This window comes from Chroicocephalus ridibundus, chromosome 9 (assembly GCF_963924245.1).
Source record: "Chroicocephalus ridibundus chromosome 9, bChrRid1.1, whole genome shotgun sequence".
Lineage (NCBI taxonomy): Eukaryota > Metazoa > Chordata > Aves > Charadriiformes > Laridae > Chroicocephalus > Chroicocephalus ridibundus.
In genome coordinates, this window is record NC_086292.1 from 3,576,278 (window position 1) to 3,646,112 (window position 69,835).

At 48.2% G+C, this 69,835-nt stretch overlaps 3 protein-coding genes across 8 annotated transcripts in view; 1 reads left to right on the plus strand and 2 right to left on the minus strand.

Annotated features, from left to right (window-relative positions):
* The first annotated feature begins 24,894 nt into the window (after positions 1 to 24,894).
* On the plus strand, positions 24,895 to 36,324 carry ITM2A (integral membrane protein 2A). Its single transcript, XM_063346962.1, has 6 exons — positions 24,895 to 25,052; positions 29,376 to 29,507; positions 29,739 to 29,927; positions 31,343 to 31,453; positions 32,584 to 32,734; positions 35,237 to 36,324. Exons 1-6 carry the CDS (start codon positions 24,969 to 24,971, stop codon positions 35,323 to 35,325), a joined length of 756 nt encoding a protein of 251 aa, XP_063203032.1. The 5' UTR covers positions 24,895 to 24,968; the 3' UTR covers positions 35,326 to 36,324.
* Positions 36,325 to 48,090: 11,766 nt separating this feature from the next.
* GPR174 (G protein-coupled receptor 174) lies at positions 48,091 to 59,432 on the minus strand. Of its 5 annotated transcripts, XM_063346958.1 has the most exons (5): positions 59,347 to 59,432; positions 56,366 to 56,440; positions 55,694 to 55,764; positions 53,235 to 53,350; positions 48,091 to 51,842 (listed from the first exon to the last, which is right to left on the minus strand). In XM_063346958.1, exon 5 carries the CDS (start codon positions 51,428 to 51,430, stop codon positions 50,444 to 50,446), a length of 987 nt encoding a protein of 328 aa, XP_063203028.1. In that variant the 5' UTR covers positions 51,431 to 51,842; positions 53,235 to 53,350; positions 55,694 to 55,764; positions 56,366 to 56,440; positions 59,347 to 59,432; the 3' UTR covers positions 48,091 to 50,443. The 5 variants fall into 5 exon arrangements, with proteins under 5 accessions (XP_063203028.1, XP_063203029.1, XP_063203031.1 ...); XM_063346959.1 differs by lacking the exon at positions 55,694 to 55,764; XM_063346961.1 differs by lacking the exon at positions 53,235 to 53,350.
* A 7,113-nt stretch (positions 59,433 to 66,545) lies between these two features.
* LOC134520982 (putative P2Y purinoceptor 10) overlaps positions 66,546 to 69,835 on the minus strand; it is a 6,162-nt gene continuing 2,872 nt past the window's right edge. Inside the window, exons 1-2 of one of the 2 annotated variants that reach the window (XM_063346951.1) lie at positions 69,656 to 69,812; positions 66,546 to 68,816 (exon numbers count right to left, since the gene is read on the minus strand). In XM_063346951.1, coding sequence (XP_063203021.1) covers positions 67,651 to 68,816; positions 69,656 to 69,659 — 1,170 coding nt within the window. In that variant the 5' untranslated portion in view covers positions 69,660 to 69,812 and the 3' untranslated portion in view covers positions 66,546 to 67,650. Of the gene's footprint in view, positions 68,817 to 69,655; positions 69,813 to 69,835 lie in introns of those variants that run through there. The other variant, XM_063346952.1, reaches the window with a different exon arrangement.

Sequence of the window (69,835 nt, forward strand, 5' to 3'; positions counted from 1 at the left end):
CCCCAAATCTCCTTTACCTTCAAGCCACCTCGCGGCAAAGCCCTGGTGGGAGCAGCCGCGATGGTGTCCCAAGGTGGGAGCGGGTGCTGGGAGACGTAAGGCTGCAGCCCACCATTGCGGGGCTGCCGAGCACCCAGCTCAGAAATTCCTCTCTGCTGACATGGTGGCTGAATGTCCCCTTCAGGAGGACCCAAAAAGGTGGGTCATCTGCCGTGTACCCCCCCGAAGGAGAGAACTCCGAGCTCTGCAGCAGCAGGGACAGGGAATAGGGGACCGAGGGAAGTGGGAAAAGGACTAAAGGAGAGAAAAGCTGTTTAGTAAATGTAGAGGTTTGCAGAGGCTTGCACTAAAGCAAAAGAGACTTTCCAGTTCTGAGCTTGGCAGTTCCTGGGTGGAATTATTACTTGTGAGAACACGGAGAGTCCCAGGGGCTGTGAAACAGCTCAGGAATCCCAGGAAGCTCATAAGCCACCTGGAAATGGGATGCCCCAAAATGCTATTCATTCGCCACTCCATTTTTAGAAGTTTTGGTCACACTGAGGAGGCAGAAGCAACAGCACAATGCAGATGACGACTGACAACACGGAATAATTTAGCTGAGTGATTAAACGGCCGTCAGGACTGGTTGGCTCATGCTTGGAAAAGCAGATGCATTTGGGATTCTGCTGTCTGCTCGCATCTTGGTGGCGGTTTTCAGAAAATGTGGGAGAAAAGAAAAGAGTCAGCGCTCTGTAGTTATATGCCAGAGCCCCCTGGGCATGCGGGAGCAGACGAGGTCGGGCTTCTCGGGGCTTTGCTTTGCCTGGAGGGGAGGCAAAGCCAAAGCAGCGCAGAAGGGCAGCTCCGGGCACTGCCCTGAAACCAGGGGCTGTTTGTGGGGTCTGGGCGCAGGAAGGAAGAGCGGCTTTTGTCAGCTGTGTTCTCACTGCGTTGCCCATGATACGTATTAAAATACAGCTAATGGATCGGCACGGCAGGCTCCGCTCCCTGCTGGGCTCTGTCACTGCAGAGCCTGACAACACCCCGGTTGCCTTCTCTCCTTCTCTGCCTGCTTTAGAGCAGGACTTACGCCAACCCCATTTCAGCAAACGCTGTTGAGCGGCAGAAGTGTCCGCAGGACGGCGGGGAGGGAAGGGCAGGGGAGGCTTCGCTGGGGCTGCAGCCGCTGCAGCTGTGCAGCTGATGAAGTGACAGCGGGGAGGCTGTTGCCCATAAATAACTCATACCCAGGTTAGGAAGGAGGACAGGGCAGCCCGAAGAGCCCTTCCCACCCTACCCTGGGGAGCAGAAGGGGATGCTGGGTGCTTAAAATTGCCAGTGGTGGCCCAGGAAAAGCAGGACGACCGCACCAGCCTGTACCCGAACAGCATCCCCCCAAACCCAAATCCACTCCGACACCGGCAGGGACTGACCCCTGCCCAGAGCATCCCTGTCCTGCGCGGCAGATGGAGATGGGATTTAAAACACACACGTGTTATAAAAGCCCAGGGAAACACCCTCTAATCCTGCGATAGGGCCCAGCTACACATTTCTGTAGCTGATGAATAAATATGACTGAAAAGAAATGACTGAAATAGCAGGGGCAGCTGTAGGAGCTTGGGTTTGCAAAACACGTGCTGCTTCGGTGGGGCTCGGGTCCTACCCGTAGCCTCCCGCGGTCCACAGCAGCGGCAGAGCTGCCCCGGCTCGGCAGCCGCTTACGCAAGACGCAGGAGGAGGCTGCGCGGTTCTCTCGCTCCCTTACGTGATGCAGCATCTGGAAAGGAGGAGAATCGCTGTTACGTGACCAGTGAGCCACGGGGAGCAGCTTAAGAGCCAAGAGGGAGGGTAAAGAGCAGAACAACTCAGCATCTACCACGCGATTAGAAAATATATTCAAGGAAAATCTTCACAGCCGCCCACTCAGGACATCAGGCGTTTTGTCTCTGAAAGGCATTTCAAAATAATCGCTTCCCCCTTTTACAGTTGTGTTTTGCACGACGATGTCTGCCTTTGCAGCAGTCTCTGGCAATGCAGGAAGGTGCTTGGGCTGATCATAGCCTCCGACCCCCGGGCGATGCCGTCTGCCCCAGGCACTGCCCCCGAGGGGTTTGGGGAAGGGGGGGGATTGCAGGGTCGCCATGCCCAACACCACGCAGCCCCAGCTCCCCCCGCGACATGACCAGCAGTGCTGCGCTCTGGCATACCTCCTTTAAGAAAAAATATTATTTAAATGCACAGAAAAGGCTTCTCATGTCTTTTTTTTTTTTTTTTTTCTTGCCTTGAAGGAAATGGTGTCCCCTGCCACGGGAGCCACCTGCGGATGCAGCCCCGGCCCCAGGCTCAGCCCGTCGTGGGCTCTCCCCGGCCATCTGAAAGACATCATCCCTCCTCGGCATTCAACCCGGGATTGTGTTACCCCCTAGTAATTCACTTATAGTTAGCAAATGATAAATCCTTGCACAGTTGGTTGAGAAATCTGGGCTAAGAAGGTATGGAAGTGTATTATTAAACCCAAATGGCTCTCCAGCCCAAGCCTGTCTTACTCACTTCTTAGCAAAATTAACAATATTACGGGGCATGATGAAGTGCAGCGCTCTAATAGCTGCTCCCCAAGTACAACCTAAATAAAGGGATAGCTTTTTCAGTGCGGTTTTTAGCCTGATGCTAACTGAATGTTAGAAGAAAAGAAATCTTTAGTGTTTTTCTTCCATTTCAGCGCAACTCCTTTAAGCCCTGTCCTTTTCTGTTCAGGGTGGCTGGTGGCAGGAGGGTGGCTTCAGAGCGAGCCCGGGGCTGCCCCTGACACTGGTACGAACCAGAGCTTTGCAAAGCAACTTGGAGTAGGAGGCTGCAATCTCTGTTGCAAGAGAAATCTTTAAGGGGTGAATTTCAGCCAAGCTTTATGATATGGCATATGGCAATGGTTTAAACTAGAGCAGGGCAGGTTTAGATCAGACATCAGGAAGAAGTTCTTTACATTGAGGGTGGTGAGACACTGGCCCAGGTTGCCCAGAGAGGGGGTGGAGGCCCCATCCCTGGAGGGGTTCAAGGCCAGGTTGGACGGGGCTTGGAGCAACCTGCTCTAGTTGAAGATGTCCCTGCTCCCTGCAGGGGGGTTGGACTAGATGGCCTTTAGAGGTCCCTTCCAACCCAACACATTCTATGATGCTATCATTCTACTCAACAGGCATGGTGCAGGCGGGACCACGCGTCCCTCAGCATCCACGTGCGGGATGCTCAGAGGTGTCACCTCGATTTCTCATGGCCAGGAAGGAAGGTGTGAGGCAGCCCTTGGTGGGTGGGTTCCTCCCAGACAGCGTCACACTCAAGTGAGCTGCTGCCATCAGGGAGTTACAATACAGAGCGGAGAAGTGCAGAAAGCTGCTAAATCCTGACATTTGCCCCTTATCATCAGACATTTGCGCTGGATTATGACTTTCTGTTTATCTCCCAGCTGAGCTGCTGCCTGTATCACTAAAGAGTAACCTTATCCGTTCAGCTTGTCCAAAAATAGTCCGTGTTCAGGTCAGCACGAAGACAATAATATTTTGGCTTTTGCTTCAGAGGGAGATGAAGACTCCAGGATGAAAACTCGGTGACTATGTTGGCTCTGACTGGCAGTGAAAATGCCTGTTAGTCTGATTTGTCCATCCTCGCCTACGTCCATGTTTCAGTCACACAGATGCAATCAGTTCCCTTGACCTGGATGACTTCTTCAGAGGCCAAGGGTCTGCCAGGAGCCCAGTCCAGCCCCCAAAAAGCTCCTGGTGAGGTACCACCAACTCCAGCAGAGCGATTTACCCCAGGTGGCAGAGGTGTGAGTCCCAGGCCTGAGCACCAGGGCTCCAGGAACAGCTTTCCTCCACAACGTCAGAGAAAGGAAAGAAAAAGTACAAACTGGCTCTTTGCTTCTACATTTTCATGAAATATTCTGGTTCTGCTGACATTTAATGAATGAAAAATACAAATCCAGGAGATCAGCACTGTAAAACACCAACTTTCTGCCCAGATCTCAATCTGGGATCAATCCAGACTTGCTATGAGGTTTGCAAGGATTTAGGTAACTTTTTAAGGGCTGTTTTTGCCAGCCTCTGCGTCTTTTGGCTTGGCTCAAGACCAGAAGGAGCCACGATGAAGCCACTGGATGGAGTATGTGTTTCCAAGGATGCGGCTGCCAAGTTTGTTTGCCAGCTTTTGGCATAAACAGCCCGCATCCGCAGGCTGAGGAGCTGCACCCTCAGCTCTTGGATGGCACCTTCACCTCTCCTTCTGCACGCGTTTATCACGCAAGGAATTTCACCCGCATCAGAAATCCCAGTGACTTCCGTGGGTCATCCTGCATGAGCAAAGTTCCCTGGATAAATAAAAATGAAGGATCTGGGTCTTTTTAGTCTGGAAAAAAGACAGCTGAGGGGGGATCTTACCAATGCTTATAAATACTTCAAGGGTGGGTGTCAGGAGGATGGGGCCAGGCTCTTTTCAGTGGTGCACAGTGACAGGACAAGAGGTAACGGGCACAAACTTGACCATAGGAAGTTCCATCTCCACACAAGGAGGAACTTCTTTCCTTTGAGGGTGGCAGAGCCCTGGCACAGGCTGCCCAGAGAGGTGGTGGAGTCTCCGTCTCTGGAGACATTCCAAACCCGCCTGGAGGCGTTCCTGTGCCACCTGCTCTGGGTGACCCTGCTCTGGCAGGGGGCTGGACTGGGTGATCTCCAGAGGTCCCTTCCAACCCCTGCCATTCTGTGATTCTGTGTGATTTGGGATGTCACCTAGGTGGTAGCTGGTATTCTGGGATTTCTTGGAATTGGGTTCAGTCCTGATGTGGTGACATTCGTGTCGACAGAGCCATATCATGGCTGATGCCACTCCAGTAAGTTTTTCACAGATAACACCCATCTCGCGGGTTGATGTAGATGGGGCTGGATTTTCTCTCTGTGAGTCCTTGCTTTGCGCAGCTCCGTCCCGCGGCGCCGCTGGCCCGCACCTGGCCAGGCCCCCGCGCACCTGAGTTATTTCAAACATATGGCGCAGGCCGTCTCCGTTCAGCAAAGCACTTAAACACATGCTTAATTTTTAGCTTAAATTCACAGGGCTATATCTTAAACCGATGGGACATTCAATCGATGGGATTTTTTCCTTCGTAAGGACTGTAGGGCCAGAATTTAATAGGGAAAGTCATGGGGGTTTCTCCTAAAGGCTTGGTTTATAAAAATGAATATTATAGCATTGTTTTCAAGCTTATTAACTGTGTCATACTGTTATTGCCTTCAGTCATTTTTTTAGAAAACACATAAACAGCAAGTATTTGTCAGTCTCAGCAATAAACTATAGTGGCAGCAAACTTAATCTGGTGTTAATTAGGCTTGTGGAAAACTAAATCAAGCATCAGAAACCACAGATTATTTTAGGCTTCCTCTAGCATAAACACAAAGGCTTGAGGATCCATAACATATTATTTTTGTTGACAGTTTTCCACTTTTCCCCCAATTTATTTCATGTATCCGATAGGCTGCTCCTTGATTGCTTTTAGCTCTGTCTTCTTTTGGCCTCGGTGTGGCAGTTTGTTAATCCTTCCTATTTTTGTGTATTTAAACAGGATTACAAACTTCAAATACATTGTAAAAGGAACCTGTATACAATCTTTCAAAATCACTTAAGTGGGCCAATGACAGAAGTACCAGCCTTGCAAGTAAATACAGAACATTTCGGAAATCATCCCCAGTGTTTATTTATAAGCCATTTTTAATTACTCAGCAGGAATGAATGAAAGAACTAGAAAATGGAAAACGACAGAGGGTTTTGCATTAAGTTACAACTCACGGAGAACAAGGCAGTGATCGCCGTGCTTTCAAGTCTAGCTGATTTTGGTGTATAATTATGCCCTGCCGGTTTATTGACAAGCTAATAAAATTAAACTGCGACCTCTTCTGCAAATAGCACGGCGATCTCTTGAAAGGCTCCCGCAGCACAGAGACATAGCAGATGTCTCCGTCTGGGGAGCAGCAGGTAAAGACGACGGCTCAGTCACAGAAAACTCACTGAAAGATGAATTTAGGGCCACAAAGGCTGAGAGAGCTTGGAAGGCTCACTCGGACGCAGAGCCAAGAGGAGGGTGCTCACGTTCACCCTCAGCACCCGTCTGAGGATGCTGCAGCCTGGTCCAGCACCGCGGTGCCCGCACGCCCGGCTCCCTGCCACCGCCGCCCGCGGTGCCACCAGGCGATGACGGCACATCAGCACTTTGCTGACTCATTTGAGGTTGCAAAGGGTGAGGATTTAAGATAAATAAGTGTGAAGGCAGCTGGTGCCATGAGAGCCCTGCGGGGAGGCAGGACAGGGCAGTCTGGAACGCATGTTGCCTGGGGAAATCCAAACTCCGGCAAGGTGAGAACGGCAGGCAGGGTGCTCCCTAACCTGTATGAAACGGGAACCATGGAGCTTCAAGGTGGGGCTGCACATGAAACAAAGCTGGCAGTAACTTGGGCAGCAACCAGCAGGCTGCTGAGCCGTAACGCGGTTGGGATTTCTTCAAACTGCTTCCCAAGCTTCGGCCTCTGAAGCGATCCTTGCACCCATGGCTGGAATTTGTTGCAGGTGCCACTCACTGCAGGGCCATCTTGCCAGCAAGCTTTCTTCTGGGAGGGGTGACTAGTGTGGTACTTTGAAATAAATGCAGGCATAGCAGTTATTCAGGGATTTCAGCATCTCCCAGGTGCTGTCTATAGGCTCAGGAGCAATTTGGTGATGCCGTGACACCAAACTGAGGACAGCGACAGTTGCAGAAGACAGCTTGAGCAAGGCCGGGGTGGTGGGTTTCCTCCAGATACAGGACCCCCTGCCCTAACGGGAAAGACATCCCTTTGGAAAAACTCTGCCTGTTCCCAGCATCAAACCAGAGTGTTTTTTGAATTGATCCCAGGGCCAAAGTGATGGAGCAGCCACATGAAGTGCTGGTAAATGCCAAAGCATCCCTGGAGCCGCATCCCCGGGGCCTCCATCACTGCAGCATCGCCCAGTGACACAGGGCACATGGTGTCAGTGTCACAGGAATTCAAGGATCGGTAAATGGGCAAAATGCATATAAAATGCCAGTTTACATGGGACTGATGAATAATTAATCAGTAACAAATAAAAGAAAAAAAGTATGTGAAAGAAACTTAATCTTATTTCTAAAAAACCGGGCTCAGCGGGCAAAGATGAAGAGCAGCACATTCCCACCGAGCACGAGATGAGCCCACAAAGACTTGTTCTGACCATTAAGGCACAGGGATGGGAAATATCTTACAGATGACGGTGGTTTACTCAACAGCTTGAACAAATTCCTTGTCTCGTTATTCATCAGCGAAGCTGGAGGTCAACCTGTCTCAGATGAGCTGACGTGTTGTGCAGACAGAGGGAGCAAAGTTCTCCATGAGCTGCTGCCACCGGCTGGGAGAACACACTGGTTGGAAACCGGAATTCAGTACTTGCTGTCCTTACACATTTTATTTATCATTTATAAATAAGTGTATGGTTCTAACTGAGATCTGCCATTTAAAGGTTGCTCATTCCTGAAAGTAACAAGTCAATACTGTGACTCCTTGCTCAATGAGTTTTCCTACCAGACTGGAGAGGGAATGAGATTAGCGCCAATGAAGCCAAGAGGAATCCCACATTATCACCTCCCAGGAGAGGCAATGGCCACCCTCACGCCGCAAGGGCACTGCAGTTTCTCCTCTGGCTTCCTCCAGGCCCTCTCCTCTGCCCTCCAGCATCACCTGAACCAGCTCCAGATGGGATTCGTTCTGGTCTCATCTGTTACCAAATACCATTGAGAGCAAAGAAACATCAGCATCTGAATCAGATGTTGGGAATTTAAAAGGTAATTAAGCATCTTTAGAGGTTTTTAAGCAATAGGCCATATATTTTATGGGCTGGGAAAGGCCAGAGGTACCCATATGTCCTTCACGCACCACGTTGAGTTCATCCCTTTGAGCAGCCACCCCAGAGAGCCGAGCGCTGCCGTGCCTGCCTAAAAACCTGCAAAAAGTGATACAAACAATAATTTTGGAAGTGTATATGCATGTGCATTGTATGCTGGCCTGTCATCTGGATTAAGACCGTGAGTTCTGCTTGGCGTATCTGTGGGGAACAAACGTGTGGGCGCAGGAGGCTGTGCTAACAGGAAAGAGACGCTGCGACGCTGCAGGTTTACCTAAAAAGCATTTTATCTACAATTCCCGCAAGACAGAGCAGGCTGACAGGGCAGGAGAACACCAAAGGCTGAGGGCTCCACTCCAAACTCACCACAAAGTACTAACATTAAATCTTTTTTAATGACACCCCAAGGTTAGCTGTAAGAGCCAGGGGGGGTTTCCTCTCCCATCCCCTGACGGTGCAACGTGACCTGCCCGGATGCAGCACGCCAGGCTCCGAGCGCCCCGGGTGCTCCGAGAGCACCCCAAAACCACGCGAGGCCATGCCGACCATTTCATCCGCCCCGTCCTTTCCAGTCGCACGGCTCTAAAGCCGTTCAGACGACCCTGAAGATACACAAGCTGTTTTCCCTGCTCACGGCAGTATCGCGAAGCACGCGAGGGATTTCCTAGCGACTCAGCTGTTTCTTGCTTTGCCACGTCTAACCTTAATTCTGCAGTTTCAAATTCATAGCTCTTACGCTGGGACAATTAAAATATCCCTGCTTTATAGTTTACTTTTCTTTACTAAGACTTTCTCTCTCAAACGTAAGTCCACACTAACGAAGGCTTTTTTGCATAATGATTTCCTTGTTTTTTTAAAAAAAGTCATTAAACATCTATGCACAAAGGCTGAGCAATGACCCAAACTGAATAGCATATGCTGTATTTCCAGGGTAAAAAAGACAGGGTTTTTCCTCATGTTGCCAAAACTGTGTTTCTTGTGGACTGCAGCTGAGCCAGGGGAGGTGCCGTGCTCTGGCTGACGGTGTAAATGTGCGTGTGTGGTGTGTGACAGCGGGATGGGCTCCAAAGGAAAGACCTGGGGCCTGGGCAAAGGGTCCAAAAGTAAAAAAAAAGTGAGAAAACCCCCAAACCCACATGGTTTTAGATGGGCAGCCCTGTGCCACCCCCTCCCTGCCCACGCCAGGGCACTTGGGCAAAGGCAGCAGATCTGGAGAGTGGTGCCAGCTGAGCTGTGTCGGTAACGCGAACTGTGCTTTCCTCTTATTAGGCCTTTACGTGTAACGTTTTTTAATGTAAAAAAGTAATTTTAGCTCATTTGTAAGAGATTTCTCATGGCAACTTCTGCTCCTGTATGTTTGATTTAGAGTTACCAAGATATTCGACTTAGTAAGCCCAGACCTGCAAAGAAAAACCATTCAAATAGAGTAACAGAAAAATTTCCAAGCATTTCTAACATTGTTCAGCCCCAGACCGATGACAGGGTGATGAAGGAATCAGCATTGTTGCCCAGGCCACGCTGCATCAAGGGTTTGCAACGGGTACAGATTTCTGGCCTGACAAAAATCATATTCTTTCAGTGTCTACAGCACACGAAGAGGCTACACCACACAGCAATGTCAACATTCATTACCCACACACCTTCACGTGGGCACGGTTTTCTTTGCAATTCAGGCTGTAAGAAATTTGGGTGAAGCAGCAGAAGTAATAACAAGCGGTGGGGCCATTTTTCACCTTAAGCAATATCCAATTTATGAGGCTGCTGCTTCCTTGCTTCCTTAGAAAGATTTGAGGATATTAAACCTGGGGACTGCACGAAGGAGAAATCTCAGCACAGATAGAATCACAGAATCATAGAATCATAGAACCATAGAATCATAGGGTTGGAAGGGACCTCTGGAGATCACCCAGTCCAACCCCCTGCCAGAGCAGGGTCACCCAGAGCAGGTGGCACAGGAACGCCTCCAGGTGGGTTTGGAATGTCTCCAGAGAGGGAGACTCCACCACCTCTCTGGGCAGCCTGTGCCAGGGCTCTGCCACCCTCAAAGGAAAGAAGTTCCTCCTCGTGTGGAGATGGAACTTCCTATGGTCAAGTTTGTGCCCGTTACCTCTTGTCCTGTCACTGGGCACCACTGAAAAGAGCCTGGCCCCATCCTCCTGACACCCACCCTTGAAGTATTTATAAGTGTTGATAAGATCCCCCCTCAGCCGTCTTTTTTCCAGACTGAAGAGACCCAAATCCCTCAGCCTTTCTTCATAAGAGAGGTGTTCCAGTCCCCTCAGCACCTTGGTAGCCCTTTGCTGTCCCCTCTCCAGCAGTTCCCTGTCCTTCTTGAACCGGGGAGCCCAGAACTGGACACAGCACTCCAGGTGTGGCCCCACCAAGGCAGAGCAGAGGGGGAGGATGACCTCCCTCCACCTGCCGGCCACACTCTTCTTGATGCACCCCAGGATGCCATTGGCCTGTTTGGCCACAAGGGCACATTGCTGGCTCATGGTCACCCTGTTGTCCCCCAGGACTCCCAGGTCTCTTTCCACCGAGCTGCTCTCCAGCAGGACAGCCCCCATTCCCAGCCATTTCCCATTTCTTAATGCCAAGATCCCGGTTTCAGAATAACCCGAAATGGGTAGCTGCAAGGATATATCTACGACACCCGTACGTAGACTACACATTAACACTTGCAGTCACACACTAGCAGCACCACCATTACGAACCTCACTTTCCCCCAGTGTTTATTCTTCCTTGAGTTTCTATTCCCATAAAAGTTAATATTAGGTTGCCTGAGAAAGAACGGAGTGTTCATTTATCGGGACAAGATGGTTTTCAAGCTGATTTGCATTAATTTTGAAAGTAAGAGATTTATTTTTTTTTTGTTCCCGTTTCTTTCCAGGAAAAACTGAAGTCATATGAGAGCAAACCCTCCCTTGCCTGGTTTTGATCACTTGGCATACTTAGAACCAAACTCCTCAAAGTAAATATTTCCTAAGAAGATCATTAAGGGTGCGACCAACATGTAAGGAACAGCAACAGGAAAATACTGCTTTAAACCTAATACCACATCATGTTGCATTCATTAGTTACTTGACATTGTAGCTGGAACAGGAAAAAATAAAAAGGCATGGAGCAGAACGATATTTCAGCTTGTTAAATGCTTCTGAATCAGTACAATTACCCCCCCAGCCCCCGAATTGCAATAGTTCTCCATGCGTTTAGCCGAGGCAGCAGCTGCCTGTGCACTCAGTGATACCCTGTTCTGCGTGGGTGCCGCAGGGTCTGAGAGTTCATGCTCAGCTCAGAACCACGCCAGAAGCCGCTACCAGCGAGACATCCAACATGGGTACCCGAGATACGATTTGGGGGATGATGTCTTGCTCCCTGCATCACAAAAGAGAAGTAATATTTTTACCAGGATAAAACTAGGAGCCAGGACAGCCCAATCCCGGAGCTGCACCTTCACCTCCCGGGTGGCAGAGCCAGGAGGTCTGGCTGGGATGGATGAGGATGAGCCTAGGATGTGCTCCGGGAAGCTTGCCAGCTCCTGCATGCTAAAAAACAGCCTTAATTTATATTTAGAAAGAAAAAAAAAAAAAAAAAAAGATGACGCACTCCCGCAGGGTGCTGGAGGAAGGAAGATAAGGCAGCCATCCTCCCTCCTCCCCGCAGCCCAGCTGAAAGGCTGCGCTTTATCTGGCGAAGGCAGGGCTGCCCAGCTCCTGCTGCCAGGCGAGGGGGCACGGTGCCAGGGATAGGGTTTTTAGGAAATAACGCAGCAGTTTTTAGCAGCGGAGAGAGCTGGGTGTGAGCAAGGGGATGCTCACCCTGGCCGGGCTGCAGCGCTTCGCTGGCTGGTTGCACCTTCCCACTTGTAAACCAGCTTTTTAATCAGAATTTCTGCTAACTGATCAAAAATCATTCATAGTAATAATAATATCCACCAGAATTTCTGCTGAGTGGTCAAAAATAATTCATAGTAATAATAATAACGATTTTGCCATGCTTTGCACCATGGATGCAATTCTAAATGAAGGACTTAACGAGGCTAGATGAGAGACACCAGCCAAAACTGAAAGCCAAATCCTACATTTTTGTGAGAGATTCTTCATGCAAACGCACTCAAGCACCACCACACGAGTTGCAACTATTCAGGAGCTCAGGATACTCGGGGTGTGTCATAACTGCCACAGCTCTGTCTACCTCTCTAAGCTTTTGAGGGTATTAAATCGAATCGTGAGTGAGCTGAGCCTTTGGGCATCACTGGTTACGGGGGCTGGTTAGGAAATGCCCGCGTGCCCGGCGTTAACGCAGGCAGATTTCACATTATTCAAATTGCAGGAAACACATTCCCTCTGCCCGGCACCGCCTGCCCTTCTGCTCCCACGCGGGTGACGCTCGATGTACCTGCCTGCAGCGCTGCAGCAGCGTGAGGTTATCGCAGAGGAACCAGGGGAAATTAAGGAAGGGCAAATATTAATTCCGCAGTAAGTGAATTTTCTTTGCTTTGCCACAAGATGGAGCCTTGAGATTAAACCATTTGTTCGAGGTTTGATTGTTATTTAAAAAAAAAAAAAAATTAAGCCATATTTAAAGAGGTACGTTTAATTTTCTCAGATGACTATCTGTGTTTTTCTAATGAATCATATTTTTCATCATCTCTTATTAGTCAGGTATGAGGAAACTCTGAAGGCTTTGCCAAAATAGCTGCCACTCGGGCAGAACTCAGTGGGGGAAGATGTTGAACAATGTGGCTTTTCTTCTTCAGTAAGAAATCACACTCCAATACCACGCAACATTCTGGGAGGGGATGAGATGGTAGAAGAAAGAGCACTTTGTGGAAAAGCTGAGGCATGAATGAGGGATAAAAGGAAGATATTTGGGAGGCAGAAGGCTTTTTTATTTTTTTCTCATTTACCTTGCGGTTCCATTTTACTTCCACAAAGTCCCCTAGTTATACATCTCATAGTTATTTCTCAAGAACAATAGAAAATTACCAACGCAAATATTTAACGGAATTTCAGCATTTGATATCAGCAGCAGAATTTAAGAGACAGCCATCCCAGCAGCATGTTCCTCCCTGACCTTGGTCAACAGGCACTTCCCCAAAATATAAAGCCTACGTGTATAAATTTCATTTCTCTTCTGATTTCACTTCCCTTCTGCCTGGGGGGGGGCTGAAAACAAAACATTTTGTTTTGTCAGTGCTGGGTTGTTTTCTTTTTTTCTAGTTGAAGTTAATTGTGGGAAAACTGGGACAAGAAGCGAGGTTTGGATTTTTCTCTGTGGGCATTCGAGCTCGTGAAAAGTCTCTGAAAGTGGGTTTTACAGGAAAATTAAAAAAAAAAAATCCCTCTTCCTTATTAGGGCGTCGCTCCTGAGGGTGATAGTTGCAGGGCTGCAGCGGCCCCCCCCCCTGCAGGGACTTGGGTCAGCAAGGAGAAGAGTTGGAGGAGAAAGAGCCAAATTCTGAATCCAACTCAGAGTTCAACAGAAGGCAGGGGCTGACAAGGCTCCTTGTGCTCTCTGCATGGGTTTTTGTGTTCGGGAGTGACAAGGAAACGTCTAAATTCAGAAACGGGAAGGCAGATTGACAAATGCTGTTAAGTAGATAATAAGCTGATGAATAACCCCCCCTGCTCTGGTCTTCGCTGGGAGCCAGGGCTTGCCCTGGTCACTGTAAGAGAGCAGTGACGCCTCTTTTGTGGGGATTGTCCTCCTCAGCAAGGTGAGCAGGATCAGGGCATGGCTGCCCACAGTCTCAAAGGGCTTATCCACCAGCCCTCAATCAACAGTAGACAATACTGAGGTGTCCGTGGACCTCTTGTCCTCCTCACACCTCTCACTGGTCTCCTATCTCCTCCTGTGCCCAGATCCTAAAGGAATGGGATGGATCGATGGTCTCCCTTTTCAATTCCACCCTTGGCATCACTGTGTCTAGATCAGAGCAGAGCAGCAAAGGCCTGAACCCCATCTGCTTGTGACGTGCTGAGCGGGGACAATGAGCTGCTGGATCAGCACATCCATTGCGGTGGTCAACCCCACACTGGGTTTCACTTCTCCAAACTTCCCGGTACTCTGCAACTCACTCTCCAGCCATCCTCTCCGCAGAACGGTGGGGTGACCGCCGCCTGTTGCCTTGTCGAGGAGTGGGCAAATTTACCTGGCTGGTTTTTCACATGGAATATACCTGGTTGGAAGCCAAGAGCATGAGCTGAGGAGGGTGGTTCCGCTGGGAGAGGCTGGGAAGTGAGCGGGCACCCAGCTGCGGCCACCGCGGAGGCAGCATCGGGCAGGCGTCCCGCAGGCAGCTGCCTCCCCTGCCCACCACAGCTCCAGGCCTTGGGCAATCCCAACCCGGCGGCTCCACCCTCGGAGAGGTCTGTGTCTTTTATAGATAAAAAAGCCAACGCCCTTCCGTGTGGTTTCTTGTACCAGCTCCTTTTTATGAAAAAAGAAAACCAAACCCAGTTGTAAATAATGACTCAGTTGTACCTCTACCCAAACCTTCACTTTCAGGCATTGTAAATAATTTCTTTGCCTTTATCTGTTTTCTAATTGCAAATGTCAGTGCTTCCTCAGTAAGTCAGGGACTCATGGAGACAGGGATGTGCTCAGCTTGAGTCCACTGAGGACACTTCCTTAGCATAAACAAGGCTACCAAACTGCCCTCCGTCCGACGCTGCCTGGTGCCTGCAATAACTTGCACAAAGGATCAGAATGGATATCTGAAGGGCAGAATATTTTTAGGGAGCACTGGATTTTGGTGTCCCTGCCCAGGGCAGGGGGGTTGGAACTAGATGATCTTCGAGGTCCCTTCTAACCCAAACCATTCTGTGATTCTAAGATTTTACATTACAGCAATACTTCCTTCCCTCTTCCCCCTTCCCCTAGTGCGGCTCTGCACCATTTTCCCTCTCATTCCACTTGTTCTTCTTTCCCCAGCCCTTTCCCAAGCCCAGCACTTTCCCAGCCCCTCCTGCCTTGCTGTTCGGGCCGATTAAAACATGGTGAACAACTTCATTATGGAAACAACAATCTGTGCGATATCTTCGGTGGAATAACCATTTCCAATGTCTGCCTGATGGAAACCAGGACAGAGGCTGCACCTTATCCTCTTAGCACAGTAATTGAACAGAAACTGGCCTCGGTTAATATTAATTTTCAATAAGTCTTGAAATTAACCAGAGACAGTTCTGCTAATTAAGATGAAAAAGTGGCTCATCCAAGAAATGGGAGCAATGCTCTCAGCAAGCAATTCCAAAGACATATCTATTTGTTATACTCTGTGTATTTATTATTCCCAGGAGGTTATACAGGATATAAGTGGAAGAATTTCTAATGCTGCCATTAATTTCAGTGGCATCTTTCCATATCAGCAAACACCATCCAACTCTGCCGAATGAAAGCAGCTAAATTTCAGGAGAGCAGTACTGCAGGGTTAAATTTGGATTCGAGATGGCATCATCTCCAGGCCTCCAGCATGTGACCCAGAGTAAGGGGGACACAGTAGGGGAGATCATGTCCTTCACTAATGGGAATATTCACTTGGGAAGAAGGAGAAGAAAATAACCTAGAAATAAGGGCATCGTCCTCCTGACAGCCCCACGGGAAACTCAAGTAGTGCTGAGACTGAACTAATTTTCCTGCTGAGCATGACAGGCACGTGGACTCCACTTCACATGGCAGCAAGAGCAGCAGGCTGCGAACAGTGGAAGCAGCTCTAATCTCTTTGGAAAACACTAGAAATTCCAAGAGAAGAGTCGGTGAAGAGTCTTGAGCCCTTTCTGCAAAGGGTCCTGTGTGAATTCCCAACACATGTATTTCAAGATTATCGTTGCATGAAGCTGGGACATAATTTGGTTCCTAGTTTATCCCAGCATTAATAAAAGATGAAACGTTGCACCATAACTGCCGAGAACGGTATTTCTCTGTGATGCAATCCTTACAGAAGTGGAAGGAAACACGCTGCTACCTCGGCATGGTTCCTCCTTCAGGGCGACTGCATTGCTGCCTCCAAGAAATGTACCCAAGCACTGAAAAAACTGACACCAGAAAGAGCTATTAAAATTTGCAGAAGAATAGAGGTTTGTTCACTTGGATAAAAGGGTCACATTCCTGGAAGCGCTTCATCCTACACGCTCAGTTGCATGGCAAAGCAACAGCCCCGAGTTAGAACTAGGGCAGTGGGAACATGACCTCCTTCACACCATTGGAGTTAAGAGACCTGAAGGTACAAAAGGAACAGAAATGGTGCCAAGGAGTAGAGCCCACACATCCCAACACAAGACTTTGGGCATAAATATTCCAATCAGTCCATAATACAGTTGATTATTTTCTAAAAATACTAATTAAATGAACCAGAAACTCAGAACATTTTACTTAATCACCGTGTCCACTATTAAGTGATAAGGTAATAGTGCTGTGCATCGAATATTCCTGCTTGTTCACCTCATTATTGACTGCCTGGTCAGAGTAAAGCACATATTGCATTAATATAGAATGCCTAAATAGCCTTGACAAGGGTCAGAAATGGCCCTGGGGAGGACTGCTACCTATGAGCAGAGTAAGTGTTGTTTGAGAATGGACATGGTCCCATGAGAAGGAGCAGAAGACTAGACATGTTTAGTGGTGGCAGAGTGGCCGATGGAAAGAGGAGCAGAGCCTCAGCCCAGAGGGACGTGAGTAACCCCTGGGCCAGCAGAAAGCCCTGACATACAGGTGGGAAAAGTGGCAGATCCTACACATGGGCCAGGAAAAGGCCCTGCCCTGATACGGGCTGGGAAGCTGCTGGGTGAGGAACAGCCCTGCCGGAAAGGGCCTGGGGATTACAGCAGATGCCAGGCTGAACGTGAGCCAACAGCCTGCTCTTGTCTTCAGTAGGGCAAACCACAGACCGGGCTATGTTAGGATGAGGGAAACTATTACCCCCTTCTACTCTGTGAGACCTGGAGGCTGCCATAGGTGCAGGACCCTCCTGCAGCTCAAGAAGGACACAGAGACACCAGAAAGGACCCAGTGAAGAGATACCAAAGTGGTCAGGGCCCCAGAGCACCCGACCTGCAGTGAGACCCGGTGGAGCTGGGCTTGTTAGCCTGAAGAAGAGGAGGCCAAAGGGTGACCTAAGAGCTGCCCACAGCTATCTGAAGGCCAGGTACAGAAATGCCAGAACCAAACTCATCAGCAGTGCCAGAAGATAGCAACAAGGTGCAACGGCCACAAGTTGTGGTTTGGGAAACACAGGTTGGACATTAGGGGAAAAAAATCAGTAGGAAGGTAGTGTAGTAAAGAACTAGGTTACCCAGCAGGTTCAGGAGTCTCCATCCTTAGTGTTTTACAAGATTCAGCTACACAAAATCCAATCTACTGTTGGTCACAGTCCTACTTTGGAGGTTGGACTAAAAGACAACAGATTTGTCTTCCAACAAACATTCCTGTGTTTCTGTGATCTAAAATTCAGAACAATGCATGTGTCTAACATTAACTAGGTGAGATTTCAATATATCCTGAATTGCTTTCCTTAAACAGACTTTCTTTCCGAAGTGGGGGGATTCATACAAAAGTGCAATAGAAGAAAACTTCCATATTTTAGGGATTTCTCAATTCCACTCCTTCAAAACGCAAATGCTATTCACTCTGCTGTCTGCTGGAGACCCAACACATTGAAAACCAGCATCACATGGGGTCCCACCAAAGACTTCTGATATCACCAGGTGTCTCCTCAGTATGAAGAGATTTCTTGGAACAGGAAAATAAAGTACCGCAAGTTATTTCCCGTATCATGATGTGGTATCTCTCCTGTGAACAGAAAACACGTTCCGCAGTAAAACCTGTAGTCTGTAAAAATGGTGTAGACAGTAGGTTTGCTTTCCCTTAAAGAAGGGGGGAAAAAAGCCATCTTCTCAAAACTAATACATAAAAAAAAAATTATCAATTTTGTTAGGATCTGTTTTGACAACATAATATTTCACATATGGATTAAACTTAGTCCAAGTACGTGCTTGTGTCTGTACGAGCGCTCGGGTGTCTGATCATGTTTCTTCCTCTCTGCAGCACGAAGAGGAAACTTGTCTGTGTGTGTGTGTGTGTGTGTGGACGATCACAGGGTTCTTCCTTTCTGCATTGCAAAGAGGAAACACAAGCTGGGCTCGACAGCCTGCGTCTCACAGAACCAGCTTCCATCGTCCCCCAGGAGCAGACGCCGCCACTTTGTTGAGGCTTTGCCTCTCGGAGCTGTCGGTCCCTTTGCTCATAGACAAATACCGCAACAGGATACCAACTATCACCTGTGCTGCTCCTTAACAGAAAATCTGAACCCTCTTGCGCAACTTCTCTGACAATCTGCAGGAAAAAAAGCAACAAATCTCTTTAACTGACAATATTTGAACTCCAGGCTGCTGTTAGGACAGGTGTTCTGCGGTATTTCTATTTTTGACAGTATAGGCTTCACACAGATGAAAAGGGACACCTGTATTCTAAAAAAATGCCCATAGGAGTAGACGAGGGTGAAGGCAGGTTCATTTTCCATAAGTGCTTCTTTTTTTGAAGGTTCATATTATTTCATTAGGTAAAAGAAGCAAAAGGGGAGTGCAACCGGTGGCAAAAATCGCTAACGTGTTCTTTCTCGAAGGCAAGTACGGGGGTGATTTTTGTTAGCATTAACGGAATGAAGTTCAGTAGGTAAGGTGATGCAATAAAATATTTTGTTCTTTAAAGTTCTTAGAAATTAGTTCTATTGTTACGGTATCTAAAATATATACTTGCTCTTATTTAGATAGAAAACTGACAGAAAGTAGGGAGTTATTTGCAGGAAAGGTGTCTCTATAATTTTATTATAGCTTTTTTACTAACCAGACACCACCAGTTCCAATTCTGATATACCTCTGCATGATTAACAAAACTCTGCTAAAGCCCTTGAAAGATTCACCTGTGAGTTTTAACCCCAGCTCCGATACCTTCTCTAGCCTCTCACTGCAGTGCTCAGACTGGGTGCCTCATTGCATCGTTCTGTAAATAAGAGAACTCTCCAGCGGGAATGTTGTCTACCTATAAATCCTTTATTAATGTCCTATTAACAGATAGAGCTACTCAACGTGCAAGTGGTGTGCGTGCAACACACACGGATGCAAACGATCAAAAGCTCTCATTTCCTTGCCTTCTTTCAGAACTGCGTCTTCACTGGAAGCCTTAATTGATGTTAAGCTGACGATGTGCCCACACAGCAATCATTTTCGTAGTTCAGGAGCGCCGTCTCTATAGGTGCTATTTTCATTATGCCAGAACAGAGCTGCCCTTGTGCGCACAGCCGTATCAACACATTGCGAAGTAAAACCCCACGTAACAAGTCAAACAAGCTGCACCGGTCAACGCACAGTTTTGACAGCACATTAGGGGATCTCTGCCAACACAGCTCTGTTGGTCTGGGCACATCTTCCCACAGCCGCCGTGTACGTACAGCTCTGGCTTAGCTGCATTCGTAGGCAAGCACATGCCGAGTTCAGCGCAGTTCGGGACAGCAGAGCCAAACAAGGTGTACCCATGTCCACGCTCATCATTAAACAAAGTTCAGACAATGACTGTGGTCACATGCATGGTCAACACGGGGTTGTTTTGCTGCTGTTGGTAAGAGGCTGGCCATCGGAGCGATGCCTGTCAAATCCCCGGTGTGGGCTCTGCTGCTGCTGAGACGCCCACCCCGCAGCTCTCACCCGCAAGCAGAGATCAGGACCCAGAGAAAATGCCCGGGACAGAGGGGTGGGGTTAACCCCAGCACTTTCCCATGTAGGGTGGATAACGAGTACCAGCCCCTGATCAGCCCATGGCTCTTGCTGAGGCCCAGGGGCTTCGCCTGCAGCCGCCCCGGGCAGGTGGACCAGCAGCACGGTGCCACCGAGCAGGGGATCTGGCTGAGCCCACCTTGCCAGAGGGAGAATTGCTGCCGCGTGCTGCCCGCGAGGAGGGGTTTGCCTGAAAGGGAAAAGGGGGAACCCAAGATGACACCCCTCAATGCCAAGGTAAACGTTAATCTACATCCAAAAATGCATATTTGGTCAGTTCAGTAGCAGATAGTTTGAGCTTTGAGTGTTTATTGGTTTTCCTCTAATAGTAGCGTTTAGCAATGCTTTCTTTAGACCTGCCGAGGCTCTGGGTTCCTAATATATCTCTGGTGTAATTCTGCTTTGCCTCACTGCGGTTACACCGGAGGTGGATTTGGCCCTTTAATCGTCTGGGGTTGCTGATCACTCTGGGCGTGCTGCTTGCTCGGCAGATTTTCTGGGGGACTGGAATGTCTTGTGGAATTCTGTTCGGTGAGGCAATGGCTGTGTGGGCAGCGAGTCCTCTTCGCCATCAGTCTGAGCACAGCCATTAGGGGATGTGCTTTTGACGTCTTTGCTTTATCGGTAGTCACCTCTTCATCTCTGCCTCCTTCAGGCTCACTTTTCGGCTCCTCACTTCCACAGTTTGTCACTACAGAGAAAACGGACTTGTGACTTTCCCCTGAATTTTCCATTTAACTGAGAATTACAGGAATTTTGTAACAAGGCAGTCAGTAGAAGTGAGTAATGTATGCTTTGTTTTGGGTCACAGATATTAATCTGATACCACTGCAGTGACGAAAAGCACGCCAGGCAGTGAGGGAAGCCAGTGGAGCAAACACGGCACTTGCTGTCCAGAAACAGCCATCCTCAGTCAAGGGCCCAAATTCATCTCAACCCAGTGGGAAAAATCTTTCCTTTACAAGTGTTTATGTTGGCAGCTCTCGGCATGACAGTTTCATGGTCTGAAATACAGCGAGATTCCTGATCAAGGAAACAAGAGTGAGGTAGAACCGCAAAGGAGGTCTGAGGGTCACTGACCGGAGAAGGAATGGAGACAGTGAATACCAGAGCTAGAGAGTGAGAGAAAGCGGGCTGAGGAGGTGGCGAAGGAGGAATTCTTAGCAAGAGAGTCGGAAAAGGACTGGAGGCAAAAAGCAGAACTTCAGCCATCTGGATAATCACAGAACGTCCAATTTGGAGAAGGGCTCGTTTCGTAAAGGGGAAAGCTTGTAGTTTCTCTTTCATTTTTAACAGTCCTATGTGACGTACTTATTGTTTACCTTTCGTTGTCCTTCTTTCAGTAATTATGCTACTCGTAAGAATGGTCAGTTGATAGATATAGTGTATATTTACAACTATTATTAGTTGCATGTATTAATGATTGTTTCTTTAGGTGTGCTACCTTGGTTCTGGGCTGGGGCTCAGCTGTGCGATGCTCTGCGCAGGGGACAGCCCTGTCACCTGGGAACTCGTGCGATGTGCAGTGCGAGTACGAAGCTCACGCTAAGTGACTGTGCCCTTCAGTACTTCACTGTGCGCGCACGGGGACTCCGGTCTAACAGAAAACTTAAACGCACGCTTGACGCTGAGCTGTGAGCGACTGTTGAAATGCAAAACGTGCGCTTACATGTCTCGCCAGACTGATCGTAGCTTGCTTTGAACTCAAGCAATATACACGGCTGAAGATTATACACAAGCGTAGTAGTATCGTCTGCTTCAAAGTCTGAGAATACTTTGCAAACTAGGATAAATATAACATCATATTGTTCCCAAAAGGTAAGGAAGTACTCTGCTGGCATACAGGAGAAGGAGATGGAATAAACCTGAGTGTAGTTTGTGTTTTTTGAAAAAGTATGTTAGAATACTTTAAAAATTCCTGCGCAGTAAAAATTCAGTTTAGTGCTCTGCAGAATTGCTCAAAAAGACGCTTCAGGTGGCGTTATCTACTGAATCAGTGATTGGTCCAGTAAAAGATTCACCTGACAAACCTTGGTCTTTAATATTCTCAGGTTGTCTGAGCTACTTACATCATCACTACCACTAAAAAGGGAGGTGTCGGTGTTTAATGTCATGTTTAAGAAATACAGTTCGCTTCTCTTTCTGAGTAAGCTTAAAGGTAACAGAATCATAGCCGCTGTGGCACACCAATTCACCCTTCTTTTTGGCCAAATTCCTCCGGTCTCTGAGACAATCTAGTCCATGTATTTGTTAAATTTTTAAGCAGTGCTGCTTTAGCATTACAAACACCAGAAGGATTAAAAGGATAATTAAGGATAATGGGATAATCTCCTGCCTCTCAAGGTGATAAAGATGATCTCAGAATAAATACCAGTAACTAAACCCAGGGTATTTTAGTAGAGAGAAAAATCAGCAGTATTATGGCATTCAAAAGAATAAGTGACGTGACTTATTTAGATGATTTGGGATTTCCAGGCCTAAACTGCAGCCAGCGTATGGCAAGTCTGAAAGAAAACTGGGATGGTACTAGGAGGCTGATGCAACAGCATTTTACAGATGAAGTGGTGGAGTTGCCCATGGAGATCCCCAATATTTATTCAGTCGAACAGCCTGATGATTTCAGGATAGCAAAAAAACCCCGAATTTTCTCATGTCTACGCATCTCAGGCTGGAATTCGTTTTCCCAGACAAAGTTGGTACTTCAGATTGCAACCGCTCCACAAAATACAGCCAGACTATTGCAGGAGGAGCTTTATTTGGAAGAAGTCGCTACTGACTGAATTGACAGTTATTATCTGGTGTGTAAGGACAGGGAAAATTGTTTGATGACGCTGGATTTACTTTCTCCTGGACATTGCACATTTTAAATAAGTTGTGAACACGTTAAGGTAACTGACTGTCACAGATGCTACAAATAGAAATGCACCAAAAAATCATGACAAACCTTAGAAGAGTTCCAGTTTTGCAAATTCATTAAGTGCAGACAAATGTCAAAAAACCTTACATTTTTAAATTTTTATCACAGCAAAATATTTTAAGATGTGCCCATCGCGTGCAACAGATCACAGAACACAGCCAGTGAGCAAGCCAGGATGTACGGACACTAGTCTCGGTAAATTACAAGGGTCTATTTCAGTTTTATTTCTGTGTTCTTTTTCAAGTAAAGGTGTTGGGTAACTGGAAGATGAAGTGAAGTTGTTTAAACACAAAGTAATTATTCTAGATTAAGATACTGAAAATTGTTCATATAATTTATAAACTGCCACGTTGTAGAGTACACATACTGCATTGGCAATACAGGAAATTTATTTAATCTGGTTTTAAATCTGTGTTTTAGATACTTTGATGAGCGTATGGCTTAACTTATTCCCAGCACGCTAAAGCTAGGAAGTATGAAAATTAATTTTTCGCTGGTTTCTTGGTAAAACGAGGTAAAAGTGTTTTCTGTTACTAGACAAAGTCAGGTTAAATAGACATAAAAGACTTTGGTCTTCCCTGACTGAAGTCAAAGTCAAAATTCTAATTAACATGAAAGGCAGCAATATCAAATCTATGATCTTGAAAGGAAGTAACAGTGGTATTGCATCTGTAGAATAACAGGAACGTGCTTTGAATGCTAGAATACACGCTGCATTTTGTTTACACTTAGAAGGATTACTTATTGCAATATTTGCATACTGTTCAGTTCTGTGTAATTACAGCTGTCTGTGAGGAAGAGTTCAGTGGTGTAGGCACCAAACTCAAACCAGACTTCTTTCTAGAGCTGTAAAGTCAAATTCCAGTGAGATGGACACAGACTTTCATCCATAAGAAGGCTGAGATCATTTCAGACAGTCTAGTACACGAAGCCTTTTCTTCTTCTCCCTCTTTGGAGACATTAAATGAGTGGTGGTGCCTCGTCTGTCTCCTTGTCCGTTAAAGATCCCTCAGGCCGTAGCTCATGAGAGAAGGGAGGCAGCTTGACTGAAAATATCCCCATCCCTGCGCCATACAGAATGTGGCCCAGAGATGCCTCCTTTTCACCAGTGCTGCGCTCCTGCTGTGAAATACAGAATATTAGACGGATGTAGGATTGTCTGCATGAGCGGTATACAAAGCTAAAAGGAAATGGGGAATGACATGATAGAGAGCAGCCCTGCGGAAAAGGACTTGGGGGTACTGGTGGATGAAAAGGTGGAGACGAGCCAACAACCTGCGCTTGCAGCCCAGAAGGCCAATCGCATCCTGGCCAGCAGATCCAGAGAGGTGATTCTCCCCCTCTGCTCTGCTCTTGTGAGACCCCACCTGCAGTGCTGTGTCCAGCTCTGGAGCCCTCAGCACAAGAAGGACACGGACCTGTTGGAGTGGGGCCAGAGGAGGCCATGAGGATGCTCAGGGAGCTGGAGCTCCTCTGCTGTGAGGACAGGCTGAGAGAGCTGGGGGGGTTCAGCCTGGAGGAGAGAAGGCTCCGGGGAGACCTTAGAGCCCCTGCCAGAACCTAAAGGGGGCTACAAGAAAGCTGGGGAGGGGCTGTTTGCAAGGGCATGTAGCGACAGGACGAGGGGCAATGGCTTTAAACTAGAGCAGGGCAGGTTTAGATCAGACATGAGGAAGAAGTTCTTTACACTGAGGGTGGTGAGACACTGGCCCAGGTTGCCCAGAGAGGGGGTGGAGGCCCCATCCCTGGAGACATTCAAGGCCAGGCTGGATGAGGCTCTGAGCAACCTGCTCTAGTTGAAGATGTCCCTGCTCCCTGCAGGGGGGTTGGACTAGATGGCCTTTAGAGGTCCCTTCAACCCAACACATTCTATGATTCTATTCTGTGATTCTACGAAATAAAACGACTGCTGTGAAGGCAGGCTTGAGAAACGTGCAACAAAAGCATGAGCCGCCGCTCGCTGCTGTCCCCTCACAGCCTCGCCTGCCCCCCCGCCCCCCCCCCCCCGCCAGCCTCTCCCAGATTTCAGGCTATTTTTAGGATGCGGGTGCTTTAAGGCAGGACTTTGCTCCCTGCCCTTGCCCGTGAAGCTCCCCACGCACCCACGGGGCTGCTTGGCCCCTAACAGGGCCCTAGAAAGCTCCAGGGGAAGGAGGGCCTCCCCAGTCCCGCCCGCGGGGCCGCCATGGCGGGCTGGGTCTCGGTAAGGAGGGCGGGCGGCGGCGGCGCGCCCGGCCTGCAGGGGGCGCGCTTCCCCGCCGCCCGGGAGGAGGGGCTCGGCGGCGGGGCGTGGCCGGGGGCGTGGCCGGACGCTCGCGCCCCGCCCCGCCGCGCGCAGGCTGTCCATCGGGGAGGCGGCGGTGCGCAGCAGCGGAGCCATGGTGAAGATCGCCTTCAACTCCCCCTTCGCCCAGAAGGACGAGCCCAAGAAGGAGGGGGCCGAGGCGCTGGTGGCCGATAAGGTGTGGGGAGACGGGTCTCTCCGCTGCCGGGGCGCGGCAGGGGGGGAGCGGGGCTGAGGGACGGCGGTGTTGGGGCGGGGGGGGGGGGGGGCAGGAGGAGGTGGAAGCCGCCGCCATCTTCTCGCGGAGGCAGCGGGCCGGGGGAAGGCAGCCTGCAGCCCGCCGAGCCCCTGGCTGCCGTCCCACCGCTCCCTTCGGCGCTCTCCGGTGCTGGGGCAGCCTTCCAGCTTGGGGGCGGCCGCTCTGCTCAGCCCCGGGGTGTTGTGAGGGGGTCGCTGCCCTCGGGGCCGCCGCCGTGAGGGGCCGCCGGGCGGGCGGTGCGGCTCTGAGAGGGCCCGAGCGCGCCGCGCCGCCGCAGCCGTTTGCCGTTCCCTCGCCACAGCCATTTTGCCAGCCCGGCTGCCGGTTGGGAGGCCCCGGGCGGTACCGAGCTGACATGCCCGGGGCAGGCCCGGCTGTTTATCAGGCAGCTGGGCCCGTGCCAGGGCCCTGCTTCCTGACGGGGCTTTAAACCTTCGTCGCTTGCAGGAGGCCGAGTCCTGCGCCCTGGCGAGCTCCGGGCTTGGCTCCGGCCGGGGAAAGTGCCGTGCCCTTGGCGACAGCCTGGCTTTTCCCCCGGGTAAGAGCTGGTTTGCGTCTTCCGAGCAAACAAAGTGGCTTGGGGCTCATCCTCCACTCGCTGCTGCTCTGAAACTCTCGTAGGCAGCGAGTTGGAGAGCGGCGCTGTGGTAGGGTGTCTGGGCTTCTGGTATGTCTGGTTTAAATGAAGAAACCTGCCATAAAGGGCTTTAAATAGAAACCTAGGCAAGTAGTCTGTGGTTGGCTTTTCCTTCCTAACGAGTTGCCGTGTCGCTGTCTTGAATTGAACTTTCCAAATCTGTGGGAGACTTTATTTTGAAGCTGTCTTGCTTACCTGCTGACGTTTTTAGTCAGATGAGGAAGATCAGTGTCTAGGTAAATAAATCAGTAGCTCTGGAGGACGAATATGGGATGGACTAGGTTTATTTGTAATCAGAGAATAGGACCATTGAAAAAACAAACACCGCTGGACTTGGACTCTTGTGTCTTTATTTTAATTTTTTTTCCCACTTCTAAGTTGTAATCTGGAAAGCAGTTTGCCTTCCAGCCTACAAAGCCTCTGCCTCTCCTGAAGTAGCCTCCCTTTAAAAGGGGAGGGTTGCAGAGTGGCGTTGCTGCTCAGTAGACTCCTCTGAGCTGTAGGACTTGTATGTGTGCACAGTTAATACAGTACCACTGAATTACTAGATCAAGAGGAAGGGAGGAAGGTAGTGAAACAGTGTAGATAAAAGACTAATTTAAATTTTGAAAAAGTCATCGGTCTGGCCAATTTTCTGTAGAGCAAGCTCATCGGCTACTTCTGAGGCAACTTGTTATATGTATTTTTGCTAGCCCTGTACCATGCAAGTTCTGAGCATAATAGTTCCTAGAATGGTTCAGGTTGGAAGGGACCTTAAGGACCACCCAGTGCCACCCCCTGCCCTGGGCAGGGACACCTCCTACCAGCCCAGGTTGCTCCAAGCCCCGTCCAACCTGGCCTTGAACCCCTCCAGGGATGGGGCAGCCACAGCGTCTCTGGGCAACCTGGGCCAGGGGTTCGCCACCCTCACAGCAAAGAATTTCTTCCTCATGTCTCATCTAAATCCACCCTCTCTCAGTTTAAAACCCTTCCCCCTCATCCCATGGCTCCCCTCCCTGATCCAGAGTCCCTCCCCAGCTTTTCTGTAGCCCCCTTTAGGGACTGGAAGGGGCTCTAAGGTCTCCCCAGAGCCTTCTCTTCTCCAGGCTGAACCCCCCCAGCTCTCTCAGCCTGTCCTCATAGGATAGGTGCTCCAGCCCTCTGATCAGCTTCATGCCCCCTCTCCGAACCCACTCCAACAGGTCTATGTCTGTTATCCTATTAGTTCTAATATACACTTACATCCTTTGTTCTCTTCTCATGGTAGCTGCTCTTCTGAATTTAGAAGCTACTTATGCTGCTTTTTTATACCTATGACAATATTCTCTGTGTTTGTGTATGTGTTTGTTTTAACAACTCTTCACTCTGACTTCAGGGCTTAGATTTGCCTGTAAACATCAAGTTCACAATTATACTCCAAGACAAACTTGTTCTAGTGCTTGTTAATGTCTCCCTTTGCTGGACTGTTTGTGCAGAGCAAACAAGCTTAATGGCTAACGTTGACTGAAGCAGCACAATAAAAGTCCCCTAGAATATCCGCACAAAACACTTGAGCTTGCAGAATACTCTCCCTGCAGATTCTTTGGAGCTGACTGTGTCAACAGTGTCTCTTGAGCTAGCTGCAGATGTTAACACAAGTGATTTTTCTTCTCTGTTAGTCCTAAGTTGCTTTGCTGGTTACTGCGCAGCGTAGGACTGCATTTTCTTGGCAGGTTTTTTGAGCAGAGGCTTTGTAACCTGCTGAAGCAAAGTCTTGATACTGTGTTCTCTTGTCAGCTGGCTCTTCTCAGATTCGGGCTGCCTACGTAGCTTCTTAATATGATAAATGCCTTTGCTTTGTTTGAGGTATGTGTAGTGCAAGTGTAGGTAATCACAAGTCGACGTTGTCCACGCACTAGGGCGTCTGTATTGCCAAAACCTGCTGCAGACTGTTGTGTTGGAGTAATGACAGGCTAAATGAGTAAGTCACTGAAAGGTCTAGCTGAAGGTGGCAGAATACGGAGAGAACAGAATTAGTCTTGATCTTAACAGCCACTTAACTCTGAAAGATGGTTTTCACATAATGTCATATAAACGTGGCATAATTCTGACTTGAAACTAGTTTGGGGTTTTTGTTTTTGACAAATGCTTAACTAGCCAATTGTGGCAGCTTACGTTTTGCTGAACCAACATTTTTCTGTTTGGAGGATGCAAGAGTGGAATGTAGGAGTATTGACTTTTGCAAAACAGCTTGTTTTTTGTTTCAGTAATTGCATAGCTGATGTATTTGACTTTTACACTGCTATATCTTGCTGAGCATGGAAATATGTGCAGCCTTTGTAATAATACTGTGGCTTGTTGTGATCACAGGTTGCTTAAATGTATTGTATTCTACAGGAGTGCAAATAGCGGGACCCAAATAAAGAAAGGCGATGGAAGCTACTGTGCTAAACCTAGCTACTGACTTTAGGAACAACGCGAAGGAAAAGATCTTTTGCTGTGAAATCTAATTTTTCTTCCTGACCTGTAGAAAGAGCAGGTCTTGAAAGTGAGCTGCTAAATACCAGGGTCATGAATCATTAAAAGGACACACTTGACCAAATATATTGATTATCTAAACATTTGGTGTTTGTTTGTGTGTGTTTGTTTTTTAAAGACCCAAAACCACTGTGTGTTTGCCCAAAGGGAATGTCACTTTTGATTGTTTAGTATTTAAGAGTACTTTTGCAATTCTTCTCTCAACTTGGCTTGTGTGAGCTCTAGAAGGGCTCTTGTCGTTGCCATTCAGACACCACCGCTAGCTCTGCAATCACTATTACACAACTTACCACCATGTTACGTGATGGTGATAGTAGTTTCCTCTGGAGGCGGTCATCTTCTGTTTCAGAGAACACTGGGGGGAAAAATCAAGTCACGAAACTAAAGAGATTTCAGGCTGCTAGAAACAAAACTTCCCTGGGACTTGAGTGGAAGAAAGAGTATTTTGAAGCTGCAAGGTAGGATGTGCCACAGGGACTTATTTTTATTTGGCATAAGTTGAAGCTGTATTTAAGCTGATGAGTGGTTCTCTTTTGTAGTGGACTTCGCTTGTGCATATTACAAGTTCTAAAACCTGGTTGTTCGACTTGTGTCAGATGTTCCCCAGCTAATAGACAAAGTTGCATCTTAGCTTCTTCTGTTAGTCCTGCTGTGTAAGGAAAAGTAATGTTATCTTATTCCGTCTGATAGCAAGAGGAAGATAGGAAATAGGCTGTTGGGAAGAGGCCTGAAAACACTGTGTACCTTAAAATGACCTTGCTCTACAAATCTTGCTTTCCTTCTACTATATTGCGGCTGCAGCACTGTATCTTTTGTTACAGTTATTTAAATGTCTTACACCTCAAATAGTTTCTCGATAAAGGTTTGTCTAGAAAGCATCCTCTAACTGAGAAAATATCCTCTTTCAGTGTTGTTTGAAAACTGATCTTGGTATGATTCAGTACTATTTCGTGTACGTGTTTTCTTATTATTTGATGCTTCACTTAGAATTCTCACTGCACACCTAGAAGAAATAGAAGATGGTAGGTCAAAGTGGAGCAGTAGATAACAGCTTACTTCTAATTCTGAGCAGCTGCACTTTCTAAGTTCTCATCCCTCTTTATTTAAAGGATCCAGAAGTTGCCACACACAGAGGAGAAAGCTCATCTGGAAGATGTCTGTTGACTCTGCTGGGTCTAGCGTTCATCTTGGCAGGAGTTGTTGTTGGTGGAGCCTGTATCTACAAGTACTTCATGCCTAAGGTAACGTGAAAGTTCTCTTTTCTTTAAGCATCACTGAATAATAGAAGTGTAATTATAAATGGATTACTACTATAATAGAAAACCTTCAATAACTGGGACATGAAGACTGTTATGTCCTCTATAAAACCGCCAGGTGTGACAGACCTGTGCTCTATCATAGCATAAGTGTTAGAAATGGAGTTTTAAAGCAACATTCGCTGTAAAAATAACTAGCCTTGCTCTTACTTTCAGCATAAGGTGTACCGTGGTGAAATGTGTTACTTTGAAAATGAAAATCGTGATCGTGCAGTGGAACCTTATTTCCTCCCTATTGCCGAAGAAGCTGACATTCGAGAAGATGATAACATAGCCATCATTGATGTGCCTGTTCCAAAGTTCTCGGACAGTGATCCAGCAGCGATCGTTCATGACTTTGATAGGGTGAGTACATGGGAAGCGATAATGAATAACTATTCTTGTTGCTCACTGGAAAACTGTGGAGCAGATGGTAATCATAACAGCTCCAGGGTTTTCATTCTGGAGACCTTCAAAGCTTACTGTCGATGCAAGCTTCTCTTTGGGGGTGGGTTTGCGTGTGGGAAATCTGACCCTTTTAACTCTATAATAGTAGACTTAACTTCTGCAAGGGAGGACTGTTTCAAGAATATTAGAGGAGTTCATACCCACAGTGACTCTAACTGTATCGTTTCTCAGAACAATACATCTCAGTGCTATGCAACTTTAAATATTGTTGCTCATAGGATGTCTGGAAGTGACACTTGCTATTTGGTCAAGAATCCTATGTGAATGAAAATGAGGATAGGAAAACGTTGTAAATGTGAGTTAAGAAATGGGGAAACTGAGGATTTGGTCTAAGATTATGCAAAACTATTACAGCAAAATGGAGAATTCCAAACAAGTGTGGGTTCCTTCTTGGATAAGTGAACTGAAAAATCACTTCAAGTGTCCGAAACCTAGAACTTGAAAATGCTGTGTTAGTTGTATGTAGTGTCTCTAGAGTAAAGATGAGAGGATGGTTTTAATTTTGACTTTTTTATTGAAGTTGTGTTGATAGTATTAACAGTTATCCTTAGTCAGCTGTAAAAGTTCTCATAGGTTGTTTGTAAATCAAACCTTGGCAATGCAGATATAATCACGGTAAAGACACCAGAACTGACCTTTGTACATGCTGTCTTTTAACAGTAGCATGGATGCCACACAACCAAGCTGTGCTGCCTGTGTTCGCAGTATTTGCAGCTTTTATCTGTGTTGTCTTGACAGGATCTTGGCTATAACTTAAAAGGGTTCAGGCAACTTAAGAACTTCGGTTGATTCTGCCGAAGTGCTATGCAAAGTCATAATAAAAGAAGTAGATGCGTTCATAATTTTAGTCCCTACGGTTCTTGCAAACTGTGGTAATGCTGATGTGACTTTCTAGAGACTAATACTTTTTCTGAAGAACTATTTACAGGGAGTGATTGCTTATCAGCAGTTGGAGACTTTTTGTTTATGCTGTGCTTAATTGGCCTTCTTCAGTTATGACGGCATACTCCTAAATACTTTCTTTGTATTAATACAAACTAGACTCATCTAGAGTTATTATGATAGAAACCGCTTTAATAGTCAGCTCTCCCTTCTGTACAAAAGTCTTGTTGTAAACCGTAATAGCTGTAACCACTTTGTTTGCGAAAGTGGTAATAGCTAAATTCTAACACTAGACAGTTCCTGAATGCGTTGCTTTGACACTAGCTGTGCATCATCTCCAGCTCTTTGAGCTCCCTTCTTAGTTCTTGTAAAACTGTGTTCTAATAACTAAAGGCCACGCTTAATTAATTGAAAACTTCTTTTCAAAATAGCTTTTGACGGCGTATCTTGACTTGCAACTGGGTAACTGCTATGTGATTCCACTGAACACATCCATAGTTATGCCACCAAGAAATTTGATGGATCTCTTCGCAAAACTGGCGGTACGTGGAAACTTTACTGTTTTGTTATGCTCACAAGATCCCTTTTGATAAGAATGCTGGGTGTTGCTCCTGAACTACGGTCTCTTGCTAGAACAGTCCTCCTGCCATCAAAGTACATAATCCCCCTGGCTCAGTCACTGTACTGAAGTTAAGGCCAGCTGTCAGTGTATATTATGTTGAGTAGATTCATGCTTAATGCTCTTATTAATACCTAGCTTTATGAAAGCTGAAAGCAGCTAGCAAATAGGTTAAATTTAGCTATTACAAAGGAATTTGATAAAGCTCCAAATATCATTGAAAGCCTAAACCTGAAAGTTACTACCGGAAAGCTGACTTGCCCCATGAGAGTTTTAATGAAAAGAACAATGCTAACTTGTTCTTCTGTTTTATTGGCACCATAGTTACGAGCTCACCGCCAGCACTTTGACTCTTCAGTGACTAAAACTTATTTTTCCAAGAAGATTTGTCGTATGGGTCAAGTTGATAGAGCTTGCTGCTACTATCAAATTAAATGCAATACCGAGCTATTGTGTGTCAAATGGACTTTCGAAAAAGTATTGACTCCTCTACACCTAGTGCTAGAGGCCACTTGATCTACCTTAGCTTGTTTCATTTTCTTTAACTTCATGAAGACAAGCTTTAAGTGTGTCTCCCTGCCCCCTTTTTAGGAGTTGGTCATGAGGGGTGGGAAGTCGTTTCAGTAGAGCTGTGATCTTGTGGCGAAGGCTTAACTTTTATAGGTCACACTGCTTTTTTTTTTCTTTTGTGTTAGAAATATATTGCCTCAAACATGGAAACTTTAGTAATACTTTCTCTCCTTTTTTTAACTGCAGACTTTCCATTGCATACAAATAAACTTGAACAGGTTGTATTTATGTTTGCTTCATGGGAAACAAGCAATGTTAGGGTTAACTGTGCTTTGTTTGGATGTAACTGCAACTGTTTGAAATAGCCTTTGTCAGTTTTTAACTTCTCTGGTATGCAGCTGTTCAAGACTAGCATATCTTAGTATTAAAAAGAAGGAAAGCTGGAATCTAGTGCTTGAAGCTATTCCAAAGCAGAGAGTAAAATGTAATGATGTTTGTCCATTGTTAGCAGAATACTGTTTCACAAGGGTTTTTCTCTTTTAGACTGGCTCTTACTTGCCTCAGACCTACCTAGTCCGTGAAGAAATGGTGGTTACAGAGGAGATAGATAATGTGTCTGATTTGGGCATCTTCATCTACCAACTCTGTGTTGGAAAAGAGACGTTCAGGCTTCAGCGCAGAGACCAGATAACGGGTAAGTTCCTTTCAGTAAAGAAATCTATTGTTCGAGTAGGGAAAGGGTAAGTATGTAAAGTTCTGGAGTTTTTAGACTTGGAAATCTGTGAGTGCTCAACATGCGCTGAGACTAATTGTAGAACTGATGGTTATTTTCCCCTACTTTCAAGTATATATCTGAAGTTTCATTTGAACATGACGAGAGAGAGTTTCAGTTATGGAATTAGAGGTTACATGCCCAAAACAAATTTGAACTTACGCCTATTTCTGTTCCATCTTTTGGTTGAAACTGTAAGTTAATTCACATAATCCATCTGATAATGTGAGTCGCTGTAGGTGCAGCTTAGTCTGTCACTGTCCTATCTAAAACTGGGTTACAGGAGCACAGAGTTAAAGCATTATCTTCTGGTTCACTTGCTCTGGGGAAAAAAAAGTAAAAATGAACAACTAGCTCTGGACATCCCAGACTTCCCTTCTAAAAGAGGAAGATTGCTTCCTAGAACTTCTGAGCTCCGTTTCTTTCTTTATTGCCTGTCGCCTTGTGCTACCCCCTGCCATTCTGTGAAAAGGATTGAATTTGAGGTGTCAGTGGTTTGGCATACTGGAAGGAGGCCTGGAGTACAGAAATCTGATGCCATTAATTTTAGTTTGCTGTAGTTCTCAAAGCATTTCATAGTTTGCTGCTCTCACCAAACACATAGCAAACTAATCCTTTGTCAGTTACAGCCTTTCAGAATGCAAATGTTTGGTTTGTCAGAACTCTCTGCTCTGGTTTTCCTGCCAAGCTCTTAGGCAAGAGTTTCCTCAGCTCAGTTACAGCTTGCAGCATCAAGAGCCACATCTGGTGTTTGCTAGAGACTACATGTTGTTACTAGATGGAAGGCTCTGTATGTGGGAGCATAAAACTTGTCCTGTGTAGCTAACCGTGCAGGGCACAGGAAGAAACAGTAAATGTAGCCTTTATGGGAGGGAGAGGCATGTGTCTCGGACTTGTTCACAAAAGCGCCTTCACAACAGCTAAATTGACTGCTGCTGTGACCGAAAGACTGTAGTCTACAGACAATACCGCGAAGAGTGTTTGTGATGTTTCCTTAAATCATCTTGCTACAGCATCTTGTTGACATCCTTGCTGTATAGTAAAAAACTTGTGCAGAATACTTGCACAAAAGGACTCTAGTAAATGAATAATGCCTCTTGGTACAGTTTGTGTTCTGTAACTAACCTTGTTTGCCCTTGAGGGAGGGAGGCAGGAAATCTAGTCAAATAGAAGACTGCTGCTGAGGAGAAAATTGTTCATTGGCAAGGCTTGTCTTGCCTTCAGATTTCTAAAATGCCTTTCTTCTAGTGTGTACAAACCATGCACATGTAAACAATTAGACTGAAATGGATAAAATCATATAACTTCTGTGGATAAGTCTGCTCATTTAGCTGGTGCTGCATTGGTGTTTGGATTTTATAGAGTTCATCTGTTAGACCAAACTGACCTCTGGTTCTGCAGCAGTTCCCTGGCGTTGTAACTGAAGGCGTGTGAGAAACCAGACAGTTTATCCTGACTGTTCAGTTATGTACCCATTTAGATAGCCATTGGAAACTTATACAGGCATTAAGATTGAGATTAATTGAAGGACAACTTATATTTTAAGTGTTTATAAACTAAAGCAGTATCCTCCTGGCTTTAGTTTAAGAGCTAGTGCTTCTAGACTTCAATAGATAGCTTCTCTTGCTTACTCTAGATGATTCTTTGCTTATTAAACAAGCTATAAATCTTTCTTCTCTAATTGTTATATATTAGCGCTTTAGTCGAGCAGCTTGTCTTTGATGGCAGGACTGCTATATTCTTGTCTCCTGGCAAAGATTCACAGCCGATACAGGTAAACTGCCTATGTCAGATCCAATGCTGGCATGCCCAAAATAGAGAAAAGCACTTTAATAGTGTTAGGAAAAACTTCAGTAAGATCATCAGCTGAGTGGCAAATCCTCACGGGGCTCTCATCAAAGTGAAGGCTGCTCTATAGAAGCACGCTCTGTGTTAATACATACTGGAGGGGGGGAAGCACTGATAAAGAACTAGGGGTTTTCGTCTGCATCCTTCCTGTGTGTTTTGGTTTTGCTTTTTTTTTAAACTCTTTCCCTGTAACTTCAGTCTGTTTTGCTTTTCCTTTTCTTTGTGGTTAGGAAGAGCTATGAGAAACTTTGCCATAGACGATCTATTTAGTGTTGTCTCTTCTGTCACTAAAATGGTGGCAGGCTATTAGAAAAAAGTGCTTGCTTGCTTTGTCCCCTGTGCTGTATGCAGCCCCCTCTGCTGTTGTTACTATTCCGAAAATGAGGGAGGCTTTCTCATAGAAAACAAACTGATACCAAGCTCTGGTGGCAGTTCATGGCTTTAGAAACACTGAGTGATTGTGTTTTGCTGAATGATCGTGTTTTGCTGCTGTTCATAATGATACAAAACTTGTAAATACGTGCTGCTGGGTTCTAGATCTGCTTCACTTAGGCTCTCATCTTCTCTCGTCCCCAGGTCTGCAGAAACGTTCAGTGGAGAACTGTCATTCAATCAGACACTTTGAAAACTCTTTCGTTGTTGAAACAAAGATCTGTCAACAGTGAAAGGTGTTGGATGGGAGGTGACTAGTTCACACCTTCACTGAGAAGTCTGAGCTTTAGACGTCGACTTCTTAAATTAAAATGTGCAGTGATAATCAAAAGCCTTATGCATTTTCTGTGTATTGCTTGTATTTCAAAAGGCAAAGTCACCATTTCAGCTTTCTTTGATCCTTGGTATAACATTTTAGTTGTCTCATGTAAGACTTAAATTTGAGTAAGGTTTTTTTTTTTCTTTAGAAGGTTAATATCAGTTTATCTGTTGAATGTGTTTGATTTAGTGTAATCTGGGAATGGCGGAAAAATATATATATATAAAAATGTTAACCAATTCCTTGGCTGGAACCAATTCTGTTCACCTTAACTTTCACAGGATGATTAATATTAATAATCTGTGGTTTGCACATCTTGTGTAGTTCTGTAGAATAGCTCTGCACTCCGTATCCTGGCTAAAAAACCTCCTGATGAGTATCACTCCAGGTTTATTTTAACTACCATGTGTGAAGCATGTAAAATCCAATCTCAGTGATCATAAACCTCTAACACTACCCTCTTTCATTTTGTGCAATTACTGTATTGAATTCATATGTATATTTGGAACCTTCCCCGAGCTCACGTTTAATTCTTCTACCTTGGTTTGGTTTTGTGGTATTTAGTTATTAGATTCAGATAGAGTTGCTCTTAAAGCTTGTCAGTATTTTTGGTTATGAATTGGTTTATCCTGTAACTTCCTATTTCAAGAATCTGTTCTGATATAGCTCACTTGTGAATGTGACTGTAGTTGTAAACTTAAACTACTCCAGCTTATATAAACTTTTTAGATCAACTTTTTATGAGCAAGTAGCGTTACTACTGCAGTCAGAGCATTGTTCCTTTTTTGAAAGCTGCAGTATAAAGATAATGAAGAGTTAGTGTCCTGCAGTTGATGAACTTGAGAGTTTTATTAAGGGACTTTATATTGGCATAAATTCTGCAACCCTATAATAAATGTTTCTCTAAAATGTTGGCGTTTGTGTGACTTCATGGCGCTCAGAGGCGAGTGTGCAGTGCACTGGTGTATGGCCCACGTTGGGGAAGTGGCGGTTATGGGCCTGGGGCAGCATGTAGTGCTCTTTCCCCTCTTACCCTCACCTCTTTTTCAGCTTGTGAAGCCGAATTTCCTCTTCCTGTTGCTGTGGAAATGTTTTGTGGTGCAAAACGAACATGGGGAGCAGAGGGAGGAAGAGAGAGACATCTCGCTTCAAACTTGATCCGCCAGTGGGCAGTTCTCGGTGATGTTAGTGCTGTAAGCTGAATCCATTGAGCGGAGTTCTGGCATGCGGGCAGTAACTGTCAGTTGTGCTAGAGCAAAGGAAGGTTGCATTCTGTAATTCATCCTTTTGGGTATTGGTGCTGATGAGGCTGGTGATTAAAGGTATGCTAGTCTCTGTGTATTTATGGCAGTGCTAATGAGAAGTCTTTAGCGTATCATAATACACCAAGACAGCAGAGGGCTAATCAACAGCTTATTATAACACCTTTCAGCATTCACCCGTGAGCTTTGCTGTGCTCCATGCTCAGAGCTGTGAGAGTGCTGCAGTGAGATTTCTGTGACAAAGTGTGTCTTGAACCCTTCTGGCTTTCCTGGAAAGTGACTTGGATTATACAACTGGAAGTAAAACGGTGAGCAGGCTGTCTGCACTAAGAACTAGGGAGTGAGGAGTGACTATAGGAATAGCTGCTCTTAGCCGTTGTTTATGAAGCTGTGCAGTATGAGTAGAGCACAGCTCCCAGGCAGTAGGGAATTTTGCTGCCTTGTCTTAGAAACTAATGCAGCTCTTCTCCTGAGGTGTATGGTGTTGCCATGCGGAGGGCATGCCCCAAAACTAGAGTGTTGGTCTACTTGGCTCTAAAATAGTAAGTGCAGGGGAGTATTTCATTGTGTACTTAACTTTACTGAAGTAGAATGCTGTGGAAAGTCTAGTAATTCTACTAATTCTAATAATTCCCTAATTATTGTCACTGGGAGTCAGGTATGCTTTCCTGAAACAGGCATGTGTTACTGGGGAAAGTAACCACACTGGCAAGTTTCTGCTGCCGACTTGCTGTGTGCTTGGTTAAGTTACTGTTGTGGTGATCTCCTCCTCCGGATTGTCTGAGAGGATAACGAGGGTGGGTTGGCTGTCTGGTTTGTTTTGGTAGTCTTGAGTGGAAGGGTTCAGATATGTGTTAGTTGCAGAGAGCAAGAAGCATCTGCTTGTAGCGTTGAGGTTTGACTTCATTGGAAAAAAAAAAAATTAAATTCTTCCTTCCAGCTATAAGCAACTGTGCAGTGGATGGTTCTCTGGGAGCCACGGAACAGGAATGCTAGATGTGTTTCCAGATAGGCTGAAACAGTTTCTCTTAACCTTTGTCTGGTAAAGATTTTAAAAGAAATTAAGTCACTTCCTTAAGAGCTTATTAGATGTTCCAGACAATAAGCCAGCATACTCAAAGGAACAGATTGTTCTTACCTGCTTGGTGCTCTTGCGTTGAGAAAGTAGCTGAAGTTTTGGTCGTGCGTGTGGTGTGCTAGGCTTATTATCTGGCCCTAATCATTTTATGCTGGGGGCGGGCATTCAAATCAAAGGACTGCCGTTTTAAGGTTGCTTCTATGAAAACATCCAATATTCCTGGGATCTTCTAATGCTGTCTCTCACTTTGAGTAGCTCCTGTGTTCTGCTGGTCTGTAGGAAACAGGAGAGAGGGTGCGAGCCAGAGGGGTCATTTACACCAGTAGATGGCACAATCAGCAAGCGCTTGGGCATAAAGTATGCTTAACTATAAAAACTTGGTATATTTTTTTTCTAACATACAGGTTTTCAGGTATTTTGCCAAAATTAAACCTGAAAACAGTTTTATGAAAGCTTACTCTAGGTGGTCTTTGCTTAGTTTTTATCTATAGTAAAGAACATTTTCATAATACAACCGTAACCTATGTAAAACCCTATTAAATAGCTGAGTAAGGCTGTGTGTCAAACATGGGTGTGGTAACCAAAGGGATGACATTACCAAGACGCAAATGCAAACTTATTTACTGTAGTAGCTTCTGTTTACAAGCATGTTTACTGAAAAAGCAACGTGTGTACAGGACAATCAGCAATATCTGTGTGCTTGCTTATTGACAAGTTACCTTTATGCTAGCCTGCACGTGATTTTTCTGACACAGTATATTTAGGTGGAAGTTTTAAATACCTTGATGAACGTTGAGCTGACAATACAGTGCTTTAGATGATTCCTCTTCTGGCATCACATGTGAGGGGTTTTTTTCCAAGTTTAAGTACTCTAATCAAAGAGAAAACTCACAATTAGGAACAAATTTGAATTTGTCACTTGGAGGAGATGCTGTTGACCTTTGTAGAAGCCTGATAGCTTTCTGTCTGAGTGTGACTGGTAAGATGTGGGCTGCTGGTGGTGGGGTGTGTGTGACAGACACTTCCATTAGAGTAGGTGCTAGTCTACCCTAGAACTGCAGAGTTTCCTCCAGCCTGACTTTGTACAAATTCGTAGGATTTAAACTGTTACTTGCATATATAAATACCTTGAGATGAAGATTCAGGGAAGAAAAAATGGGGACAGCATGGAGACCTTTGAAAGATGTACCAAGGCCTCAACCTGGTACGAAATAGAGCTTTATCACCTCAGGCTTGATAAACAGGTTGTCTAAAAGTGAGGCATTTTTCACAATAAGCTCAAGTCTGTACAATGGACTGTTGCAGCACAGCCACGCTTGTATGGTAGTGAAAAACTCTCACCTCCCAGCCCCAGCAAAAGTCACAGTGTATATGCAGGTGCCTGGAGGACTTCAGCAAGACCGGACCGACTTCTGTGGACTTCATTAGTTCTCGGCATCGCAGGGGAAGCTACCAAAAATTCAGATGTGCTCAACAGAGTTTATGGTGAGTGATGGCAGAGATACCAGAGCACTGAAATCAGCTCTGAATTTCCCTGAGCAAAATTCTGGTTTACTAGGTTGAAATCATCCACCTATATCTGGGGATGGTTCTTCCCCAGCTGCTTCAGCTCTGCATGCAGCAGGGTGGGATGGATTGGGCAGTCCCCTTGTTAATGACAACTTTAGATTTTCTGTGTGGATGTTTTTGTTTCTTGTTCTCTGAAGTACTCAGGAAGGCTAGAACGAAAGAAAATATTATGGCATTTAACTAAAGTCAGTTTCCTTCACTCTACCCCTTGCCCAATCTGTCGCATTTCATCTTGCGTTCTTCTAACACGCCCTAAACTAAAAATCTAGAAGAGAAGAGACCATTTGTAGGGCCACATAAATGTAGCGCAGTCCACAAAGCCTCCGCAGTGACACAGTAGCTAACTGTGTGGCTGAATTGCCACTCTGGGAAGACTGAGCTCGAGGTCAGGCTTGGAAGGATTAAAGCTGCTTTGACTGTCCTAATTTTGAGCCGTGTGGGGGATGGCTTGGCCGCCAGCTATGGCACAAAGCCCAAATACTAGCACTGATTGAAGCTTCGAGGCTGCAACCAAAATAATTATGCTATATATAATTACAGCCGCATTATTTCATTAAAATTATTTCTTCATTATATGTATATATTTGTGATATTACCTAGGCAATATGAATGGCTGTATTTCCTGTCTTGAGAATAATTAAGGACTCTCCACCTAGCACTCCACCTCCAAAGGAAATTACTCCTTATAGTTCAACTGTTTTGTTTACTTAAGTGTATTTTCTCTCTCTTTGTACTGTGACACCTCAGAGTTCCACATTAACAAGTGTGAGAGTGAATTTACTGTCTTAAGTCGTTCTGACTGTGGATGTAGACGTTGTGTGTCTGTTACAGAAGCATTCAGGTTCTCGCGAGCTGTTCCATTTTAGGCCCTGTTGATGTTTGAAGCTGTTCTGGGTTAAGCCCGTGTGTAGACACATGCTTCTGGAACACGGAACTTTCTTCCTACAAACCTAATCCCTTGTTGGAGTGGAACCAGGTGCTTTTATTCTGGAGTGAGAGCACCGGCATGACGGATTCATCGGGAATAGATCCATGGATAGGTAAACCTACAGTTTCCACTTGGTCAAAAAAATCCCTTGGGAGGGAAGGAATGTGTTGGGTTTTTTGGTTCTGTGGGATGGTGATATCAGTGGTAACTCTGCACTCCCACTGGGTGGTAAGTAATTTAGTACTTTGGTTTCTCTGCACTTGGTGGTCATAGCTCCTTTGTCATCTCGCATTCTTGGCTCCTTTCACTAGTTAATGCTTAGAAAAATGAGGGATGTAGAAGCTGCCATTCAGGCTACCCTACCCTTAGCAGCGTGCCTTATCGCCTGGTGTGAAGTTGGAAGCAGTTATGGCTTTGCCTTCTCAAATCACTTTTTAAAACCAAAAAAAACCCCAAAACACCCCCCCACCCCACCCCAAAAAAAAAAAACCAACCACCAAAAAAAAAAAAAAACCAAATCAAAAAAACCCAACAACAAGAAAAGCAATTAAAAAAAAAAAAAAAAGAAGGGGAGAGTGGGATCAGATTGTCATACAAAATAAACCGTAGCATGTCCCTGGTTGTGAGATGAGCTATAACTGCTGGCTTCTCGCTTAAGATTCTAGTCTGAAGAGAAATGAAAGCATTTCTGCTTATCTTGTACATCTGTGCTGCAGAGCGAGCTGCTTTCCTGGATGTCTGAGTTCTTTCTGCTCTCCTCAAAGCTTCAGTGTTACTGCTCTTGACAGTTCACAAACCAGCGCTGGGTCAGGTGGGTGATCTGGAGGGCTGAGAAGCAGGAATGACGCCCCAAAGACACAATCTCCTTACATTACTGACTGGAAGTGTTTTCTGTGGTAAAGGTTTGCTTGGGTGGAGGTGGTTAGGAAGCAGATGGGCGTGAGGAAGTATGGGTTGAGGAGAGCGTGCACCCAGAATTGCTGACTGCTGGTGTATTTCTGAGGCCCTGTTTTCACCGTAGATGAAGACCCTTGATTTTCAGCAGGGCCATGACTCATACTAACTGGAGGGAAAACAAAGTTTCTGGCTGAGTGCCTTGAGTGTAAGAGAAAGAAGTGAGCTCCAGATCTCAACAACTTCTGTATTTCTTCTATAAATACCGTATTTGCAGGTAGACTAGATATCTGCAGTATCTATTTGCAGACTCACAATATTCATTGTTTTTTAATGGAGCTAATGGTTTCCCTCTACAAAACTCTTCTTTTTGCTTTCTCAGCATCACTTGATTTTCTTCCTCTTCTGTGTTTTCATTTATTTTTTTTTTTTTTTTTTAATTAAAAAAACCAACCAAACAAAAACCACTATCCAAAAAACTCTGGTGCGCCAAAGAAAAGATGGGTCCTCGCTGCAGAGCTGGGATCTGCAACCGAACACTGATGTTCAGATGAGTTGCTGCCTGTGCTCTGAGGCTGGGCCCCTACCTCCTTCCAAAAACCATCACCCCCTCATAGGGGAGGTGGTTGGAGGGACCTGGTTGCTCTCTCACACCGTTCCACATCGAAGAGGTTGCACCAGTTGTGGCTGTTGCACTGAGGGGCATGGATGTGTTCTTCAAAGCTGTAAACTCTTGGCCTTGCAGCGTTGCTTTTGCATTCATCTTTTTGCCTTTGAGCTCACAGTGTTGTGGTCCGCCATCTGGTGTTTCTACCAAGGGCTGCTCACTTTGTTCGGTGCAAATGGAGGCAAACTCACCCTCATGAGGCCCTTGCAAATGCTAACCATCAACCCCTGAGGGCTTGGCACCGAGCCGTGGAGAGCCTGCACGTGTTTTGGCCCAGCGTTGGTCTTAGACCTGGCCTTAAGCCAGCATTGGAATACCTTCCAGTTGCCAAATACGATTCAGAGTAAACTTCAAAGTGCATGGATGTGCTTTCGTGCAACGGACATCTGAACACAAACCCCATCAGTAACAAAGTCATCTGTGGGGCTTGAATCAGGGGTTTCTTCTGTGTTTAGTTCAGTGCTTGTGTGCCACATTCAGCCCACTTACTTCTATAGCTTACAGTCAGGTTTTTTGTTTCTTTTCAACTTCTAAATAACTGACTGGTTTGGTGTGAAGTGGGCTTCAGTGCTGTGCTGTTGGGTGCTGGCCGTGCTGCCTGGGCAGCAGTTGTATCTCCAAAGGGATTTTGATGTCCAGAAACAATCTTCCCTTGTGCTGAACTTGTGGGTTTTGATCAACTGCCAAAGAGCTCTTGGGTGATGGGAGAAGACCTTAAATGCTCTGCAGCATTGCCCACGTTACATGGCTGCAAAGGGTTGCACATCCATGGGAAACGAGGCAGTTGTTCAGAGCTATCTTGTATCCCAGTGAGAAGTGGGATTATTTGCTCCACACCAAACCATCCAGCTTCCCCATCCGTGGCAGCTCCGGGGGTTTCATCCCTCCCGTGTGGTGGGCAGAAGTGCAGCGTGGTGCTTCTGGCCCTGGCAGGGGCAGCACCCAGGGGCTGAGGTGCAGGGGGGTGATGTGCTCCACAGTCCTGGGGGCACTGCGCCACATCCCTTTTACTGGTAAAATGGAACTGCTTGGCTGGCTTGCTTGTGAGAGATTTCCTGGAATTTGTAGCAATATTTCTCAGGACAGCCCCATCCTGCAGCCAGCGTGTCCCTGGGAGCCTGTTGTAGCCCGTGGCTTTTCTTTGAGTATAATGACGTAATGGGGGGCTGGAGGGTAAATACCTCCTTTGCTGCCCTGTAGGGAGAACGTGGCCCTGTCCCAAGCCAGTGGCTGCTGTTGAAGATCCCATTGAACCAGGGGGCAGCCAGAGAGCTTTTGAGCTAGATGCCACCCACCAGGGGTTTGATGTCCCATGGGAGACACCTGGGCTGGGTCAGTCAGGGCAAACGAACCCAGAGGGAGAAACTCTGGGTGAAGGAACGCACAGGAACAGCATCACACCGCCATGGGCAGTGGGTGTTGCCTTTGGGCTTGTGATGGTGCTGCCCTGGGTTTTACAGACTGTTAACCAACAGGAACAGGCTGGGATGTGGGGCTTTGCTGGTTAGCTTTAACTCACTTAAACGAGAAACCTCTCATTAAACTAGAAACTCAAAGCTGTATGAGTTTTAGCTTCTGTTTTACATAGGTCTCCTGGGAACTTTCTCTCTAGCTGCGTAGACCTCTGTCTGACCACAAGGAGTTACCATTTCTTTAAATAACAACTATGTCATGTAATAGTGGAGTTTGTGTGCGATAATGGCACTGAATCACAGGACTGATAAACATGCTGACAGCAGATTAGGATAACTAGTCAGCCAAGAAAAGAGTTTGGGTGGATTCGCAACTTTAAAATAGAGGGTTTTTTTCCTTGGTGTTCCTGGGAGGGCAAGCAGGGAGGCGAAGGTGGCCGTGGGGTGCTTGGAGCAGACCACTGGCGGTTGAATGTTGGGGTTGGTAAAAGCTATGACCTTTGCTTAGCTGGAGCCCCACCAGGATATTCCCTTCTTACATCACTGTTGAGCCTGCGGGGAAAATGGGTAGGCAAATGAGTTCAGAGATTTGTTAATTCTCACAAATACATTATGACAATCATTACATCATTTGTGTTCATCCTACCTTTGTTGGTTGGTCTGGTTATTTGTTTTGGGTTTTTTTCCCCTGAATTCTAGGTTTAGGGGGAAAAAAAGCGGGGATGAAAGGAAACTTGAGCAGACTGGCATCATATTTTTTGATCTTGATGATTGTAGCTCAGCCAGTTGCTGACTATGGAGATACCCAGCCTCTGAGAGGCTTCATTTTTCCCCTCCCTTTATGTTGGCACCTCTGTGTGTGCCCAGACAAAGCACTGGCTCTGACTTGAGATGAGGACTTTTTTGAGGTCTAACTCACGCTGAAACAGGCTTTGGGGACATCTGGGCATGTTGCTGGACCGACTTTCTTAGAGGTAGCTGTTGGTCAGTCATCACCCACACATGGACAGGATGGAGATCCCTTAAAATGGAGCATTAACTGTGGCCAAAAAACCCCACCTAAACCCTACCAGCAGCTGGTGATGTTTACGGAGTATATCCCGTGTCGGCTTGACGTAAGGTACAGAAATAGAGCTGGAAGCAGGAACAAGCACCCAGGTCTTCCCCTTCGAGGAGACAGCACTAACCACCAAAAGTCATGTTCATGTCTGTTCCCCGTACCCAGGACCAGCCTACTGGGCTGCTGTCTGTTCTGTTTTCCCCCACTGCTTTGCTGGAGGAGCAGAGACTGTCCTCGTACAGACTAACCAAGGGCATTTTCCTAGCGAGGGGAAAGAGGGTTTTAAATTCCCTCTTAAATTAAGGAGGAATTTTAATCATTTTCCTTCCTTCTTAGACAAGGACTGTACTTACAAGGAAGGGCAGTGACAGCCTTATCCCTTCTGCATGTTTTAAGGCCAGGCTGTGCTCCTCCCAGAGAGATTCAGGTGATGCTGAATCGTTAGAAACAATTAATGTAGCCCTTGCTATCTCAGGTGGATGTGCCTGACCCTGGATCAGGTTTCTGGCTGAAGGTTTCTCTCTGAGGAAGAGGATGATGGCAATCCTGAAAGAAGATACATTGATGCCCAAAAGCAGTCTCTGTTACAGCTGGTGATTATTCCTAAATGCTGTGCGAGGCTTAGGAGCCCGCCAGGCCAACAAGCCGTGTGGTCATTCCCCTTGTAGCTACTGGAAGCACAACGAGAAAGGAGATTTCTATTGCTTCTCTCCCGTGGCTGCCCTGACTCTGGTGGATCAGACTCTTGGAGAAGGGTTGAGCCTTCAGGAGACTGCACCAAGGCCACCCTCTCACATCAGCTGAGCTAATCCAAAAATATGATGGTGTCCATCCCTGTTTCCTCCCAGGAAGGTCAGTGTTTTCATTAATGGACATTAATGAGCCTGCTGCTGTCAGCAGGAGTCTTTGCATGGAGTTCAGTCTCAGGAGGTAAGGAACGATGTGAAAAGTATGAGAAAAATAAAAAGGTTTTGGGGTAACTTGTCAGTATTGAGAGACTATGGATGAGTCTTTAATAGAGTAGAAAACGTTAAGGAACCACTGGAGGAAAGAACTGGTAGATCCCTGTACCTCTGACTGCTCATTTCAACTGGGATGTCATGTTTTCACCCCGAGTTTGCCAAATAATCTCCTTTCTGGCATACTTTAATTTTGAGAAATTCATAGAGTCTTCCTGTATTTGCTTATTTCAGCAGTGCCACCCATGCAGTTAAATTCTGAAGTGCAAATCACTGTGTTAGAAAGGTGAGTGAAACGGGTTGATCCGATGGTAGCTGCTGGTCCCAACAAACTCATTTCAGCGGTGAGTAGTGGTACCAAAACAGCTGTTGCAGATGTGTTCTGTGTTTTTATTACTATCATTTTGTTCTTGATGGCTGGATCTTTTTTCAAAATCAGATCTTTTGACCACTAATGTATGTCATGAAGACGTGATCGATGTAGATCACGTTTACGCAGAGCTCAGTTTATCAGCCCAAATGCTGGAGCTCCTCTGCCCTGTCTTACCTGGCAGCGTGAGCCAGACATTGTCCAAACAGGTCCAGCTTATCTGCTCTCTTTCTGTCAGGGTATTTATCAAACCATCTCTGACAAGATATCTTTTTTTTTTTTTTTGTCTTTGGACTGAACGGGGTTGACTCGTATCTGGGTCACTTGCTGTGGTTGGGTTTTTTTAGTTATTGAGGTCAGAGGAGTGGTGTTCAGCAGTGCTGTGTATGATGCTCCATGTGCCTTTATGGCCAACAAGTTATTTTCATCGTGTTGGGGATGACATTTTTTAGCCTTTAACAGCAAAGTGAAAAAGGAAGTAAACACTGCAGTAAAAAGTGTGAAAGTTTGCTGCTGGTGCAGCCTTAACCAGAGCAGGAAAATCTAACACCAGCTACAGAGAAATGGGGAGTCTCCTCAGGACGTTGAGCAACCAGATGACAAAATAGCAGATAAAACCTAGTGCTGATAAAAGACATGTATGGGGGAACAAAAACTGTGCTTAGGTAAGAGGAGTGGTAAATAAGCTCTTTTCATGAAGAAAGCAGATCTTTTGAGTTATGCTGATAGCTGATGGGCAATGGCTGGTAACGGCAGTGGAGACGAAGAGGACATTGGAAATGTGGGAGGACCCATGTCGTGGCCATCAGCATGTGGCCCTGCTCCCACCCAGGAGGTGGCTGGGGGTCCTGAGCATGAGTGAGACCTCGCCTCCGCCGAGGCACGAGTTGTGCAGAGGAGGTGAAAAGGGAACCGGTGGCTCATGATGCAAGAGGAACGGACACCGAAAGATGTTGCCAGCTGGCCAGCTTGAAGCAACAGTGGTATGTTTCCGAGCAATGTACGTATAAGAGGGAATTACTTGCCACTGGACTTCAGGAGTTGGTGGGTTCAGGTGTCTGTTGATCAAGCATTGGAACAGGCTGCCCGGGGAAGTGGTTGAGGCACCATCCCTGGAGGTGTTTCAAAGCCGGGTAGACACAGAGCTGAGAGATATGGTTTAGTGATGGTTTTTGTGAGAGTTAGGTTGATGGTTGGACTCGATGATCTGAAAGGTCCCTTCCAACCTGGGCAATTCTATGATTCTAAGCAGGTTGGAAAAGAGCTTTTCATGGCTCTGGAGAACAACGCTTGCACTGCAGCTGCAGGAGGCCCCGCACCAGCGGTTGAGGACGGCTGTGCCCGGGCGGCGTTGCTGCCCACAGCCCGGTGTTTCAGCACTCTCCCCAAGCCCACCATCAGCAGCAAGCGAGCTGCTGCGGCGCTCTCTCATCTGGCTCAACGCAACCATCTTGCGAAGGTGTAAAGAGGAGAACGGGAAGAGGAGCAGGCACTCGCTCCCACTTCCGCAGCTGCCTTCACTTGCAAGTACAGTTTTAAGTCTGAACGTGCAAAAAAAAAAAAAAAAAAACCAAAGAAACAAAAAACCCCCCCGTCATGTCTCTTCTCATGGTGACAATGACATAAAGGAAGCTGTGAGAAGCGGCGCCTGAGGTGTGATGAAATCGGCTGCAGCTGTTGCAGGCAGCGCCTGCACTTTCGGCGGCGCGTGGGTTTGGAGGTGCGCGGCTGTGTGGGAGTCGATGGAAATGGGGGGCTGCCATGTGTGACCGTCGGAAACACGCTGAGAGCTCTGCTTCCACCCAGAACTCTGTCATCCCCATTCCCCTTGTTTCATCTATAAATAAGGCTTCCCGAAAAACCTTGATGCTGCTTCTGAACAGCTTAAGGTCCCCAGGCATCCCCAGAGACCTTCCTTGGGTCTGCGTTGTTGCCACAATACCTTTTCTTTTGGCCTAGCACAAATTAAACTCAGCTTTCTTTGTGTTAAAAAGTTACTTATCACTTCAGCACAAAGTCCGCCTGGCGAGGTTGTTGGCTGAGACCTCAGTGCTTTGCTTCTCTGCAATAACAACCCTCTTGGGGAAGAGGTGCTTCTTGAGCAACCAGAGGAAATACTTCATGCAGCATAAAGGGGGTGTTTTGGGGTGTTTTCGTTCGGATTCCCAGTCCAGTGCTCCAGACTGGACTTATTACTCAAAAGGCTTTTTGGAGAAAAGATTTCTGTGGGAATATCGGTTTCTGCTGGCTTTGAACAGGCTGTTGGAGGACTGCAGCCAGAGCTGAGCAATGTCCAGCTGAAGAACTGGGTTTTGCCTAGCGCGGAGCTTGAAGCTGGGCAGAAAAGCAATCAAATTGCTTTCGCTACTGCAAAAGTAGTAATTGCTCTTGCTGCTGCAGTGGCTGGGCTTTAGTAGTCTTCTCCAAACCTCCTGTGTGCCATGTGCCATTCCCACTTGAGGCTTTCTTGGGTGGCGGAAATGCAGCAGAGCATCTCTCTGCTGCTGTGCGATCATTCCAGGCCTCAAGCATGGGCTGCTATCATGGATCCCAAGCCATCAACAGGGTGTGGAAATACACCTTCTGTTAATCTAAGTAATATCTTGATTCTCCAGGTGTCTGTGGCACCATCAGCCAAGGGCTTCTGAGACCTCTGTGGTGGAGAACGTGGCCCAAGCAAATCCCACCTGGAGCAGAGTTGCTGTGGCAGGGGGAGGGCAGGCCAGGCATCTCTCTCCTGAATTCGGCTCGTGTGAGCTACTGCGACTATTACACCCGACTTCCTGTAAAAAGAGGCCGTTAATACTAATATGAATAAACCACATTGCTATGGCAGCAGGGGAAATGGCTCGTGTTGCACCCACGGTATTTTCTAGGGGGGAAAACTGAAGCTAATTGAGGTTTTTCTCATTGAACGGTTTCTGAACTTCTTGACACCACTTTGTGTAACATCTTTTTCCCCTCAGAAGCTAAAAGTAGCTCTAGGGGGGGGTTGTATGGGGCCATCCTGCACCCCTCCCACATACCCGGGGATGGGGATCAGTGGCCAGAAAGGAGGGTGATGGGCTCAGGCTGGTGCTGGCCTTCAGCTATCGGAATTCATGTTTTGGTGAACCTCTCCTGGGGGCGCAGAGGAGCTGCTGCAGTTCGCAGCAGTGTGTTTTGTCCCTCGGTAAGCCAGTGTTTCGCTTTTCTCCCCAGTGCAAGGAGGTTAAAATGATTTTGAAAAGGCACCTAAAATATTCCACAGGTGCTCGAGAGGTGTCAACAATCCAGGTGCTGCCGCGCGTTGCTCCACACACGCATGTACTGGTGATGCAGTTACAGAGGGGAGAGTGGGCCAAGAATTCCGTTAAATTTTTTTTTTTTTTAAAGATTTTTTTTATCGTATACAACAGGAAATAAAAAATGAATTTTTTTTTTTCATTGCCGTGAACAAATTACAGTGTGCTTCGTGGTTTCCGTGAATTAGCAGTACTTACTCAGCTGGCACACTCGGGTGCAGACACACTGGCTCAGAATGCTGGAGGGATGAGATAGATGATGGAATTTTGTTTTATTATATAGAGGGGCTTTTAAAAAGGACAAAAGTCTCTCTGTGTTCCAACACTCTCTGTGATTCACATCATTTTTCTACAAAACATATTTTTTTCTTTTTATAAATTAAATCTATAAAACAACATTTGCATTAAATAAGACCTAATACCGTCACAGTATTTTTACATTTCAAAATGTAACATTTCAAATGTTCACAGAAAAATAAATTTTACGAGAAGGTGCAAAAGAAATACCAGTAAAGCTCAAAGCTTCTGTTGTTTGATTTTAAAGAAATTATTGTTAAAAATACATCCACATTTGAGCCTTTCTTAAAAAAATCTCTTGTAGCCTGTTGGGTGGCACCTTTGACTCTGCTTATAGTGAGTTCAGTTCCCATTACAGTAAACTTCAGAAAGGTTTCGCTCCTCTGACTCTTTTAATCACGCTGCTGTTAATGAAGAGTAGATGTGATGGCACAGGGTCAGTTATAAGTGAAAGGGAAATAATTTACCCCATCTTTGGTGAAAAGAGGACATCTAGCCTGAAAAAATACCCTCAAAGCACAGCCCTGTGGTTAAAGCTTATCCAAGGCAGCGATATGGCTTCAAGCCAGAAGTGGGAACTGATGGCAGAAAAATAGTGTCTGGACGCTTCAGTGACTTTGTGATTTGGGGTTATGTCATGTCATTTGCTCCACCCCAAAATGGAGGCTTGGTTAACTATTTCAATGGCAAGTCCTTTGGGGCCACCTTACGCTCCTGGCTCTGTGGTCAGCATGGCTTAAGGCAGGCTCTTGGCACTCTGCATAGAAATTAGTCACTGCTGGATTGTCTTTTGCTTCAGAAATATATAATACTGTGTCGTCTACTAATTTTTAGGATCAAATTCTTTCTGTATAGCAAGATCCAGAATTCTTGCTGAAGCCAAGAACATGGCTGGGCAATGGCCCCACCAGTGACAACGGGGCACAGCATCACTTCTTGCCACAGGTCAGCGTCCTCCTCCTCCTGCCAAAGCTACCTGCTCCTGGTGCCCGACTTGGAAATAGGGCCTGTGGGAATCACCCGGTGTTATTTGTATTCAGAGAAAGTTTGCAACCAAAGTATTAAATCCACATGTTTTCATGCAGGTTTGGGTTTTGGGGGTTTTTTGTTTGTTTTTCTCCAACCCTCACTGAAATCAGCAGAAGCTTGTTTAAGTCATCGCTCTCAGTGTCCTGGGGGGCAGAAAAAATGGGCCAAACTCCAAATATAGTGAACGTTTGAAGTCTTGGCAACAGTTCGGGGAAGGCCAGCGCTAGTAGCCCATGGTGTCCTCCCTGAGCACATCTCTGGAGTGCTTCCTCACGTAGCTGAGGTTGTGGAGCTGAATGCTTTCTTGCAAATCCTGCCTGGAAAGGCGTCTCCTGAACTCCTCTGTAGTAAAGTAGTAGATGACTGGGTCCACGCAGGAGTTCAAGCTGGCGAGGCACAAAGCTACAACGTGAAACACCGAGATCACCTTCTGGACGCACGTGTTTTTAATCGTTTTGGTTTTGACAAAGAAATCTAGTGGAAAGCTGATATGATAAGGTGCAAAGCAAATCAGAAATACCAAAGCACAGGTGAGGATCATCTTTAAAGCCTTTTTTTTCTCTCCGAGGTCATGTGAAGCTGAATTCTTTTCTTTTAGGGACAAGATAGTCTTCCATGAGCAGTATAGGATGATAAGTAGGGGTGTTATGAACCCCACCAGTTCACCTATCGTCATCATTGCAATGGAGGTGGGAAGGCCAACGTTCTCTACAGGGAGATCCACAAAACACGTGCTGTTGTTATTATCATCCTTGTGAAGTCTGAGAAGCAGGAAAGGCAAACAGCCAACGCAGACCACGACCCACCCAGCGATGCTGATATACACATCACAGATGCGTTTGCAGTCGCTGAATTTGAATGGGTGCAGAAGAAACAAATATCGTCTTACGCTGATGCAAACCAAGAAGTAGATGCTTGCGTACATGTTGACGTACTTCAGGTAGAAGCAGAGCATGCAGAGGCCTCTTCCAAAATTCCACGTCTGGGTCAAGTAGTAGAAAATCCTCAGGGGCAAGGACAAAACCTGCGATAAGTCAGCAATGGCTAAATTGATCATAAATATTACCGCCCTTTTAGTCTCTTTCATGTAGCCGTAAAAGACCCACAAAGCTAATGTGTTTCCTATTAGTCCAGGGATGAGGATGAAAGTGTACGTAATGGCATAGTAGGGCCTGAGGTCTGTTTCGGTGCAGGTCGAACTGTTCGTCATGGTTGTGCTCCAGATCCGAGCTCAGCCCTGGCATGATAACATGTTCCTCACTGGCGTCCTGCAGCCACGTCGTCCTCAGGTTGTTGGTGCTTAAATAAAAAGGTTCAGCCCTGGCATCTGTGTGTGAAGCTTTGATTACCAGACCGTTGTGTCCACTCTGGGGAGGAGCTTCATTATGGGGTGCGTGAGTTAATTAAAAGTCCTGCTCATGTGCTTGGCTTATGCTCTTTGTCAGAAGTTACCAGACCTTACTCCAGTGGCTTGTAGGATTGTCAGGGAGGGGATCCGCACCTAGAAATGCATGTTGTGTGCCGAAGCAGTCGACAGTTTGTCACCGGAGCTACACCTCTGTCACCTTTCAGGTGGTGTTTTAGCCACTTCTCTCAACACGGGAGTTTGACAACCGACGTGGCTGAAAGACAGAGAGTTGCAGTTACAACACTGCGGGGAGACAGAGCTCTTACACAGCAAAAGGGACGGGCAAACTTGCAAGAGCGGTAGGAGCATCTCTCTAGCAGAAACCTATTGCTAGTGGCATCTGTGATGGCAGCTTTTCTCCTGCCTAGCAAGCGCCATGCCTCACCCAGGGAAGGGAGGTGCAAAACCACTGAGGAATAAATAGAAAATGTGCTTAATTGCTGATAAAAACCAGCCTGCTGTGCTCTACCGCCAAGCAGAAGTCACCCCCAATGGCAGGGTGTATTTAACTTGCTGCCAGGTTTCTGCAGCTGCGTCTTTCCCAGCTCCAGCTTTTCCATCCGAAGCTCCCTCTGCCTCCGGTTGGGTTGATCTCCCTGTGCCTGAGCCCGTGGTCAGCGCAGAGATGCTCCGGCGAGCGCCGTGACCGCGTCCCTCCTCACTGGCCTGCTGCGGGCGGAGGGATGCTCTCGTCTCACACAGCACTCAGGAGTTGAACGCTCCCCTGGTCTTCCCAGGAAAGCCCTTCAGAAACTTCCCACCCGCACCACGGCTCTAGACAGCCGAGAAGACGACAGAATGAAATCAGCTCCTTATGTAAATGAGCCCGACACACGCGCCTGAGAAATGAACATTTTCCACCGGTGCAGCCACTGCTGCTGCAGCACGGAGTGGAAATCCCAAGTCAGTGGCTTCTACCGAACCAGGGTCAACTTTTTCATTTATCTTTTATAAATAGAATATGAAGCATACTTGCATGCAAGCAGGGACAAATGGCCCACTTATTAAACACTTTTTGCTGAAGAACTACCTGCATTAAATTAAATTTGACTTTTTCACAACTGCTTTTTCGAAGCCTTTCTCTTAGCCATCTCGCACATGTGACTGCTGTGGCTGTTGGAAATACCAGATATCGTCATTAAGGTGACTGTAGGTGGACTTTATTTTAAAATTGTTTGCATGGTAAGCAGCTGATATTATCTGAATCTGTCAGACACAAAAAAAAACCCAAAACACGAACCAAAACGAGCCCCGAATCTGGTAAATATAGAGGAAATTCAGATCTCTCTCTAAAGTCTCTCTCTTTTGCTTCAGCATGAAGAATTAACCTACAGGTCTAAGTGGGGAAAGTTTGCAGGTGCCAACCAAGATGCCAAAGGCACATTTTTAGAGGAAAAATTATATCCTGCTGCAATCCCTGATTTGAGGTATAGGCGTTAAAATGTGAATGTTTATTAGTGAAGCCAATGTTCAACACTTGCCAGTGTGATTGCACCGGAACTTTGAAGTTGCTTTGCGTGGAAACTGAAAATCTTCCACAAAAGGAAACAGTTCAGGGGAGGAGGGGAGCTTTTCTGTGTCTATTTATGTAGTTTCTCATGCATACCATTGAGTTACGAGTCCAACGAGACTGAGATGTCTTCCTTTCTTCCAGGGAGCCAGCTTCTAACATAACCAGTTGAGCAAAATGGCTCATGAAATAATCCCGTTAAACTTCAGAAGCTACGATTAATAAGCCACAAGAGTTAATTAGCCTTCTGTTCAAAGACTTTGCAATTCTTTTATTAATTCTCCACCCAACGTCCAATGCACAAACCTGCGCGACTAATTCTAGAAATGTGAGTAATCTCTTCGTCATGCAGGAAAACTAATTGGTGCTCACTTACTCATTAGGTTTTATCCATCACTGGGGGGTAACTTGGGCCGAGGGCTTCAGTTTCCATTTGCTGGAGCTTGGCTGGCACAAGTAACTGGGAGGGGGTTGTGGATGTGGCTGGTTTTTGGCAGTCCCTGTCATGCCCTGGGGTTCCCTGGGGCTTCTGAGCTCCCCCTCAGCAGCTGGTTAACCCCTTTGGGGCTTCCTGCCAGCAGCGCCTGCTTCGGGTGGGTTCCTCTCTTCTCCTCTGTACTGGGATCAAGCCAAACCAGTTGGCCAGAACCAGCATATCCTCCCTGAGTGGTCGGAAATTGCTTTGCTGGTCTTGAAGAAATGCTGAGTATAGGTACAGGCAGAGTGGGCTGTGCTGGGAAAGCATCCAGAGGTGCTTAGTGGGGACCGGTACTTATAGAGGATGGGAGGGATGCTTCTCTTTCATGTTGATTTCTGATGGTGATGCTGAGGCCCTGTGAAGACATGCCCGTCTTCACTTTTACACCAAACTCCTCAGCATGACGTGTCCGGGCTTCCCATCCAGGTCCTCGTCCTGCCGGAGTTGTCTGAGCAAAACAACCGCGTTGTAGGTCGCTGGGCCGTGCCCAGGCAACGGGACTGGGGCACCAGTGACTAGGTGCATCCTCTCACTCCCGGAGAGCTCCTCTGCTCCTTTTGGCTTCCCAGATACCAGCACCATTGCTTGGATGCGGGCAACGGGCCCAGCAGGGCAAGGATGGCTCATGAGCATTGCCTTGGGTTGATATTCACTTTTTTCACCCAGAATGTCTCAACTTCATGCCTGAAGTTTGCTCTGAAACACCAGCAGTGAGGAGCTCGGGTGACTTTGTGGTGCCATCGCTCACTGCCCATGCGGGTGTCGCACTCCTGCAGATGTACACGTGCCGAGCCGGCACCGCTCCTGTGGACACTGCTCGGGCAGGGCTACACAGGTTTAGACTGGATATTAGGAAAAATTTTTACACTGAAAGGGATATTAAGCGTTGGAAGAGGCTGCCCAGGGAAGTGGTTAAGTCACCATCCCTGGAGGTACTTAAAAGATGGGTAAACGTGGTGCTTAGAGATATGCTTTAGTGATTTTTAGGTTTTTGTTTTAGGTTTTTGTCAGAGTTGGGTTGATGGTTGGACTCGATGATCTGAAAGGTCCCTTTCAACCTGGCCAATTCTATGATTCTGCGATTCTACACCTGGCTGAGGAGCATCTACAGGGGTGTTGGCAAGATAAAGCCCTAAACCCGCATCACCCAGTTCTTCCTTCCAGTCATTTTATATTTTTTTTTCCTTTTTCTAAACAAGTTTGCCTTTCCTTTCATCTCTTGCCCAAGGGCTCCTCTCACCCAGCCAGGGAGGCTGAATCATGCTCCTTTTTTCCTCTGGCTGCATTCCCGGGTGGGTAAATCCACCCTGCCTCCATCGCTGGGCCATGAGACACGCGCAGGGAAGGACAAGGTGCAGTCCCAGCCCGTCTGTCTGTTCACAGCCCAGTGCACACGCACATGCCCATAAGCATTTTTCCTGCTGCTTCCCCCAAGTGCCCTCATTTCCTTGTCCCCACCGCACGGAAACTTTCCTGCGAGGCCATCCCCTGCTCCCTCCAGCCCGGCCCCGGGGCAGGGATGCGCTTGCAGCACCTTCTGCCTCTCCCGGGAGCTGAAACCCACAGCACGAGGGGGCCCAGACAGCCCAGCCAAAGCCGGGGAGCAGCGGGGGTCCTCGCCCAGCACACCCCAAAAATGACCCAGCGAGAGCGGCCGCCCTCGGAGCGGGGGTAAAAACATGACAATGTGAGAAACTGCGCTTTGGAAATCCCGAGCAGTAACATTGCAAAGTTCAGCCAAATGTGCTATGTAAAAACCAGCAGGATGCTAAAAAAAGCTCCAGAAAGAGGAAATTTTGTTTCGCGTGCTCTGCGCTCGCTTCCCCTCAGCACAGGGGAGCTGGCTGCGGCAGTAGGTGCGAGACTCCCCAGGCACGGCTTGCTTCTTCACCCACACGGTTTTTTCCCCCTCCCTGTATTTTGCCAAGGAGACCCCACAGTCTCAGGTCACCCGGAGTGCCAGGCAACTGGATGAAGACTTCTCGTTTATACTTAATGAGTCAGAAACACCTGGTAAGTTTTGTTGCCAGCCTTTATAACCAGGGCTCGTTAACGCTTGTTCAAGCTGGGCACTTACTGTGTAAAGCATTCTCCGTACGCCGAAGGGCAGCCATATATCCGTATGCTCCACGGGAACAAATGCAGGAGCTGGGGATGCGGGAGCAGTCACGTACAGCTGCAACACCCATTGGCCTAAGACGCAGTGGGGCTCTGCCCCGTACCCACACCAGAGCCCATCACCCCCTCCAGGGGTAATCAGGCTCCTCACCTGAGGACAGTTATAACGGCCCGGGGCAGCCCAGGACCCTCATTAGCAAATCCTGTGAGTTTTACCCCGGGAAGCAAAGCCACAGCAGCTCTTATAACCCAGCTCGGTGGAGGAGAGGCTCTTAAACCAGCTTGGGGCAAAGCAGCCCATCTCCAGGCATGTTTGTAGGTGCTGCCCCTGTGGTGGCATCGTGCCTGGTCCCTTCTTAGGGTGCTCAGGTCCTTGAGGAACCCAGGATGCTGCCCAGCACCTCCTGCTCCCTCCTAGAACCAGGGTAGCCGATCAGCCTGGCCCCATCCTGCCACTGAGGACCGTTCTCATGAGGACCTGCTGGCCCAGGTGAGCAGTGGGTGCGCAGGCACCCTGTGTTTGGTGGGGGGGCTGGTATTTATGCTGTAAAAACACCTAAAGCCTGTGGCAGAGGTGACATGGGCAGAGCAGCAACCGGTGCTGGCACCCGGGTGTCATCTGCTGACTTACCCTCTTGGGGGGAGGCTTGGGTGTGCTGCTGGCTGGGACCACTCTTCTATTTTTTTTCTCCTTCTCCTCTGCAGCCTGAAATAAAAGGAGAACACGCACAGGGGTGATTTCAAATAGAAATTTAGTTTCCTGCTGAAGTTGCGCAAATAGAGGCGGTGTGGCCGTCGCTCTGTCCTTCCCTGGGCGGTTGGCTGGGGGTGTGGGGACATGGGAGCTGGCCCAGGGACCAGAGCAGGGCAGCGGTGTCCCGTGCTGGGCTTCTCCCGGTAACCGCTTGTTCTCTATGTCACCTGGAGTGCTGCTGTCCTGTTTTGGCAGAGGTAACTACTGGTAGTAACAATTAAAAGGTATTAACTGAAAATAGAAGTGATTGATAGAAATATAAGCTGATCATTGCTTAAGATTGCTTTTAGTTCTTTTTAAAAATGTCAGGGGAGGATAAAGGCTTTTCTCCCTCGAAGCAGTTTTATGGTAGATGCTGGGTTTTGTATCTTCTTCCATAGGAGCAACGTTGCCTCTTGCTGTGTTAATTGCGCAGCTTGCTTTCTGTTTATTTCTTTGGTAGCATCTGCCCACAGAGGCCATGGTGCTTTTGTCAGGCATCCTTGGGGCATCCTGTGTTTTACTGTGCCCCTCCTGACGCACCAGGAACCCCGAGCCCCCCTGTTCCCTGCCCGGTCACCTCCAGGGTACCAGCAGCCTCCAGAGCATCCCTCCCCTGGTGCATGTGCTCCGTGTCAGCATCTGTTCTGCACCACCCACCCAACGTACTCCCGGTTGCCAAAATATACTAGCTAACACCGTGTTTGCAAAGCAGTATGGATGAGAGCGGCTTTTTCACTTTGACTCTGTTGCAGAGTATCCGAGCAGGTGCCAGTTCATCCCATCTGATTTCTGTGGTCACATGAGGTGTGAGCCACTAAAACTGGTGAATGTTTGTTCTAGGGGGAGGAAAAAAGAAAACAACTGTGAAGCAGCCAAGATTTTACAGGTTAGGGCTGTGGGGCATTGGCACAGCAGAACGAAAAGGTTTCTTTCTGTTTGTTTTTTACTAGTGTCTCATTTGCTCTGGGTAGACGTGGTGCTGAGGAACATTGGTTTAGTGGTGTTTTTGTCAGAGTTAGGGTGATGGTTGGCCTCAGTGATCTGAAAGGTCCCTTCCAACCTGGGCAATTCTATGAAGGTAACTGAGCCTTTCCATGGCATGCCTACCCTCTGCCTTGCCCGCGCTCCACCTCTTGCCACCCATGTCCCCCCTCTGCTGGGAGGAGCAGCAGAGCTGCAGCATCTCCTTGAGGGGACTCCCTGTCTGGCACTGGAATTTTGGGAAGGGGCTGTGGAGGGGGGGCTCGATGGGAAGGGTACGGCATCCAGCTTTGGGAGTCCTCAGCACAAGAAGGGCATGGGCCTGTTGGCGTGGGGCCAGAGGAGGCCACGGAGATGCTCAGAGGGCTGGAGCCCCTCTGCTGTGAGGACAGGCTGAGAGAGCTGGGGGGGTTCAGCCTGGAGAAGGCTCTGGGGAGACCTTAGAGCCCCTTCCAGTCCCTAAAGGGGCTACAGGAGGGATGGGGAGGGACTCTGGAGCAGGGAGGGGAGCCATGGGATGAGGGGGAAGGGTTTTAAACTGAGAGAGTGTGGATTTAGATGAGATCTGAGGAAGAAATTCTTTGCTATGAGGGGGGTGAGCCCCTGGCCCAGGTTGCCCAGAGAAGCTGTGGCTGCCCCATCCCTGGAGGGGTTCAAGGCCAGGTTGGACGGGGCTTGGAGCAACCTGGGCTGGTGGGAGGTGTCCCTGTCCAGGGCAGGGGATGGCACTGGATGGTCCTTAAGGTCCCTTCCAACCCAAACCATTCTGTGATTCTCTGAGGGGCTGGGCTGGGAGGGGGCTGGCTGCAGGCTGGTGGGCGGTGAGTCAGGCAGGCAGCCCGGGACACCAGGGGGATTTTGGCTGGGTAAATTCCAAGAATATGCAGGAAAAAGTAAACACTCCAGTTTAATGCCATGTGAAATAGGCTGCTTTTGCCTTTTAATCCTTTGTGAAAGCTGTCGTCCCCCCTTGTTAATGTTTATCCTGGTTATAAAGGAAAGATAAAACCCGGAGCAGCAGTGCTGTGTATTAGCCTAATCCCCCTCCCCTCTTCTCCCTTCCTGGCACACCCTGACATCCCTGGTAAATGTGCATGGTAAGGAGTACCAAAACTGCGAGTTTTCCACCCAAACTGTCAGCGCGCACCCCCAGGGACACGCGGCCGTGTGGCTGTGCTATCGGTGGCGGCACAGATACCCCTGTCTCCTGCCTCCTCCCTCCCCTGGCTCTTGCACTTAAGTGGAAAATTGCCAGTGGAAAGTCAGCGTGACGCCTCTTGTGAGAAATGGACAGTTTAAGAAAATCCACTGGACGAATACTGTGAGACAAACCCAAGCGAGACCCGGAGTAATGAGTAAATCAGACCGATTATTCCTCTGCTGGTGGAGATGGCACTGTACGGCTTCAAAAAGTCCACTTACAGACAAGTCCCTTCACAAGCAGCTGTGGGCTTTGCGAAGACTAAGAATCTCCAAAATTGGTGTTCTTAAACGCAGCTTCTTGATACTCATGTAATAGAAAATATGGCTTGAAACTTCATGGCTGGCTATTTTGGCTTAAGCCGTACCCCTCCCTTGGATACACAGAGTATCTCGTGAGCGCTTACGGGAGCTCGCTCTTCTGATAAATGGAGATACGGGCTCCTGGCCCATGCCTGGGCTTAGCCCACATGTCCTCGCCTCTACTCGTTTGCTTTTGGAGGTTCACAGGGGTCGGTGGTTATTGCTGCACCCTCCTGCCCCTCGGTGGGGCGTCCCCATCCCCTCTCAGCGCTCCTAGTGCGAGTAAGAGGAGGCACCAAGTCCATGTTGCGATAATAAAAAAAAAAAAAGTACGATTTAAACCCTTTAGCCTGAACCAAAGGTAAGTGTGGATAAAAGAACACCAGTCCTACCTTTGCCGTCTCGCCGGGCTGCTCCGGTGTGACACTGCGGGCCCCGATCGGCGGGTGCCGGCAGCGGGTCCCCACCTCTCTTGACGTGCAAAGCAAAAGTGCAACCGCCGGGAGCAGGCGCCCGCGTGGGAGCGAGCGGGGCCCTCCCCGGCCGGCAGCGGCCCTGCCACTCCTCCTGCCCCCTGCCTCAGCAGCACCCGACCCCGCTGCTTTCCTTTTTTGTGGGTATTTATATATCGAGATGGATGTATATAGAGGCGCTGTTGGTTTTGAGGTGTTCTGGAAACTGCTGCCGTGGCATGGCAGTCGCCGTTTGCTGCCAGGCTGCTGTCACCCCGCAGCTTCCCCGGTGCCGTGGCGGGGGTCCTGGGGGGCTTGACCCCCCCCCCCCATCTGAAGCAGGGTGGCCTCCCATGGGCCAACGCCTGCTCGCAGGGCCCCCTTCTGCTGAGGGCACAGAGCTAACGAGGCTGATGAAGGCGGATGCTTCATCAATTCTTTTCCTCTCCCTTCCCCATCTTTCTGGGAAAGGTTCCTTCACTCTCATCTGGATGTTTTTTACCCCTGCACCGCAGGTCCCAGCACCCAGCGCTTCGGGAGGGCTTCAGAAAGTCACACTGAAGCTAACGGTCATCTGGTTTAGGCTTCCCCAAAAGCAGGAGGTTCTCCACAGTCAGTATTTTCTTATTCAGCGGGTTAATGCACCTTTTGCAGAGCAATCCAGGGCCAGAGCCAAGGGGGCCTCCCTTACCAACGAAGGTCACCCATCGCCGCATTCCTGAGCTCCTGCACACACACACACGCACACCCCCACCCACCCCGGCTCTGCACCCACTGGGTGCTGGGCAGGGGCCGGCCGTCGGCAGAGGGTGTTGCTGCCCGCGGCACAGGCTGCTCGCCCGCCTGCGCTCCCCGCTTCTACGACTTTAGCACTTCTGTAGTTATCCATCTGGGGGACTCTAGCTCAAGAAGTATTCATTATTTATTTTTTTTTTAAGATCAAGAAGGGTTGATGATTCTTAATTCAATTGGTTGTTTTGAAAAAGTGACTTTTTTAACTGTTTCTGCCGCAATTCAACCTAAAATTACGTGCAGTTTTTTCATTTGCATTTATTCGTATTTCTTGCGTGTCTGCTCAGGAGAACGGGACTTATCTTGCAGCATGACTTGTGGAGGGGGTTGTAGCTCTGCAGAAGGGTCACGCAGGTGCCAGGCGGTGTCCCCACGGCGGTGTCCCCACGGCGGTGTCCCCACCACACCTGCTCGCAGCAGGTACCGGGGCTCAGTGACGCCTCCTCCTTTAAAGCATTATTGATTTAGTTGTACACCAATTCCAACTTCTAGCAGGGGTTTGCAGCTCTATATACTCCTTTTCATTGTGGTTCATAGGAAATTAATCTCTTGGGCACCTCGTGGGCTTTTATGGCCCCACAGCGTCCCAGGTTTGTCATCCCTGTGGTGACACAGCTCCTTGCTGGGGCTTTGCAGCTTGTGCCTCCCGAAACACGCAGGCGCTCGCCTGTTTCAGCTGCTAATAATCCTACTAGTTAAAGCTTCTAGCCATTTTTTTGAAGCCTGCCGATTACTTAATGGGCCTTAATTAATCTTGCGTGGGAGCTAGAGCTTTCAGCACTGGGGGATCTTTGCCGCAGAGTTGTCCCCTTGGGTGCGGGGATGGATTCATCTGCTGATGCTTCTGGACGAGAAGCAGTGGAGGTTTGGGGGTTATTGCTTAAACAGGGCTTGTTGCTGTGGCGGAGTCTCCTGGGAGATGTGCTGAGACCTCGGTGGAAGATGCCGGCTCAGTTCACATTAGTCCTGGAGCGTTTCCGTAATTGCAGCGGGATCTGGGATGCAAAGCTTTCCCTGAGCCTGCCAGCGCCTCCCGGCAGCTGCCTCTGCCGTGTGCCTTCGCGCTTCGCAAAGTGTTTTCATTGTAGTGATTTAAAGAAAAACCTTTTATTCCCCCACCCCCCAAATCATGTGAAGTGAAACCTGGCAGCCCCCCGGCTCTGCCCCTGCCCTGCCAGCCCTCCCTTGTGTGACCCTGGCACCCCCCACCTCCGCGAAGGGGACGGCGGGGGACGGTTTGGACACCACTGCCATAGACAGCAGAGTTGGGGCCTGTCCCAAGAATAAAGGCAGCACCAACCCCGCCGTGGCTGAACACCACCTGGGCTCTGAAGATGATCTCTTATTTTCTTTTCCTAATCAAGTGTGTGACGGATGCTCAATTTTGCACTTTCATTTCCACAGAAGCCAGCCTATTTATAAGAAAGCATAGCCCGTGCTTCAGGCAGCGAGTGTATTTACTGTACGGGCAGACGTTTTGTTTCAAAAGCACCTTTCAGAGCATAACCATATCCTGTTTTGCTGATGCCACGCTCCGCGTGCAGCTGGTGTGCGTTGCCGCCAGCATCCATCCCGCTTCCCGTCACTCCAGGAGCCCTTGCGTGCGACGGTTCAGCCCCTTCTCGGGGTGCGTGGGTGGGAACCCCAGGGTGCCTTCCCCGGCTCGCCTTTACCGGCAGCCCAACGCCAGCCTCCCAGCCCTGCTGTTCCCCGGTACAGGGCGCGCGGCGGCAGCGCTGCCCCGACCCTCCCCAAACCTGCCATAGTTGAGGCCACCAAAAATCAGGAGAACACGGCGCTGGGACCAAATCACAAAGCAATTATTTCATGGATAAAATTTTATCTTATATTTTTTAGCTTTTATTAATGATATGTTTTATCTCATACTTCCAATTTTTATAAAATAAAAATGTAAATTTTTGGTTTGTATAAGCTCCTGCTTCGTGACCGTGTAGGAGATCCTCAGACAGAAACAGCTATGGTACTTCTGGTCTGCACTGACAGTCCTTAACAGAAATAATTCCGGAAAATAGGTGGCATGTCTGTCTTCTCTGCACATGGCTGGTGATGTTTTGCTCGGTGATGACCCAGGAGGAGCCTGGGGAAGGGCACGCACCGGGCAGGAGCGTGTTTGTGGAGGGGGAGCAGGTGCAGGACCCCGGCCCCGCTGTCCGTGGGTGTGCTGGGCTCCCACCCACATGGAATTGCCCAGGTTGGAAGGGACTTTTCAGATCATAAAGTCCAACCATCAACCTAACGCTGACAAAACCCCTCACTAAACTGTGTCCCTCAGCACCATGTCTACCTGGCTTTTAAATACCTCCAGGGATGATGATCCCACCACTTCCCTGGGCAGCCTGTTCCAATGCTTGACAACTCTTTTGGTGAAGAAGTTCTTCCTAATATCCATCCTGAACCTCCCCTGGCACAACTTGAGGCCGTTTCCTCTTGTCCTGTTGCCTGTTCCTTGGGAGAAGAGACCGATCCCCCCTGGCTACCCCTTTCTTTCAAGCAGTTGCAGAGAGCGAGAAGGTCTCTCCTTAGCCTCCTTTTCTCCAGGCTGAACACCCCCAGCTCCCTCAGCTGCTCCTCGTAGGACTTATTCTCCAAAGAACAAGGCTTGCTCGGAGCCAGGGGTGCAGCCATGCTGCTGTCACCGGGCCAGGGGCTAAAAAGTTCTGGATTTTCCTCCCCAGCCTCGGTGCCTGCCCTATCCACCAACAGTGGAGAAATTTTCTTAAAAAAACCAAACTAAAAAAAGCCCTGTTAAGAGGAGCAAGACTGAGCGATCGGTGGGGCGATTCCTGCTGGAAAGGGCTTGCTGGCTGGGGCTTTGACTGTTTCTGGGAGGAGAGGTAACCCTTACAGTGGCCTGGCATTGACGTGGAGTTCCCAAAACCCTTTCCGTGTGCCATGAACAGGACTCGGCAGCACCGGAGGGGCTGATGGCCATCCCTGGGTCTCTAAAATGGTGCTGTCACGTTGAGCACCAGCGACTTGGGCTTCACAGGGTGTTGCTGGCCGAGCCCCTGAATCAAAAAATTGGCCTCGGGTCGGATGAAATCACGACTGTCTGGAAAATCGCTCCGTGGCTCGGCTTGGTTTACAGCAGCGAAATGTGCTTTCTCTGCGTTTGGGTTGGGCTCAGAAATGAAGTTGTCGGTGTGTTTGTTCCTCTGCCAGGTGCAGCCCTTTCCCCTCTCTTCGCCGCGAGGTGGGTGGATGGAGGAGCAGCTCGTTGCCAGCAGTGGTGGCCACCAGCGCCGCGCCAAAAATCATGAGTCGAAGTCTCGCTACCGGGTAGGTGGTGCGAGCTCTGCTGAGGCTGAGTGGTTTTCCAGAGGCAAAGTCGCTTTGCTGGGGCTGGACTGGAAGCATGCGGTCATGGAGGGAGGAAAAAGGTATTTTTAGCAAAGAGAAAAGCAATCTTCCCTCTTTCTTGTGGGGCCCTAGAAAGTGCTGTGCACAAGAGACGGCTTCTGGGATATTCCGAAGTACTGCATAATTTTAGGTATCTGTAAGGATAGTGTGTGTGTGTGCAGGGGTGTACGTGCATATGGATGGACCCACACACTGCTCCGCTCTGGCGAGACCCCACCTGCAGTGCTGTGCCCAGCTCCGGAGTCTTCAGCACAAGAAGGACATGGAGCTGTTGGAGCGGGGCCAGAGGAGGCCACGGAGATGATCCAAGGGCTGGAGCCCCTCTGCTGTGAGGACAGGCTGAGAGAGCTGGGGGGGTTCAGCCTGGAGAAGAGAAGGCTCCGGGGAGACCTTCCAGCCCCTTCCAGTCCCTAAAGGGGCTCCAGGAAAGCTGGGGAGGGACTCTGGATCAGGAGGTGGAGCGATAGGATGAGGGGGTAATGTTTTTAAACTGAGAGAGGGTGGATTTAGATGAGATCTGAGGAAGAAATTCTTTGCTGTGAGGGTGGTGAGCCCCTGGCCCAGGTTGCCCAGAGAAGCTGTGGCTGCCCCATCCCTGGAGGGGTTCAAGGCCAGGTTGGGACGGGGCTTGGAGCAACCTGGGCTGGTGGGAGGTGTCCCTGCCCAGGGCAGGGGGGTGGAACTTTATGATTTTTAAGGTGCCTTCCAACCCAAACCATTCTATGATGCTATAAAAGCAAATAAGCAGTTCTAGTCAAAGCCAGTTGTAAAGGATTAAGGCATCTAGAATAATTAATTGCATGTGAAAAGCCCAGGATACGTGGATACAATCGGTGCTGGTGGAGATCCGGCTGAGCTGCCCACTTGGCTGGTCTCCTGCCGCCGCAGCCCCTCGCCCTTCCCAGGAGGATGCTCCCGGAGCCCACCCGCCCTCACCCGTCGCCACAGCCAAAATCCTCACCAGCGGCTTATCGGTCTGAGCTCTCGGGCCGGCTGAGGCCACCTGGGACACCCATCCCGGAGCATCGTGCCAGGGATTTGTCCGTACAAGGAGCTGAGGACGGCACGTGGGACCGAGAGGGCCCGGGCTAAGGGATGTGCTCTCGGTGCTGTTGCTCACAAGAGCATGGCCAGGGTCAGTAATTACCTGGAAATTTCCTTTACCTGAAAATTAACGAGGCTAAAGCGCAGCACTAGGGTTATTACTGGCTGATTTTGCCACGTGAATAAAAGGTTTAATGCCCACAGGTAATGGCTGTGAGAGAGAAATGCTGAAAAGCGCTTAATTCCCCCTGCCCTCTCCTTCCCCACACGTGAGCTCCCAGTCCCTTGCTCTCCCTTCTCTTCGACCTTGAGCTTTTCCCTTGTAGGAAGTTAGCTCACGCCTTGGCCTCAGCAAAGCAAATCCTCAACACAGCAGCTTTTTACCTGAATCTTCTTAGGGACGCTGTAGAGCCAGACGTCCCCCGGCCTGCTCGGACCTGCTGCCCCCCAGCTCTTGCATCCCTGCTCCGGGGACCAGCAGCGTCCCTGTCTGTCTGTCTGTCTCCCACCTCGATGCAGCATCCCGGTGGCAGAGCTCCCATTGACCCCAGATCCCCACGGTTTGGGTCGCGGTGCCCAGCCAGGGAGTTTGCGGTAACGGAATTTGGTGGACTGCGATAAAACGGGAGGGCTGGCAGGCGTCTTGTGGCCTCTGAAGGGCAGAAAGCGCTGGTCTGCACTGGAAAAAGATATTTCCACAGGGTTTGGTTTGCATAAAACCCAGCAAAATCCTTGGTATCCAGCACATCTAACCTAGAAGGGGAATTTTCTGCTGTGTTTCCGATGCAACCTGCGGCGCGGCGGAGCCTGAGGGGCGGCAGGGGCAGCCTGAGTCAGGGTTGCTCTTGTGTTTCCAAGTGACAGATCAGTGAGAGCTTTTGGTTTGCTTTCTCTTTGCTGTTTTCCTTTTTGGAAGGGGAAAGCTGCGTTGTAGAAACTTCAGAAAAGCTGCGCAATCTGAAAACAAGCGGGCAAAGTCCCGGCGGTGACTGGAACTGCTGGGAAACCTGGAGCTGGCGCTGCCAGTAAGGTTGGAGCCGCGACGGGGGCTTTGTGGTCGGTCAGCAGGACTTATAAATATCTAGCTGTGGTTACTGAGGGCTGCCTACATGTCCACCCCAGCTACTCAGGGTTGTGCTGTTCCCAAAAGACACTCACAGGTTAAAACCACGCTTCCAGTTAAGGTGCTGGTGGTGTCACTTGTCCTGTCCGTGGAGAAGTGACAGGAGCTGGGTCTTGCCGGCCACGGCATCGGTGAGGTTTTGCTCAAGTTTCCTGTTTTTCCTGCGCACGCCGCTGGGTTTGTGCCATCTGAAGCAGCTTTTTTCAGCCCCGAAAACTCTCCCCCCCCACACTCCCCAAGCAAATAAGGAACACATGTCCTTTTGTTATTCTTATTTTCTTTTTTTTTTTTTTTTTTTGTTGTGAGAGGAGATTTAGGACAGAGCGAGCTGCAGGGCAGCGTGTTTTCTGCCCGGCTCAGTGTTTTCTGCCAGTCTCTGGCACACTGTAAGTACCAAAGCAAATTCCTCCAGGTCGTCTTCATCTTCCCCTCGTCGTTCTACGACCAGCCTTGGCAACGCGAGGGTAAACCACCGCCTGCTTTTCCCAGAAACGCTGTGCGGGTTGGAAGCGTGCATCGAATCGTCGGCAAAGCTGTTTTCTATCAAACGCCTTCTGCCTACGTTTACTTGTATAATTCCCCGAGGGTTTTTTGGCATTGCAGTCACTGATGCCGTAGCCCGCGAGGAGGAAACCTTGTAGCCGCTGTGCGAGGGGCCGTGGTGGCCACGGGGCCTCTCTGAGCCCCAAACTGGGGTGCCCCCCCCCCTTTGCAGATTGTACCGTTGCCCTGAGAGCGGACGTGGTGCATAATGAGACCATTTACAAGCACTTAAAATAATACCCACGATGCTAAAATATGTGTTGAGATCATTTTATTTCCTCCCGAGTTTGAAGCCTTAAGGATGCACTCGGGCCAGTTTTGTAAACTTTTCTCAGTACCCAGAGAGGGCTGGGACCTTTTCCGGTTTTTAAAGCAAAACTGAGAGGCTTGGGTAACATCTTAATCTACGACCACAGGCTTTAGCAGAACGCCAAATAACACAATACTCCTAATAACAACACAAGACACAGCGATGCCAGCTGCTCGTCCTCCCTTCTGCGGCTCGCCCCGGCTCTCTGTGAGCAAACGTGCCCTGGGATGTGTCCTTCATCCTTCGTCCTCTTCGCTCGTGGCATATCCAGTTTTCCAAATATTCAGCCCCCCATACTCAGCTGAGCATCCCGTAGCTCCCGGGAGCCAGGCGCGCTCCCCTGCTCAGCTCCGCGTGCCTTTTTCGACAGCGTGATCTGACCCCAATTTGTTTGAAAACTCCCTTTAACACTGGTGTGGATATAGGTTAATACTCTTTGCTTGATATAGGTTGGTAAAGTTATTCTTGCAGTCCAGAATAGGCTAGATTAGGTCCAGATGATTGATTTTTCTTTTTTTTTTATTTTTTGCAATGGAAAGAGGTTCAGTTTACGTGGAGATAATTGACAGGCCTGATCTAGAGCCTCACGCGGGCACGGTGGATGCTGTAAGTCATCATGGGGTGCCGGTAGCTGCAGTTGGGGCTGAAAGTCCCGCCGTGCTACCTCCCCGAGCTGTGCCGAGGCTGACCTGCCTGCTTGCAGCACAGGATTCCGAAGGCTTTTCAAAAATGACAAGTATGTAGAAGCACTGAAACAATAGAAATGAGAGGGACCCGAACCTGGCTGCAGTTCAGCACAGGAGAAGAGCCGGCATCAGCGATGGCCGTTTTGGGTATTTTAACAATACAACGTTCTCCGTCATGGCAAGGCAAACAGTCCCCAACAGTGACAACACAACCAGCAACCCTTTTTTTTTTTCATTAAAATGTCCTTCTAGGTCAGATCCTGGCATCTGTTGCACACAAGGGTAATTCAAGACGTATTTGGAGACCTAACGCAATCTTCACTCAAGCTATGAGAAGCACCTACACAGACAGAAACGCTTATGTTTCAAGAGATGGACTCCAGCAGAAGCTCGTCGGGTGGCATCGGGGGGATTTCCATGCTGTTTATGCGGCCAAAGAACTTAGGAAGAGACCAAAACTTAAAGCGGGGAAGATTTCTCTTCTTCATGTGAATGTCGTGGCCAGTTTCGGTGATGGAGGGGGTGCTCCCACGGCGCATGAACCGAGCCCGCAGGGCGGCACAGCTGTGGCGCAGCAGCTGGTCCTGGAACTCGGAGGTCATGAAGTAGTAGAGGACCGGATCCAGGCAGCAGTTGAGGCTCGCCAGGCAGAGGGAGATGGGGTGGAAGCGGAGCGTGCTCCTGTGAACGGCACAGTCCTGGATGATGTTCTCTATCACCATCATGAAGAAAGGGAAGTTGATGTGGTAGGGGGTGAAGCAGATGAAGAAGACTGCCGCGCACATCAAGACCATGCGCAAAGCCTTCTGCTTCTCGCTGGTGTTTTGCAGCTGGCTTGGACACTCCCGCAGGGACTGCCACATCTTCCACGTGCAGCAGGCGATGATGCCGAAGGGGATGACAAATCCAAACAGCTCGGCCACCGTCACCATCGCAATGGAGGATCCCGGGCTCAGCTTTTTCACCCCCAGGTCTGAGAAGCATGTGTTTGTGCTCTTGGACAAGGCTGGGCTCCTCACTATGAGCAGGGGCAAGCACGCTGCCCCGACGACGAGCCAGACGGCAGCGCTGATGGCCGCGTCGTACCGCCGCTTCCAGTCCTTGGCTTTGAAGGGGTGGAGGAGGAAGAGGTACCGCTGGATGCTGATGCAGGTGAGGAAGCAAATGCTGGCGTACATGTTGAGATACTTCAGGTAGAAGCACACCTGGCAAAGGAAATTTCCAAATGGCCAGGAGTGGTTTATGTAGTAATACATCCGTAAGGGCAGCGAGAGGACATGAGCCAGGTCGGCCACGGCCAAGTTGATCATGAAGATGACGGCTTTGCTCTTCTTGCTGATGTAGCGGCACAAGACCCACAGGGCAGCGCTGTTTGCCAGGAGGCCGGGGATGAATATGAGGGTGTAGGTTGTTGCGTACAGGGTAGACTGGAAGGACATCTGGGGATCGGTACAGTTGCTGGAGGACACGTTGCTCTCCATCTCGGCTGAGTCTCTTCGCTCATGGGGTGATTGAGGTGGGTGGAGGGTTTCTGTTGAGAGTAAAAACAGAAGCTGTAAAGCCCAAAACTTCCCAGTATTTCCCCACTTGGAGTAAATGTGCTCCAGTACAGAAGAGTAAGGTGTGTGCGGGTGTGTGTACAGCGTGTGCGTGCAGGTGTATGGGCAAGATGGGGGGGGGTGGGGGTGGGAAGGGTGTAGAACCAGACCCCGCTTGTAGGCAGTGACCCTGGGTGTCTTCCACGCAGCTTCTTTCAGGTGTGCTCTGCGGGATTTTGGCCCCTGCCACCCCCAAAGGTGATGCCACAATTACAGTGACATTGCAGTTGAGCCCAGTAGCATTAATCTCTTTATTGCTAATGCCAGAGAGCTTCTTCAGCTCCCCGGGGTTCTTCAAGACCACTTTTATTGCCTACGGTTTTCTGTCGAACCCCTCATCAAATTGGTGTTGTCTGATATACAAGCGATTTTGGTGGGACTGTAAATAAATAGGGACTTTAAATGTCTCTAGACACAACCCTTTTGGATCCGTGCAGGGGTCTGATGTGAATCGGCAGCGAGGGCAATAATTAGCATCAGCAAACGAGGTGCTGGCAGGCAGCCGACCGGAGCAGAGGCCAGTGGGAGAGGTGCAGACAGATCTATCAGAGCTCTGGCTCCAGACTTAAGGCTGGATTTATAAGCTAATAGCTGGCCGAACACATGCCGGTTGCTCTGCCGGTCCTGCTAACTCAATTCCGGCACCCGTGGCACATTGTGTAGGCATCGTGTTGTAGCAACAGAAATTATCCTCCAGCAACAGCTCAGGACATGAAGGAAGATAAATACATCTGCCTTTTAGTTAGAGCAGAAATTCTTTTCATCCATTTACCCATTTCGCCTCATCCAGCCGGCGCTTGAGGGTATTAGTGGGTCACGGGGAGTTCACAGGTACTCCTGCAGCTCTCCGGAGAGGTGATGGATTTTGCCATTGGTGAGCGGACCTGCAGGGAAGCGGTCTGCGCTTTTGGGAAGAAGCGATTTGGCAGCAGCAGGTCACAAACCGAGGGCC

Bases quoted from the DNA above. Each gene is read 5' to 3' on its own strand.
- GPR174 (XM_063346960.1), bottom strand. From the start codon at position 51,430: ATGACGAACAGTTCGACCTGCACCGAAACAGACCTCAGGCCCTACTAT.
- ITM2A (XM_063346962.1), top strand. From the start codon at position 24,969: ATGGTGAAGATCGCCTTCAACTCCCCCTTCGCCCAGAAGGACGAGCCC. The intron at 25,053-29,375 runs GTGTGGGGAGAC...CTTTATTTAAAG, and splicing joins AGGCGCTGGTGGCCGATAAG to GATCCAGAAGTTGCCACACA. The intron at 31,454-32,583 runs GTACGTGGAAAC...TTTCTCTTTTAG, and splicing joins ATCTCTTCGCAAAACTGGCG to ACTGGCTCTTACTTGCCTCA.